General features: G+C 45.3%; 1 protein-coding gene and 1 pseudogene across 1 annotated transcript; both read right to left on the bottom strand.

Moving 5' to 3' along the window:
• Positions 1 to 13,286: 13,286 nt before the first annotated feature.
• Positions 13,287 to 27,303, bottom strand: LOC123808508 (annotated as a pseudogene).
• Positions 15,619 to 17,183, bottom strand: LOC123808507 (zinc finger protein 337-like). The gene has a single exon (XM_045823193.1). The coding sequence runs from the start codon at positions 17,048 to 17,050 to the stop codon at positions 15,746 to 15,748; it is 1,305 nt and encodes a 434-aa protein (XP_045679149.1). The 5' UTR covers positions 17,051 to 17,183; the 3' UTR covers positions 15,619 to 15,745.
• Positions 27,304 to 61,198: the final 33,895 nt, after the last annotated feature.

A 61,198-nucleotide genomic window follows, 5' to 3' on the forward strand; every position in this document is an offset into this window, starting at 1 on the left:
TGGGGGCGGGGTCCGAGAGGGAACAATGGTGCTTGCTCCGCTCTGGTATTTCAGTCCCTTCTGCTGCTTCCCCAAGGAAATTGGACCCCCCTGCTGCTGGTTCCCGCGTGGGTGGGCCTGTGTATGTTCTAGGATTCTGTGGGCCTCTCCAATGAACTCTCCTGTGAGGTTGGTAGTTTCTCCCACTGCCACCTCAACCCCGACAGGTGTTTTCAATCAATGCTTTTAGGCTTTATTTCCCTGAGCTGGGGCCCTGGGTTGCACGGCCTATCTTGCTCCCCGTTTTTGCCTGGTTTATTGATCTTGATTAAATAGTTGTCAGACTTCTGTACAATTCAATTTTCTGTCAGATATGGTTGTTTTTTGTTTCTAAATTTTTGTTGTCCTTAATTTTGTTTGTGTGAGGAGGCACAGTGTATGTACCTATGCCTCTAACTTGGCCGGAAGATATACCCATTTTTTAACCCCAAAACAAGGTGATATTTTTCATTTGTTAAAGTTTCTGTTATTGTGTAGCAATTTCCAATTTCATTCACATAGATCTTGTACATTGTTGTTAAGTTTATTCCCAGGTTTTTTTTAAACCTGTTTTGTTGCTATTGAGTCTTTTTTTAAAATTACATATTTAATTTACTATTTTTACGTATTTATTTCTGCATGTTATTCTCCACTATTGTACTAAATTCTGTTTGTGATACTTTTCCGTTGATTTTCATGAGTACAAAGGTAAACATGCTCTCATGCAATAATGATCATTACACGGTTGTAGCTGTAGGTGACCTAGAAACAGTTAAAGCTTGAAAGAAAACAGGAAGAAGTGAGGTAATGTGAGGAGCTAGAAGGATTCTCTTTGTTAGTCATAAGTATATTAATGACTAAATAGTAACATCCTTCTTAACATTTTAAATGAGTTTAGGGCCTGGAAGCACGGTGTTCTAGAAATCAGAAGTATTTTGTGACAGGAAATGTGCCCCCAGGTAGGTACTCTGAGGAATACAGAATGTAGCTAATGTCCATATTTTCAAAGAAAAAAACTTGAGATGGTGAAATCTGGAATCTAACAGAGTAAGACTCTTTGATCTGAGTGACACTATGAATCAGTTATTAAAGTGATGTGTGAGCAATGGAAAGAAGCAGGGATCTTCAGAGGACTACTCAGTTTAATCACAGTGTGGTCTGGTCTCCTAAGTGGACAGATCTTCCTTTGCCTCCTGACCTATAGCCTAGGACACTTCTCCCCAATATTTGCAAGATGGCTGGCATTTTTTGTTCTTTTAGTTTCAGCTTCAGGCTTTCTGTTCCAAGAAAGGGAGCATTTCAGACATAGGTTGCAAAGGGACATGCTGTTTGTGTTCTAGATACAAACAGTTTGTATCTTCATGATACAGAGTAGGGTTTCTCATTCTCAGCACTGTGGACCTTTTGGGCCAGAGAATTCCTTCTCCCGGGGGATTGTCCCCTGCATTTTAGGTGCTCATTAGCATCCAGTACCTCTATTCACTGTCAACATCTTTGCTTCCCTACCCCTCAAGACAATCCAAAATGGCTCAGTAGTTTGTGTAAGTCCCCTTGGGGGCAAAAATCACCTTTGTTTGAGAAATAGTTTGAAGCTTTGATCATTTTTGAAACCAGAAAGATATTGGTCTGGTATGCAGTATTGTTGTTATTTTGCTATGTAAATTATTTTCCACTCTGACTGTGATTTATTTTGGGACAGTATTTAGAAGTGTATTTGAAAACATCTAAATGTAGGGACTTTCTAGTTACCTTGTGACTGGTTTCTAGATTATTGGCAAAGAGAGCAATAAACATAGTTTGTGAGGCATTTGTTGAAACCTGCTTCATAGCTAAATGCAGTCAGGTTTTGAAAAGTTTCAGGTGTGCTTGTAAAGCATTTTTAATTTACTTTGTTACTGCTTACTTTAATAATGAGGACACATGTATTCAAAATTCTACCCCAAGAGTTAAAAAGACATACTGTCATTTTGTGTATATACACATTTTGTGTATACTTGCAGATATGCCCGATGTGCATGTTTCTGTCTACTTTGTCTGGATTTCACTTATAATTTAGGTTATAAGTATGGGCACGAAACTTGTATATTTTCAGCTTTTATTTTTGATACTGTGCATTTAAGGGTGAAGATGTTTTTCATAAGTTTTGGTATGTAGTGTCTCTATGCCCATTCAGTTTATTTTGTAATTCAAATTGTTTTGTTTTTGAGGTTATGTAGAAGTGTATTACATAACTACCAAATATAAGGACTTTCCAGTCACCCATTTGTAGTGAATTCTAGCTGAAGTGACATAGGAGTGTTATAGAACACGCCCACCCGCAGGGCTAAGGAGGGTAATTATACTATTACCAAAAGGACCCCCACTAGGTTCGATTGTCCGTTGCCTAATAGGAAAGATGTCTTTCAATGACAGAGATTTGTGAAAAGGAAAGGAAATGTGTACTTAAAGCTATACAGACTTAAAGTAGTGACCTAATGACTTCATTAAAATATCAAAGTCTTTTTTGGATACCCACAGACGCCCACAGTGCTTCCTTCTCCCCCTGCCCTAATTCAGGGTACCATAACTCTGGAAAAGAAGCAAACATCCTGATTCAGGCTCCTGACAGTGTTAGCTGTGCTGCCGTCCAGGCAGGATCTCCATCCAATTAATCCAAAGCCATGTGGCAACTTCTCATGGCCTACTGGCAAGAGTTCTTTTACCATTCTTCCAGGTAAAGTCTCTCCTGCTTCCCAGGCCACGTGGCCAAAGGGAGCACTCCAAAGCCATGTGGTCCTCTTTTACCAAAGCCGCAGGGGTCCGCACTCGCCAAAACTGCATGGGTCTTCTCGGCAAAGCTGCGGGGTGGGGGTGGGGTCGCTACTCTGCCAAAGCCGAGTGGAGGTCCTCTGCTAAAGCCGAATGGTGATTCCCCACTCTGGCAAAGCCACATGGTTCCCTCTTCACCTAAGCTGCAGGGGTCTGCACTCGGGCGAAATCGCGTGGATCTCCCTCCAGTGGCTGCCGTGTCTGGGTTTAAACCCCTGGGCCAATCTCCCTCTGTACCCTCATTTCCAACTCCTCCCACAATCAGTTACACCTGTTCTAAGTGACATTATGAATCATTCCTGTATTATTCCAAGTTTACTGGGCTGCCATTGTGAGTTTGAGCAGGTGTGTCCCCATATCGTGGAGCCAATCTTGTCCAAGCTCTCACTCTGGTGCTGTCACCTGGGGGACTTGCCCTCCAGTTACATCTTGGGGGGAAGTCCCTTCCATCCCCCTGGCTCAGAGCATGGCCCCAGCTATTTAACAGATCTTTGTGGCCAGTTAAAGGTTATAGATATGTTAAATGACCATTACATGGATTAGCTGCAAAGCTGTGGCTGTACAAAACAGCTCTCTATGTTCTGGCTCCATGTGTCCCTTCCCCCAACTCACACCTGACGAGGGAAGGGGTGAGGACATCTTATATGTCTTTCTAATATTTCCTAGACACCTTGAGTTCTGGACACCATTCCAAATCCGTATTTGGAGTCCCCCTCTTGGCTGCACCCTGTATCAGGAGAACTTTAGAAACATACTGTATATTATTTCAATGCTGTGATGTTTGTTGAAACTGGCTTTATGTTGGCTTGGCCCGAAGAGAAAAACTTTTGGGAAGATGGAATTATGAATATGCCTGAAAAATCACAGAAAGAGTGGAACAAAATGGTGAATATGTTCTTCAATGAAATTATTGGTGAAAATGAAAAACATCTCTTGCATTGTGTCTTTACCTAAAAACCAAATGAACCTTTTGGCCAAGCAAATAATACAGTGTCCTAAGTATGCATCTCTGCTTCCATCTTGTGGGAATTTCAGGAGTTAGTGTCAGGTCAGCAGGAAAAATGGTTTACTGTAGGAGAATATCAATGAACGTTGATTGCAATGCTATTTAGAAGTGCATTTAGTAAGTTTTAAAGATCAGGACTTACTAGTTACCTTTTGTTCCTGATTTCTATATTAATAGCAATGACAGAAAGAAACATACTGTATATAATTTCAGTCCTTTAAAGTTTTTTAAAACTTATCTTAGCAAAGGATGGTCCCTTTGAAAATTGTCCCAAGTGTAGCTCTCTGCTGCCATCTCATGTGTCACTTGAGATACAAATCTCATTGTCCCACCTGTGTGGCCATGGCTTGCCTCCTGGTTATGGCTTCATGGTCACCTGCCTTGCACTTGTGGGCCCCGCTGCACTCTGCTGGAGGCAGGCAGAGGCGGATAGTCTACACTGCACTGGACAGGGATGCTCTGTCCTTTGACCCCCTGTGGGCGATGCAAGGCCCTTCTGGTAGCTGGTCGCTCTCTCAGGCTGTGTCTGCTGCTGTTGCCACAAGATTTAACAAGTTAAGCAAAACAACCTATTATCAACTGAATGATTATGTTGATGAAATTCAGAAGAGTTTATTAATTTAGGTTGTGTCCTGTAGTTTGTGGTATAGCCTAACAAAAAGTAATATTCCATGAGTGCTGCACTTTTCATAAATTATCTATCACCCATTTTACCTCTACATGACCCTGTTTCCCCATACTCCCTAAGGTCCTGTATAACTGATATCACCTCATTGTCTCGTATTCATTTGTACTCATGCATGTATTAAATGTTGAATATCTTGTATTGATCTGATTATGTTATTTTGATTATTATTCCACTGGTAGTAGAGCCAACCAGGTTCGTGGAAAATAATCACTTTTTAATCCCCACAGTTTTGAAAAGCTGGCGTTGTGGAATGAATGGTGAGACAGTGCCAACTCCCGAGCCTGTTGCAGCTGAGAGATCATGGACGTCTGCCTCCAAGCCGGCCTCCTTCTTGTTCACTCAGTGTTCGGGCCCATCGCTGCTGGGTTTGGAAAGGTTTTGAAGTTTGCATTTGGAGAGACATAGGTTTTATCTTATGGAATCACAGGGTTGTTTGCAATGGGAGGATCTGGTTCAGCTCCTGCCTCTGGCCTCTGGCAACGGGGGCCTTGTATGTGGCTCCAGCTCCAAATGTTGGCCTTGGCATCCTGGTTGCAGATCTGTGTCCTGTGTCCAGGGCCTGTGCTTCAGGGTGAACATGTATTCACTTGTGTGTCTGCAGTCCTGCACCTCTTAGGACGTGGCTTTGTGTCCTGGGTTTGCCTGCAAGGTCCACGTGCAGGTGGAGCCTTTGGTTCTGGTGTATGGAATCTGGCATTAGGGGTCTGATATCAGTCCCTGGCATCTGGTGTTTGGCCTTTGGACTGTTTGGACTAGCTCCGGTGTGGGCACAGGACTTTAGGTTTGGGGCTTTGGGCCTGGGGTCCAGGTTTTGGTTTGGGTCTGCTCCAGGGTCCAGGTTTTGGAATCAAAGTTCTGTGTCCAGGGTGCTGAGTTTGGCTCTGGCATCTCGTGTCTGTCATCAAATGGTCATTGTGTTAAATTCACTACCAATATGAGTCCCCACGTTAATGGAGTTGAGGCAGGTTAGTAAAAAAAGCTATGAAAATTCCTTGGTAGTGGAATGGGAAAACTGAGTTTGATAGCAAAATAATGACAATGATTTACAGTCCGGTAATAAGTCTGAGGATCTTATCTTCCCTAACCAAGGGCATTTGAGAGCAAATGGTTTACACATTCCAGACCATGCAGGGGGAGACCCACCTCAGTCCCAGCCCTTCTCTGGTGACTCTTCTGAAGGAGAAGTTCACCAGAGAAGGACCCTGACCACTCTGTGTGCTTGCTTTGTTGTATCAGCACATCAACGGACACACCAGGAAAGCTCAGTTCTATTGAGATACTTTTCTAAGACCTCCTCTTAAAATCCTCAACCTTAGAAAAAAGGCAAAATGCTTAAGGCAAAGAACTCAGCATGCAGTGTTTGTTGAGTGCACATTTTCCTCCCCTTCTCTTCTTCCCTGAGCCCTGTATTCTTGCTTTGTTTCTCCTCATCTCCAAAGGTCCCCAGGAGACTTGCAGCCAGGGGAGCAGTGAGCAGCGGCAGCTCGTCCCCAGCTAACCCCCTGATCCTGTCTGAAAGGACCCTCTTTGTGCCTAACTTTTCTGTTTCCCAAGAAGCAGCTCTGTCTGTGCTCGCTCTTGGGCTGCGATTTCACCTCTTTTATCTGAAGCCCTTTCTTTGTTTCACTGTCCTTAGATGTAATATATAAACTCTCACAATTCCCCATATTTGTGTTGTGAAATTTTACTGCAGGAAGTCAAGAACCTACACACATGAGACCTTCCCAGGGCAAACCTGCCTTGGGTCCAGTACATTTTCAGTGACAGAATAACCAAATTTTGTTTATTCATTTACCTATGGATGGACATTTGAATACTTCCTACCTTTCAGTTGTTGTTAGCAGTGCTGTTATGAATAATCATGTATCAGTTTGTTATAATATCTGCTTTTAATTTCTCAGATATATATATTTCAAAGTAGAGTTATTGAATGAACACAGTAGGGTAATTTTTTTAGGAAATGCCAAACCATTTTAAACAAGGTCTGCAATATTTTACATTTACAAAAGAAGTGGTCAATCGTTCTAATATTTGTTTGTGATCATAAACATTTCTCAGTTTTGCTTTCTCATTATAGCCTTTGGAGTGTCTGGGAAGGGGTATTGCACCATTATTTAGCCATTGAACATCTTTTCTGGTGTTTTTCTTTTTTTAGCACTTTTATGAATGTCTTCTCTTTAGAAGGGACTATTCAAGTTCTTAAAAATATATACATCTGCCCTGGGATGGTATGGCTCAGTGGGTTGAGCAGTGGTATGTGAACCAAAGGGTCACTGGTTCAATTCCTGGTCAGGGCACATTCCTGGGTTATGGGTTAGGTCCCCAGTAGGGGGCGAGTGACAGGCAGCCACACATTGATGTTTTTCTCCCTCTCTTTCTCCTTCCCTTCCCCCCTCTCTAAAATAAATAAATAAAATGGTTAAAATAATATAGGTGTCTCCTCATTGTTGAGTCATAAAGTTCTTTGTTGTGGAAGAAAGTCTTACTGAAAATATAATGTGCAACCATTTTCTTCAATTCTGTGTGTGGTCTCCTTACTTTGTGAATAGCTTATCCTGCTACCCAGAACTTTTTGATCAGGAGGACACCACATTTACACATTTAGTTTAATTGATTTTGCTTTGGAAGAGTATGCCCTGACATGCCAGCAGCAGCCCCCTGCATCTCATGTCTAATGTGCATCATCATTGCATCACTTAATTTGCTTGATTTAATATAACTTTTTTAAAAACAGAAACCTGTTTTACGTTTTTAGATATTAGATCTTTAGGTTGCAAGGGTTTGCAGGTTTAAATAGGAGGACAGACTCTTCTCTGGAGTATGATGTCCAGAGGCAGGCATCCGGAGTCAGGGACAGGCTTTGGACATCCAGTCGGATGCCGGGTGCACGGCATGGTTAGGGGTTAACATTGGGGCTGGGGTGTGGATGGTAGTACGACTTGTTTTTAACTACATTTGAAACCATTTTTTGGACTTAATTGTGACTGCTGTCATCTCAGTGTGCGTTAAAAAAACTGACCAGAACTGGTGAATATTTGTGTGGCCATTTTTGTACTGAAGATGGATGAACATAGCAACATTATTGGCACTTTAGGCTTTGTCACTTTAAGAAAAGTGAAAACACAACTGAAATGCAAAAAAAAAAAAGGTTTGTGGTGTGTGTGGAGAAGGTGCTGTGACTGACCAAACGTGTCAGAAGTGGATTGCGAAGTTGCATGCTGCAGACTTCTCGTGTGCAGTTGCACATGGAGCAGTTGCAATGGAGAGCCATCCAGTCCAGACGTTAACTGAGGACAGAACACGTTATGGCACGTGGGAGCAGGTGACATACTCCAAGTATCCTAATCAAGCGTCAAAAATCATCTGCACCAGCATGGTTACATTAATTGCTTTGATGTTTGGGTTCTACAAAAGTTAAGCAGGGAGGAGGGGGGAACCCTTCTTGACCGAATTTCCAAATGCAATTATCTACTGAAATGTAAGGAAAACCTTCCAATTCCAAGACAAACTGGGGAGGAAGGATGAACCATTGATATTTGACACTAATGTGGAACCGGAGAGACTGTGGGCACAGGGAGGGAACCACCACCACCCACTCCAAAGGGTGGTCTGCACCCAAAGGAGGCCATGCTGTGTATGTGGTGGGGTCCTTAGGGAGTCCTGTAGTAGGAGCTCCTCACCAGAAACCAGGCCGTTACTTCCAACAAGTACTGCTCCCCGTCAGACAAATGGAAAGCACCACCTGAGGGAAAGAGTCCTGAATTTGTCAGCAGAAGACACGTGATCTTCAGAGAGGATAAGGTGAGAACACATGTTTCTCTGTGGTGACCAGGAGAAAACGGTTGCAGCCTGGCTGTTCTGATTCATCCACAGCACTCACCCACCCACCCCTTTGGATTGCCATTTATTTCAGCCTTTCCAAAGTTCTCCTAATGGAGAAAAATTTCCATTCTGTGAAATGGCACCTGGGAGATTTCTCTGCTCCAATATATAAATGTTGTGGGAAGATGGAATGGTGAAGCAGCCTGAAAGATGGCAGAGGGCAGTGGAACAAAGCGGTGAATATGCTGTCTAGTCACGTTGTTCGAGAAAATGAAAAATGCCTGCCAGTGCATCTCACAGTAAAAAACGAAGGAACCTGGTGCCCAGGCCCATAGTAGGGTGTGTTCTGAATGTGCATCTTGGCTGCCATCTCGTGGTCATTTTGGGGAATGACACCTTAGTGCAGGCCAGCCGGAAAAGTGGCTGATTCCAGTGAAATTATCAGTGAGTTTTGATGGCAGTGGTATTTCCAGGTGCATTTGAATACGTCTGAGTGTAAGGACTGTACGGTACCTTGTGACTGGTTTCCAGATTAAGGGTGAAGGGAGGAATAAGTATCTCTTATGTCACATTTGTTGGAACTGGCTTTGTAGCATAATAAAGTTAGGTTTTTTAAAGTTCCAAGTGTGCTTGAAAATTGTTTGTAATTGGCTTGTCTGTTGCAGTTTCCTTAAACAATAATTTACTTTTACTGAGAAAAGTAAAATTTATTCAAAATTTTCCACCCAGGGGTAAAAAAAAATAAAAGTACTATAATTTTATGTATGTGCTCCTGCAGACATGTCTGTGGGCTCGTTCCCTCCACTGTGCCTGGACTTCATTTACTGATTGAAGTTCCTCGTATGGGGGCAAAACCAGCGCATTTCCACCTCTGTTTCTAACATGTGCATTTAAGGGTAAAGATTTCTTTCTGAAGTTTTGGTATGTAGTGTTTTTAGAGTTATTCAGGTCAAATTATTTTGTAACTCAAATAGTGGTTCATTTTGGAGGTTATTTATGAGTCTACCTCATAAATACCAAACAACAGAACTTTCTAGTCACCCACTTTCAGTGAATTCCAGCTTAAGTGCTATGAGAGCAAAACACACACTGTACATGATCTCAGTGCTGCTGTGATGCTGGGTGCAGCCTGCTTTATCCCCGGTTGGCTAAAAAGTTTGTTTGGCCCCCACCACCCCCGCCTTCATCCCCATCTTCCCATCCCTGTCATATGGCTCTGGTTCACGTACTTGTCTTTAATTTCATTTGAAAGCATTTTGTTATACTGTATCATGACAAATGTTGTATCAGTGTGAGTTAAGAAAAACTCATTAAAATTGTTGGGTGTCTGTGTGGCCATTTTTATATTGAAGGTGGATGAACATAGTAATATTTTCAGTACATTAGGCTTTAGTATTTCAAGAATGGTGGAAATGTCAATAAACAGAAGAAAAGATTTGTGGCATGTACGAGAAGGTGTTGTAACAGATCAAACATGTCGGGAGTGGTTTGCAGTGTTTCATGTGGGAGGTTTCTCACATGAAGATGCCCCAGGGGCAAACAGACCAGTTGCAGTGCAGAGCCATCAAGTCCAGATGTTCGCTGAGGACAGGCCACGTGAGGCCACACGGGAGAGAGGCCACATACTCAAAGTACCCAAATCAATTGTGGAAAATCATTTGCACCAGGATGGTTATGGTCATTGTTTTGATGTTTGGGTCCAAACTAGGGAAGTGGGAAAAAAAAAACAACCACCATTCTTGACAGCATTTCCACGTGGGATTTTCTTCAGAAACATAAGGAAATTCTCTTTCTGTTTCCAAGACAAATTGTGAGGGTGGATGAACAGTTGATACTTTACAATAACGTGGAAGTGGAGAGATTGTGGGGCAAAAGAATGGAACCACCACCCGCCACTCAAAAGGGCGATCTTCATCCAAAGAAAGTGTTGTGTAAATGGTAGGTTAGGGTTAAGGTCAGGGTCAGGGTTAGGTTTAGGGTTAGCGTTAGGGACACTGTCTGTAGACCCACACTCACCCTGCCCTTAGTGTGAAATCAACTGTCAGGTTGAAATGAAATGTCCAGGGAAAGGTCAGCCCAGGGAAAATTAGGTGAGCAGTGGGTGGATGTGGGGTGAGGTGGGGAGAGTGTTTGAAGTGAGTGGGGGCAGGGAGCAGCTGCAGCTGGTCTGTGAGGAGCTGAAAAGGGTGCTCAGACTCTTTGCTGGGTAGGAGTGTGAGGTCTCTATGTAAGTGAGCCATTCCTGTGGGACCATTTCTCGTGAGCACATTGCATAGACCACGGACCAGCTGTAGGGCGCAGGGACCAGAGCGCACGACTTCTGGTCCCTGTTCTCTGAGCATTGCCAGGTGCAGCCTCACAGGCTCTCAGGAAGAAAAGCCAAGTCTGAAGTCCAGGTACTTTGGGGGGGTAAGTGTTGTAAGCTATAAAAATGAGAAATGTTACAAGTGAGAAAGCAAAGACCCTGGGAGGCTTCTTCCATGTCCCAAAGAATGTAGTTTGTAAATGGCAGACCCAGGCTCACATCACTTTTAGAGGCCAAAAGGTGAGGAGTTTCTTCTATCAGAACTGCTGCAATGCACACGAAGTGCAAATAAGAAAAGGAGCCATTTTGGTCTAAATTGTTACAATTTTTTCCCTGCTAACTGTCAAGAGACCCAACTGGATGAGTAAAGGATTCTGGTGTCCCTACAACAGTCTGGATTATTATAATTCAACCATTACAAGTATTCTATATAGAATAATTTATAATTCTATAAAATTATTCAACATTTTTCTGTGGTACTTTTTTTTTCCTGAAATGAAAATGGATTTGTTTATTGCAGCTTACTGAAACTATACAGGAAAATTAAGCTAACCGAAAATCCTACCCCAGGGAATATTAACTACCACTCTAAGTGTATACCCTCCCAGACACGTGTACGTGCACATTTCCTTTCTGCTACTTTCTCGATTTGACTCAGTACGCAGTGGTCTTTGTGTGGGTTCAGAGCCATTGGAGCGCCAGCTTTTGTCCTTTCCTGCTGTGTGCACTGAAGACGACACGTTTCCCTGTAGCTTTTGGTATGTAGTGCCTTTCAGTTCAAACTATTTTCCGCCTGCAATAGTGATTTATTTGAGGGTTAATTAGAACTGTGTTCCATAACTCCTAAATATAAGGACTTTCCAGTTACCTTTTGTTACTGAATTCTAGATTAACCGCAATGAGAGCAAGAAATGTTACTTTATATAATTCCAATCCTTTGAAGCTTGTTGAAACTTGCTTCATGGTACCAGTGTGTTTCTGTGCTGCCATCTGGTGTTCAACTTGGGAATAACGCAGTGCAGGTCCGCAGGAAAAGTTGTGGGTATAGTGGATCACCTAGGAATGTGGAATCCGATGTTATTTAGATGTGCGTTTCATCACTTTTAAAACTATGGACTTTTTAGTAACCTTTTGTTACTGACTTGTATATTAACTGCAATTAGTGGCAACAATAAGCTTTACATAATTTCAGTTTTTTGAAGTTTGCTGAAACTTGCTTTACAGTACAATGTGATCACTGAAAAAATGTTCCAGGTGCTCCTCTCTTCTGCCATCTGGTGTTCACGTTGGGAAAACACCTTGGTGCAGACCAGAAGGAAACGTTGAGTGTAGTGGATCATCCCTAAATGCTGAATCCAATTTTGCCGCTCATGTTAAGTTTTTTAAAAAATATTTTATGTATTTATTTTTAGAGAGAGGGGAGGGGAGGGGAGAAAGAGAGGGGGAGAAACATTGATGTGTGGATGTGTGTAAGAGATACATTGATTGGTTGCCTCACACACCCCCGAAACTGAGATGGCCCTCAACCCAGCCATGAGCCCTGTCTGGGAGTCCAACTGTGACCATTCAGTTTGTAAGCCAGTGCTCAGTCTACTGATCCACACCAGCGAGGGCTCATGTGAAGTTTTTTAAATAGCTCTACAGGGTTTTTTTTTCAGGTGTGTGGGGGTTGGAAATGAGTTTGCAGGTTTGATCCCTGGTCAAGGCACATGCCAAGACTCAAGCAATGGCTTTGACTGGTGTGGCTCAGTGGGCTGGGTGTCCGCCTGCCAAGCAAAAGGTCTCCAATTCCATTCCCAGTCACAGCACATGCCTGGATTTGAGGCAGGAGACAGTCAGGAGAAAACTCCAGAGGTGCTCCAGAGCTGAGATAAAGGACATTGATAGAGGACAGAGATCCTGTTCTAAGACTGGTCGTTCCTGCTTCTATAAAAGTGCTGAATCATGGAGAATCTTGAATGCAACTATACAGAAGATGCTACATGACCCCTGCTTCATTATAGCATTATAATAAATCAGCTTTGTGGGACCCCCTTCCTTGGTGGTCAATCAAAGATCATGGGAGACCACATACACAGTAGCTTTAAAGTAATGTAAGCACCCAGCTTCTTGCACAAGGTGGTCTGAGACCATGTGAACTGTGCAAGCAAGGCTGAAACAAAAGGGCTTGTTTATGACTTAACTTTGAGAGCCACCCACCATTTTCACAGCACAGATCAGCTCGGTTGTGTGAAGGAGGGACTGTACAAGGGCATGTGCATTTGGGGGACACCTTGGAGGCTGGCAGCTACACTAGGAATGTGGTTTGCTGCTGGAGGGGAGGGAGAGGGCACAGACTTCTCTACTCATCTTGGATTGCTAAACCTTCTGGGAGGGCTCCAGGGTCTGTCCTGGTGGGGTGGTAGTGACCATCACTTGGCAGTCTGTGGGTTCCCGCCCCTACTGTATTTCAGTGCCAGTCCCTCTGCCAGCATTACACCAGGACTCTGCCCCTCTCCCATGGCCCATGCTGAAAGCCACAGAATATTGAGTTTATGGTGTTCTCTCTGGGTTGTGCTGGTCGGGAGAAACAGGGAAGGGAAATGAAACCCGAGAAATAACCTTCCTTTAAAAAAACAGAAAAGAACATAATAGTGAATATTTATTATTGAAATCTACAGTTTATGTAGACACTCTTCTTCATAAGCCTGGCACTGGGAGGACAGAAAGGTCATTGTTCCGGTCATGGGGGTAGGTGTCCCCCTTTGGTGAACCCACCCCAACAGGAACAGGGTGGGTCATGCTTAGGTCTCCCTCATGCAGGAGAGGGTATGATGGGGTCCTTGCTAATTGCCATCTCTGTGTATTGAACTCAGCTCTGGTTCTAAGAAAAGTGTGACCTCTCGGAGCTGTTAGCACCCTTCCTTTTGCTTATGCAAATGCAGATGTTTACCCTGTTCTCATGTTGAGTCTTGCTGGACTCCCACCATTGGGCCCACTGGAATTTTGTCCTCCTGGGCCATTGTGGACATCTGGGAAGGGGTGGCCAGGAATGAACAAGATTGTGCATGTCCATTATCCCATCAGGCTTGACCTCACAAACAAAAGTTTAAAGATACAGTAAGTACTAATTTCGAGATGGTGTCAGTGGTGTATTCAGCCCTGTGGGACCCAGGTACAAGAAGAGTGCATTACAGAAGCTCCTGTGTTGCAGGCTTCATGAATGCCATATGCAGACTGGGTGCACCTGTCACAGGAGAAACTCGGTTCTTGCCAATGCAGTAAAGGATTACAGATCAGCAAGTGTATTAGTGTGCAAACAGGGTTTGTTAGCGATATGTTCTCATGGAAGAGGACAGGTCTTGCTGAGATGGGAGTGAAAGGCAAGAAGTTGGGTGGCAAGAGCACCAGGCCCTTTGTCCTGAGGACTTACACAGTTGGTGGGATGGGGGCAAAGAAGCTACATATTGATTGACAGGTAAAAGTGGTACCAGCTTCCACAGGGGATGAGACTACTCAAACGTAGGTATGTGTGGGGGTTGGTAGCCCAAATCCTTATGTGGCTTCAGACTCCATTTGGTCTTCTTGCAAAATAGGTATGAGATAGGAGACAGTGAAAGTTAAAGCAGTCACCCAAAGTTATCTATGGGCTCTTTCTGTAAACATTAGGGACCCTTCATAAAACAGATAGTGGACAGGGGCAGTTAGCCAACTTTGTTTTATGGGTCCTTTCCTTGAGTGCTGTGGAACCCCTCCCATCTTCTAGGCCTTGGGATGAATAGTTTCAAAGCCTTTCTTTCCCAGATGGTGGAAATAATACTTAGAATTTCATGTTAGCATGGTATTTCTGGTGATGCTGGACCATCTGGCAATAGAATTGGACCAGGCCCAGGACTGCTGAGTTAGTGGGTGACACGTCTTCCTCATCCTCCCTGCCTTGGCTTACCATCTATCCTACCTAACACACCAGTGTGGGCAGATGTTGCTCCCAGTGTCAGTTCCCAGCAAGGGGTGGGTGAGGGTCTTGTTTCAAAGGGTATTTTCAGTACCACCCGCCTGTATTGAGGAGGCTCTGAGGGTGCACAAGCTCAGTGAGAGGGTGGTAGTCTGGAGGGAGGCACATCCTCCACCTCACGCCTCCTTCTCAGGGCAGTTGAGTCCACATGGGGAAAGCAGTCAGCTCTGCTCAAAATTTGAGTTTGGTGACAGACCCCTACCCTGTCCTTATCTTCCTTTGTCCAGTGCTAAAGACCCAGAAGACAAGGGCACTGATGGCTGTTCAGCAGGACTTGTGATCTCAGTGATCCACTTGCCAGATTCTGTCTGTGCTCACTCAACTTTGAATGTCAAACTGAAAGGCTGGAGTTCCCATTTCCAGTGTACAGACTAGGAAGCAGGAAGAGAGAAGTTGGGAATCTTGCCTTAGGTCACACAGCTGGAGAAGACAGAGCTGAGACTCACACCCACTATGGACTGATGTGGAATCTGTGTGCTGTGCACCAGGAAATGCTGATCCTGAAGGGGCAGCAAGGAGAGTGAGGAAGACCAGGTGCCCAGACTGAGCCAGGCTCATGTCCCTGCACAAGCACACATCCCTCCCTGCCATTCATCCCTGAGGCTCCAGAGGTTGTAGAAACTAGAAGAGCCAAGGGAAGCCAAGGGAGGAGGGTAGGGAGCGTATTAAGAGAAAAGGCCCCACTTCCTAGGAGTCCGGGAATTCCCTTCTCTGGTGAGTCTGTCTCAAATCCCTCTCTCTGGGCAGTAACCAAAGTAGACTGGCTCCAGACTTACCCATTTGTAGGGGTTGAATTTCTGTGGCTGAGAGTATGAGTTCTTTGTGGCTCTTCCCGAACTCTGCTTTCAGTGATGGCGGAATGAGGGATGTGGGCTTCATATTTGTATGGAGACAAAACTCTTTAGAAAAGGCCATCAAAAAACCATGAAAGAGATTGGTGCTGATATCCCCATATTACTCATGGAACTATTTGTCCATCTCATCTCTTATCATGAGACTGGAGGGTTTGTTTAATCAGTTACTTCTGTACTAATTACAATCTTGGGGAAAGTAAGGGGCCACAGGCTTCCTATAGCTGTCGATATGCAACTTAATGCTAATGACTCATTCAGTCCACCTGCAAACATAGGGATTCTCCACTGAGTGTGTTCTCTGGTGTCTGATGACAACTGACTTCCTTGTAAAGCCTCGTCCACACTCCCTGCAAACATAGGGCTTTTCCCCCGAGTGTGTCCTCTGGTGTTTGATGAGATTTGACCTGCATGTAAACCCTCGCCCACACTCCTTGCAAACATAGGGTTTCTCCCCTGAGTGTGTCCTGTGGTGTGTGATGAGAAGTGACTTCTGTGTAAAGCCTCTCCCACACTCCCTGCAAACGTAGGGCTTCTCTCCTGAGTGTGTCCTCTGGTGTGTGATGAGATGTGACCGCTGTGTAAAGCCTTGCCCACACTCCCTGCAAACATAGGGTTTCTCTCCTGAGTGTGTCCTCTGGTGTGTGATGAGATATGACTTCCGTGTAAAGCCTTGCCCACACTCCCTGCAAACATAGGGTTTCTCCCCTGAGTGTGTCCTCTGGTGTCTGATTAGATCTGACTTGCATGTAAAGCCTCGCTTGCACTCCCTGCAAACATAGGGCTTCTCCCCTGAATGTCTCCTGTGGTGTGTGATGAGATGTGACTTCTGTGTAAAGCCTCTCCCACACTCCCTGCAAACATAGGGCTTCTCTCCTGAGTGTGTCCTCTGGTGTGTGATGAGAAGTGACTTCTGTGTAAAGCCTCGCCCACACTCCCTGCAAACATAGGGCTTCTCCCCTGAGTGCGTCCTCTGGTGTGTGATGAGATGTGACTTGTATGTAAAGCCTCGCCCACATTCCCTGCAAACATAGGGTTTCTCCCCTGAGTGTATCCTGTGGTGTCTTAAGAGATGTGACTTCCGTGTAAAGTTCTGGCCACACTCCCTGCAAACATAGGGCTTCTCCCCTGAGTGTGTCCTCTGGTGTGTGATGAGATATGACTTCCGTGTAAAGCCTCGCTCACACTCCCTGCAAACGTAGGGCTTCTCCCCTGAGTGTGTCCTCTGGTGTCTGATGAGAAGTGACTTCTGTGTAAAGCCTCTCCCACACTCCCTACAAACGTAGGGCTTCTCCCCTGAATGCATCCTGTGATGTGTAATGAGATGTGACTTCTGTGTAAAGCCTTGCCCACACTCCCTGCAAACATAGGGTTTCTCCCCTGAGTGTGTCCTCTGGTGTGCGATGAGATTTGACCTGCATGTAAAGCCTCGCCCACACTCCCTGCAAACACAGGGCTTCTCTCCTGAGTGTATCCTCTGGTGTCTGATGAGAAGTGACTTCTGTGTAAAGCTTCTCCCACACTCCCCGCAAACGTAGGGCTTCTCCCCTGAATGCATCCTGTGGTGTGTGATCAGATGTGACTTCTGTGTAAAGCCTTGCCCACACTCCCTGCAAACATAGGGTTTCTCCCCTGAGTGTGTCCTCTGGTGTCTGATGAGATTTGACTTGCATGTAAAGCCTCGCCCACACTCCCTGCAAACATAGGGCTTCTCCCCTGAGTGTGTCCTCTGGTGTGTGATGAGATCTGACTTGCATGTAAAGCCTCGCTTGCACTCCCTGCAAACATAGGGTTTCTCCCCTGAGTGTGTCCTCTGGTGTGTGATGAGATGTGACTTCCGTGTAAAGCCTCGCTTGCACTCCCTGCAAACATAGGGCTTCTCCCCTGAGTGTGTCCTCTGATCTCTAATGAGATGTGACCCATCATTGAAGCCTTGCCAACACCTTCCATGCTTGATTGTTATAATTCTTGACATTCCTACTTTCACAAATAACTTGCCTGTGCCCTCTGGACTCTCTTTCTGGCCTCTGCAGGGCTCTTCCTCCATCGTTGTACCATGCTCTCTAGAGCTCCTCATTTGTTCTTTGGAAGTTTGGAAAAAGGGTCTTAAGATTCTCCTCTGACTGATCCTTTTAAGCAAAAGGTTGGACCTTTCTTTGACCTCTTGACCTTCAGCTTTTTCATTCCAGCTGGGTGTATTAGTATGTTGCTCGTGCTGATTCTGATCCTCTGGACAGGGTTCCTCTGCTTGGAGGTGTTTTCTCGCAGATATTCCTGGGAGAATCTGAGAGGAATGATTGAATTTCACGTGTTGGCTGAGGAATTTCTGACTGGAGGACAGATTGCAGGAGGGACATGGGTGGACCTCTGGCTCTCGTTCTGCTGAAAGAGAAAGGTTTGGTCAGGGCAGACATTGATGAGAATGCCTGGGCATATGACTTGTCTCCTGGTAATACCAGCCCCACGAATCCTTCTTACTGTGGTGAGAACACAAGCTCCCTCTCCCACAAAGTGTCCACTTGCCATCTATTTTCCTTTTTATTTTTATGCAGTGCATCTTCTTCAGAAATACAGAAAGCCCACATCAAGGGTCTCTTCTAATATTGCCTGGACTGGGGATTTTCGAGCAGCATCAGAGGCCATCTTACTCCCTGTGTGGATGGAACTGCAGTGACCTTTCCCTTCTATAGGTATTTTCTGTCATATTAAAGAGGAAAACCACAGGCCCCAACTAGGAATTGCTTGTTTTCCAAAACGGTAAAATAAAATCTCCTTCCTGCCCTTGCTCATGTGGCTCAGTGGATTGAGTGCCAGCCTGCAAGGCAAGGAGTCCAATTTGATTCCCACTTAGGGCACATGCCTAGGTTGTGGGCCAGGTCTCCAGTAGGGGGCGTGTGAGAGGAAACTACACAGGGATGTTTCCCTCTTCCCCACTAAAAATGAATAAAATCTTTAAAAAAAAGTCCTTCCTCAAGCCTCACACCAAATATTAATGCTCCATCTCATTCAGTGTTAGCCCATTTCAAATACACTGAGAAGTCCTGTTTTAAATTTTTTCTACAACCACATGTCTTACATGCCTGACTCCTGTTCCTCTCTGGACAATCCACTATGCTCTCTCACTTGGAGAGGAACTGATCTGAGGGGATTCCCCACTGGGGTTTATTTTCTAAAAATGAACAAAGCATAATCAGAACAGAGAGCACACCGCTCTACAGCTGATGACTGCACACTTTCTCTCAGGAAACTCCCCAGTGTCTCAACTTGGATCATCAGCACTGCATTTCTGGGCTGCTAAGCATCCATCTGATCTCTGTTCTATGCCCCACTTCTTTTCTTCCCTGTACTAGCTGCTCCCTCGGCCGGGGATCCCTTGCCCACAAGTATTTTTGTGAATGTTGTCTCCCGAAACAGCCCTTCCTGGCCGCACCTGCTCTCACACTGATCCAGGGCACTTGTCCTGGATTAGTGCTTCTCCAAAGCACTAACTGCTGTGTAGCTTTATGCACATGCAAGCACGTGGACCTGGATTTCCCTGCTACACCCATCAGCCCTTCAAAAACAATGATTCTGATTCTCATGTTAATCTGTATTTCCTGATCCCAAGACCATGTGCGCCAGAGTAGGATCTCTCATGATAATTCACTGAAATGACAAACGAATGTGTCCTGCCTAAATGGCGTGGGTTGGGTGTTGTCCCACAAACTGAAAGGTTACAAGTTCAATTCCTAGTCAGGACACATGCCAGGAGGGTTGTGGGCCAGTTGGGGGTGTGCCAGACACAACTGATTAATGTTTCCCTTGCACATTGAGTTTTTTTCCCCCTCCTTTCTACTCTCTGTAAAAATAAATAAAATATTTTTAAAAAAGATTTTATTTATTTTCAGAGAAGAGGGAAAGGAGGGAGTGAGAGGGAGAGAAACATCTGTGGTTGCCTCTCACATGCCCCCTACTGGGGACCTGGCCTGAAACCCAGGCATGTGCCCTGACTGGGAATCGGCAACCCTTTGGTTCACAGGCTGGCACTCAGTCCACTCAGTAACACCAGGCAGGGCAAAGTCTTTAAAAAATAATAAATGCCTATAAACAGAAATATTTAGAAGTATGGAGGAAAGTTAATAAGAAACAGCTATAAAAATGTCAGAAAAGCTGCCTTGGTGAGAGAGCTGGTTAGTGCTTAAAAAGTTTTTTTTTTGCCTCAGCCTCACAGCACTAAAAGTGGTTGTATATTTTGTGCATAAAATATTTTTAAAATAAAAAAATTTTGCCTAAGAGTCAAAGGCATATGAAAGAATTTTGAATTTCTGAAGCATCTGATTTGAAACTTTACTGACTTTAGAGTGGTTTACTCTAGTTAAGAGTTGGATCATGGCCCTGGCTGGCGTAGCTCAGTGGATTGAGTGCGGGCTGCGAACCAAAGTGTCGCAGGTTCGATTCCCAGTAAGGGCACATGCTTGGGTTGCAGGCCACGGCCCTCAGCAACCACACATTGATGTTTCTCTCTCTCTTTTCCCTCCCTTCCCTCTCTAAATAAATAAATAAATAAATAAATAAATTTAAAGGATTTTAAAAAAATCCTTAAAAAAAAAAAAAAGAGTTGGATCATGGATATTTCTATGGAGAATTCTCTCTTTTCTTTCTGTTTTGAAGAATAGTGGTGCCCACCTCTCCGGGATGTGAGCTGTCTCTTCCACTTGCTGCCCCACTTGCTGCCCAGCTCCTGGCCATACTCGTCCCCACACCAGACCAGCAGCTCACAACCCTGGCCGATGACCCGGCAGGTTCGGTAGAAAATCTGCCCATGGTATTGAAAGGCCACCAGGTTCTGCTCTTCATCATCCCGGGCACAGTTCACATACCTGGGATTGAGGCAAAGGGAAAGAAAACCACAGTGATGAGTTTGCACGACCTGTCACGTTCATGTCCAGCTCCTCACTGATTCTTAAGGCCCTCAGGCTCTGGTGTTGCCCACTGCCCTTCATGCTCCCGGGGAACCTCTGTTCACTGTCTGAGCGTCTGTCAGCATGTCATGTGAACTCCTGTCTCCACATTCTATTTGCAGTGCTAATCCTATCTAACACCATTTTCTAAAACCCAGCTCTAGACTTAACCTCCACCTTGACTGGCCATAATATCCAGTGATCTCTGACTTCTCCAAACTCTAAATCAAGTTGTCTCACACCACAGAACATGGTGCTTGACCTAGGGCTCTGCTTCTAAATTAGCTCACTAATTATCCAGTACTCAGCCCACATCTATTTCTTGTGAGGCCTTTCTCCAACCTCTCTACACTTCAGAGTACCATTCACTTGCTTGCCCAAGGTTACTATAGAAAATTAGAGGTCTTTTTGTCTTAATAAAATGAAACAGAACAATAGTAGATTCACATTCAGGTAACCCCGGTAAAAGGGAGCCCCTCTCAAGAAAGGGGCCCATGACCATTCCTTTGCAGGCCTCAGAACACAGTTTTAGTTTGAAGTGAGGCTGGGATGATTTACTGCCCTCACAGGTTTAGGCCATCCTTGGTTTGTGGTATCTTGACACTGTGCACTTCTTGGAAATTATAGTTAAATGTTTCTAAAAGCAATTATTTTATGTCTGTCTGTGAGAAGTCCTTCATAAGGACATAGGTTGTGCGATCTATTTTTTTTAAAGACTTCATTTATTTATTTTTAGAGAGGGAAGGGAGGGAGGAAGAGAGAGGGAAACATCAATGTGCAGTTGCTGGGGGTCATGGTCTGCACCCAGGCATGTACCCTGACTGGGAATCGAACCTGTGATGCTTTGGTTCGCAGTCCACGCTCAATCCACTGAGCAACGCCACAATAGATCCACTGTGATCTATTAAAGTAATGTATTCCTTCACCTACATTGGAATGTAGTAAGTGCTTAATTACTGCTCATTTGATAAATTAAAGTGTAATCCAGTGTCCCTGGTGAATCTAGGCTCTTCAAGGTCCTTTACAGTGCCCATACTGTGTCTAGCAGAGAGGTTTTTATTTTGAGGACATATGCTATACTTTTTTCATATATGTCCCCTGAAATGAAATAACATTGTATGGAGAAAAAGAGGAAAAAAGGATTAAGGGAGACCATTGAGGGAGGCATGATGAGAGGGAAAGATATATGGGCTTGTGGGGGATGAGAATCCCTCTAGCACCCAGAGACCTGCTGACCTCACCTCATCCAGTTGGCCCAGGACCTGTCCTTTCCATCCACATACTCGTAGCAGTTTCTCCTTTTGGCAATCTGTGTTTCAGAAAAGAAGTTAAAGACCTTTTATTTTTTTTTTGTGGGGAGGTAATAGAAGAATTCTTTTACTCTACTGTCATCAAAGCTCTTTCAGCCTGCCTGGGGATTCAACTGCCAGTTGTGACCACATGATATTTTTCTTACTCATCATCTACACATCCGAGTCTCCCTGTCCAATCAGAGCAGGAGCCCCACAAGGGAGGAGCCACTCTTGTACCACTTTGCTCCCACTTACCTTGTGATCCTGAAAAGGACTGTGTTTATGTGAAGTCCAATCAGTATACAGAGCTAACCATATTGTCCCCTCCATGTCTAGCACATGAGGTGAGGTCCCTCCAAGCCTCAGAAGGAATGTGGGAAGGCAGAGGGCAGTGGAAGAGGTAAATAGTTCTCACCAGCCAGGAGTATCTGCTCTTGGCTGCCTCTTCATCTTCTGTGATGTGCCCTTCATAAGGGCCAAAGTGCAGACCCACTGGCAAGTCCGCTGCCTCATTCCACACTCCAAGCCCAGCCTCAGGGATGCCCGATGGGCCCGATTCTCAACCCAGGGGGCAGGGTGAGGGCTGAGCGGTGGGGATGCCCCTTGTCCACTGCAGTGTCCTTTACAAATGTAGGGGGCCCATGCACTGCACAGCTGTCGATGAAGAAGTTCTGACACTTGTCACAATCTGGAGGTGAGAGCAACAGGGTTTAGGGAAGGTTTAGCGCATGTTCCTGGACACAAAGAGCTTCAGAGGGAGTCCATCACTGACATCACTGAGACTCAGTCCTGTAACTCTATGTCACTAGAGGAAGGGGATGATTTGGGGACCAAAGGACTAGATGAAATTATTGTATCATCACATGCTTCGTAGTGAGGGTCACTTACAAAGGTAGTCATCATCCTGGGGCTCATTGACCTCTTGGGACACATGGTCCTTTCTTTCTTGTGGGCTGTACATCTTCATGTCCATCTCCTTTCTCTTGAGTTCTAAGTTGGAGAAGGGCAGGTGAGTGAGGCTGGTAGGGTCTGGAGTCTTAGTTCCCATTTTGTCATATAACACACAATCTCCTCCCATCGATTTATTACCTGTCCTTTTGCATACTCTGGTATTTTACTGTTAACTATTGGTTTAGAATGTGAAGACTCCACACTAACTACAGATGACTGATTCAATTTTAGTTTCTAGATCTTCCCATTACCAAGTTTAACTTGCCAACCTGTAAGCAAACTATTTATTGAGTACACTTTATGTGTTAGGCATTGAGTAAAGGCCTGGACACACAACACCAATAAACTGTGGTTGCCATTATCACAGTGGATTTATTGGACAAGTTGCATGTGTCAATTGTTTTAAATTTAATTTAATGTTTTCAAATAATGTATGAGTGATGGTTCCTTATCTTCACTTTACACATTAGCACTCAGGAGCTCAGAGAATGTATAGGATTTGCCCAAAGCTCCAGTGCTAACTTCAGTCTCAGGTTAGCCCAGCTTAAATCCAGGCCCATCCAAACTCTGCCTCACATACCTAGGTCATACTTATCAGCCCTTCTATAGGACTTAGAAGAACTTAAGTTTCCAAATTATTTTTTCTTACCTGATTTTTGTCTAGTGTCCTTTCCAAAGGCACATGCTTCTCCAGGAGAGGACACTGGTTTCTGGGCATGCTCTGAGTCACTTGCAGTCATCAAATTTCCTGTTCCTGACAATTCCTTCAAACCATATTCATTGCTTAATGGCAGCCTGGATGTTGCCTTCAATACAAATCACATATTAAAAGATAACATGTATTTACTTTTTTAAGGCTTATGATACATTTTACATGCATGTCTTTAATACTTCAACCCTTGGAAATACCTAGGGAGTATGAATATTAGAGGGGATAGGGCCAATGTGGGTAATGAATCCAAGATTAGAACTCATGCCTTATGGCTCTTTTCTTTCAACTGTCTGTATAATATTGAGTAAAGGATATTGGGAAGAGAATAAAGAAATAGACGGCAGAAACATATCTACACAATAAATAAAATGGTGATAAAATCTGCAATACCTTAGAAAGAATATTTGTACTTAGATTAGCTGGTTCCCACCAATTCTGTTTGAATAAGGCTATATCGGTAGCTAGTGTTCTTTAGTTTCATGATCTGTAACATTCTAATTTTGAATGTTCTAGTGAAATTGCCATTAAATAATGCTGGCCAGTGTTCTGTGAATTGTGTAACAGTATGAATGTGAGATCACAGTCCTGACATCAATTTACCTCTCAGCTCTCTCCATATTTCAAATCTCACAGAAATTACCTTCAGCATTCATTGAGCATCTTCTAGTTTAATTTGTAACTGTGAAATCATTCATTCAGCAAACATTCGGGGGCCCTGACCTGGGTCTCTGACTTTTGAGAAGACTCAGGTATGGACCAGCCTCTCAAAGAGCTCACAACACAGAGGTAGGCGGGCTGAACAAATGATTCTGAACAGGATGAGAGTGGCCTCATTGGAACTCAAGAGAAAGAGGCTGTTACTTCACCTTATAATGGCATTTGAAATCAGTTCCAGACAGATGAGTTTCTATTAAAGAGTGTGTAACCTATATGAAGCCCTTAAGTCATTTTATTATTTGTTGTTTCTCAATCATGAAACCTGAAGCTACTCAGGGGTGGTAGATGCTCTTTGATTAGAGTAGAAGGCTGTCATCCTGGACATTTTATATTTTTCTTCACCTGGGACCATCCACTGTACAAACTGCCTATACAATGTATGCTTTCCTTAGTCAGCGGGTCTTAGTGCATCTCTCGCTTCACCACAGCAGAAAAGAACTTCGGCTGAAATCATCAGTCAGGTGAATGATGTAATGACATATGGATAAGACAGTGGAAACTTCAGAAAACTATGAAAGTTTATTTTTCTAATTTTTAAAAAAGATTTTATTTTTTTGAGGGAGGGAGAAAGAGAGGGAGAGAAACATTGATCACTTGCCTCTCACACACGCCCCAACTGGGAACCTGGCCCACAACCCAGGCATGGGCCTTGACCAGGAATCAAACTGGCGATCTTTTGCTTTGCAGGATGACACCCCACTGAGGCACGGTGGCCAGGATAAAACTATGAAAGTTTTAATGAGTTTGTAAGTGGTTTAGAGAAGCAACTATGGGTTGGATTGCACTCTCTCATACTGTGATTTAGACATGTAATCAAACATTTCTATATCTCTGAAAGCTCCCTTGCTTCATCATAAATGGTGAGTTATAGTACGTACCTCATCGGGTTGTTGTAATGTTTAAGTGAGTTTATTCACATAGAACTCTTAAAGTCTGAAACACTGTGAGAATGAAACAACTGGTAGTTACTATTGTTGCTGTAGTTGTTAACCATTAAGATGATGATGAGCCCTGGCTGGTGTGGCTCAGTGGACTGAGTGCTGGCCTGCAGACTGAAAGGTCACCAGTTCCATTCCCGGTCAGGGCACATGCCTGGGTTGTGTGAGGGGCAACCTATTCATGTTTCTCTCCCTTTCTTTCTCCCTCTATTCCTCTGTCTCGAAAAAATTGATAGATAAAATCTTTAAAAAAGATGATAATGTTGGACAATGTGTAGAAGAGACCAGGAAAAGAAGGTGGCAGTTCCTAGGATACTTTCTGCATTTTCCTGCTGTTACCTGCATTTCTATCCATGAGGAAAATTTTGTTGTCAACAGAATTTGGAAATACTCACCTTCTGGCGTTTACTGTGTTCCCTTCTGAAGGCCACCCAAGGTTTCACTGAAAGATGACAAGAAATCAGTGTTTTGGTTGGTAAATGTTTCCAAAATCTGGAGATTCTGACTAGGGACACAGAATTTTGAATGAGAGTAGTCCAAGAACAATCCCAGGATGACTGGAAAATGTTTCTGAGGTATCATTAAGGCCTAGGCTTCTACTGGGGCCATCCACTAATTTCATTAGAATGATAAAAAAATAGGCAAAGTGTTATCCACGCTTCATCCTATGTTCATAAAGCATCTGTTGCATTTATTAAAGAATAAATTGGCCTCTCCTGACAAAAATGTAGTAAAACTAACTGCACAGAAACTCCACGTCTTCAACATAACCCTTTCTCCGTCCTGTTGTCTTCATTCCCACTGGCCTTGTCCCGGCTGAGGGCACCGGGACCACCCGGCCTCCTTTCTCTGGTATCCTCCCCGCACTGGGCACATACCGGCCACCCACGCCCTTCCTCAGTCATTAGACTCCGGTCAGCACCCACAGTGTGCGGACCCCAGAAACAGAATTCCAGTGAAGCTGAAGATCACATCTTGACCTCAGCTGTGTGTCAACCCCAGACCCATGAAAGTGGACGGACCCCACCCTCCGAACACTCACGATACTGGACAGAACATGGGGCCGACATCAGGAAACCACACGGAGGTCAACCCCTCCCGACCCCGGCCCCCCCACTCCCGTCATCACCAGGTGAACACTGTCCCCGCCCGTCCGTCTCCATGCAGGCCATCAGCCAGGTGTGGGGACCCTCCTCACTGGCCAGACCCGCCCCCTCCCTTGCGATGACGACTCTTCTGAATTAGTTATTTCTCGCTCACTTTATGTTCTTACACATTCACTGCTTACTAATGCGTCTATAAATACATGTGATTACGTCGCCCACGTGAAAGTTTACGGGAACAGCCCCTCACTGTGCGACACACTGTTGTGCCTCTTGCTCGTTCGCTGCACCAGCAAACCTGTTCCCTGGTGACGTCCTGAGATGCCGCCCGACCCACACCAGGTCCGAGCCGGGAGGGCAGCGCTGGCTCCTCCCGCCGCTCACCTTGCTGCCTCGGGGCCCGTTCTTCATCCGAGTCCTCACGGTCCTCCTCCTGCAGCTCAGTGGCCCGCCTGCGGCGGTGACCCAGGAAAGCCGGTCGTGGGGCCCTGAGACCTGGAAAGAGACGAAACCTTTGTCCTGAGGCAGAGAGCGTGGGGGAGGGACAAGCCCAGGAAGCCCGTGGGGCTGGCTCCGATGGGACGGCAGAGTCTGCAGCGCGTTGCCGTGAGCCCCGCACAGTCAGCGCCGGCCCCGCTCTGACTGAAGGAGCAAACTCCCTGCGACCCCTGTCCCTGCGGGAGGGAGCTGCAGGCGGGTGGAGCCGCCTGAGCCGGGGCCAGCCCAGCAGCCTGCCGGGTCTCCAGGGCCCCGGGCCGAGCGCCCGCACACGCGCTACCTGGGCTGGTGAGCGCGTCCGAGTTCCTCTTCACCTTCACGTCCCGGTACCGGCCTTTCTCCCCACTGCCAGGGCGCCCGGAGAGGGGGACTCGGGCCCTGCCGGAAGGGGGGCTGGACGGGGCGGGGCCGCGCAGCCGCAGACCCGCCGGAGGGGCTCCCTTGCACCGCCCCCTCTCCCCCACGTGCCGCCTCAGCGCTGGCTTCACAGACCCGGCCCGGCGTCTGAGGGACCCCGTCGGCCAGGCGGGTCTGGGCGGCGCAGGAAACGCGCTTCTCCCGGGGAAGGGCCGGGAGGCGCCCCTGGGGTCCGGAGAAGCCCGCGCGAGGCGCAGGCGCAGTGTCCGGCAGACCGCCGTCTCCCGGGCTGAGAGGCCCGGGGTCCCTCAGGACTCCATCTGCGTCTTCCGGGCGGAGGACACTCCGCGTCCCGGGGGAGAGGGTCAGGCCGCCGCGGCTGAGGGGAGTTGGGGCGTCTCACGAGGGGCTTCCGGGTCCCCTCCACTGAGTCGGTTTCCAGGCCGACGGCATTCGGGGTCTCTGAGTTTGGGGAGGTTTGGTCTTCCCGGGCGGGCGGGCTGCAGGAAGGGCGCCCCGAGCTGAGGGGAACTGGGGTTCCAGGCTGTTTGGGGGTCTGAGCGTTGGGGGTCAGGAGACGTGGGGTCCTCCGGGTTAGCGGACGCGGCCCCTCGGTGCTGAAGGGGTTTGGGCCCCTCGGGATGAGGGCATCTGGGGTCTCTCTGGCTGGGCTTGGAAGGTCTCGGGCTGAGGGTTCCCCAGGGCAGGGCTCCCCGCTAACCGGCCAGTCTCCCGGGGCCCCTGCCGCGCTGCCCACCGCGCGGAAGGTCCTCTCGGAGCTCCTGGGCTTCCTGCCCTGGGGAGCAGGGAGGGCGCAGGGGGTGAGGTTCCTGCCTGGATAGCCGAGTGGAAGCAATCCGCCAATCAGCGCTGCGATCCCAGGACCCTGCCCGCCAATGGGCGGCCAGAAGAAGCTGAAAGGGCGGGACGGGGGCGGAGCCCCCTGGGTGCAGGACTGGCCTGCGGAAACCCCGCCCCACCCGCGGGGATTGGCTGTTCTGCGTCTCCCTAGCGCGGGTCAGCAGCCTGCAGCGAGGGCCACCTTGGCGGTTTCCGTGGCTAGTTTTCCAGCGGCTGGTGAGGGACCCGACCCGCGAGAGCTGGGAGCTCCGAGCCCGGGCAGGTCTTTAGGGTGGATGTGGCCCTCCTGCCGCCTGACAAAGTGTCTTTGTTGCACCAGACTGTGGCCGGGATCCCCAACCTTCGTCTGGGCCCGCCCGTGTCCCCCCTCCCTGCCCCCTCTTGTCAAAACCACTTTGGGCAAAAGCTGCATAACCAGCGAGGGCGCGGTCAAGACTGCACTGCATTCCGGGAAACTGTTGTCAGTAAATCCTGACCACGCAATTCGCAGACACAAAAGAAGTCCCAGAGGGCTCAAATATGTAAACACAACAAATAAAATAATAAGTGCACTGGAAAACACACTGGGAGAATTTCACATCTCAAAGAAGCGGCGTTATGAATAATAAGTATGTTGAAGTAAGGTCTAAAAAGATTTCAGAAATAGGAAGACAAGATAAAATCAAACCAAAGTAAATTTTAAAAATGCTTAGAAAAACTACAAGTATTTCGCATAAAAATAAGATATCGAGTTTGAGGACAGGGGTCCACAGAGGTGGGTCAGTGTAGCTGCTACTGGCTTTCACAGGAGAAAGTGGTGAGAGTGTTTCTGGTCCTTACCTCGTTTTCAGCACGTAATGTAACTTGATTTCCATGGACCTGAAATGAACCAACTAACTGTAATTATTACTGTGAAACTGCATAAAGGGAAACCTCACTAAAGTGGAGTTTGGAGTCAGTGGGGATGCTGTCACATAGCACCACCCGGGGTCAATTACAGGGAAAATTGTCTGTCACAGGCCCCAACATGAATATGGTAATGTGTGCTCCCAGGAGAAACCGACTCCCCAGCACCTCAGCCAGAGAGAAACCATCCTCACCCTGAACTGAGGATTTTCTGCAACGCACTTTCACTTGTAGTGACCCCTCCCAACTTCCTCCTTTCTGCCTGTAAAATAACATTCCTCTCCTTTACTTGTGGAGCTGGCCTATGGTTTTTGCTGTAGCTTGCTTGTCCTAAATTGCAATCTTTTACTGTTTCTGAATAAACCCCTTATCTGCTGGTAAAATAACTGAGTGCTATATTTTTAAGGTCAACATAATTTGGTGGCCCGTGTGGGGATCCAGAGGACTCCTGACATGTCTGAGGCTGATGAGCAAGCAGGTGCAGTGTCCTTGCTCTGAAAGACTCCTTTGGTGCAGACTTCCCAGTGATCATTTTGAGAATAGCCATCCAGAAATAATATCCTCATACCTTCTGATCCAGAAATTCCACCTTTCAAAAATTTCCCCTAGTAGCCCTGACCTGGTAGCTCAGTTGGTTACAGTGTCCTGCCTATATGTCAAGGTGGTCAGTTCATTCTCCAGTCAGGGCACATACAAGAAGCAACCAATGAATAAATACAAGAGTGGAACAATTCTCTCTCTCTTTCAAATTAATAAATGAAATGAAAAGAAAAGCATAAAAAATTTCCCCCAGTTATGCTTCCCTGTGTATGAAATGAACTATGTTTAATGTATTTGATGCAACACATATAACATATAATTTTTAAAATTTCAGTAGAGGAGAATTTGTTAAATTATGGTTTCCTCACACTGTGAAATATTATAGAACATTAAAACTGGGTGAGAATATATGACATTTCATTAAAGAAATAAAACCTACTAAGGTGGTTCTAATGGATTTTAAGAGAGAATAACTTCCAAATAATGTTATTATGTGAGAAAAGTATCCTGCAATACAAATTATGTTAAAAAAAAACAACCCAGTCAGAGGATGTGCTGAGAGGAGACACAGGGACTAGTCACTGGGCAATGTGGAGGGGAAAACTTGCTTTTCTTTCCTGTCATTTGGAACGTTGTGCCATTTGTTTTGTCCTTTATTTCAAAGAAACCTATGCCCACATCCTCCACCAAGAAAACCAGCCCCTCCAAAAAACAAACAAACAAACAAAAAGAAACCTATGTATAAATATTTCTTGTAGATAAAAGAATGGATGAGAAGTAGTTGGTTATATATGTATGCATTTAAAAATAACTCGACAAAAATTCTGCACACCCTCATTAAATCCAGTGGCCCATGCTGCCTTCCTTATCTGAATAGCACCTTGACCACCCAAAGTGCCCAATTTGCATCCAAAACTCTAGGCCAGCAGGAAGATTTCCACAGTGCAAAATATACTGTCACACAGTTACTGTTTTTTTGAGAGATGAAAACCATTTATTATCAAAACAATTGATAGGAGACTCAAGACTTGGAAAATTTTAGCTTAAGGAAAAAGTTTTAAGTCCAGCAAGTAATGTTTATGTTAAACCTTTTGTTTCAGAAACTGCAGATAAGGCCCATTCTGGCTCCTGGGAAAACAGCCTGCTTCCTGGGGTACTGATAGAAGACTACTGCCTGGAGACATCTGAACTTTTGTTCCAAGAAGAACAGATGACCACCACTCCCTGGGAACAGCTAACTGCCCAGAACAGGAGTGCTGCAGCTTTGCTCATCTAATGCTCACTGAATTTCAAAGCTCTTACCACACCTTGTTTATCACCCCCAGCCCTTATAAAAGGCCTGGCCTGGAAAGGAAAGACAAGGTGGTTTGTTAGGGTATCAACTCACCATCTTCTCATATTGTCGGCCATCTGAATAAAGCGCCCATAAAAGATTCAATCGCTGTCATTGCTTATTTGGTTTGGTAGTGACAGGCAGCCCAAACGCCGGTGCCTTTTCTGGGTACATATTTTGGTGACTCCGCCGGGACAGACTTTGGGACTCTCCGGTAAGTCTGGGTGTTTGGCAGGGAGTCCCATTGGCTGCCTGGACTGAGGGGTTCTGGGAGCTTGCAGTCAGAGAATCCCAAGCAGCTGCCAAGTGATTTCACTTGGGGATTCTCACCCCTTGCTCCCAGCACCTCTCCTTGAGCATCACACTGGATTGAATCATTGCGCTTTTTGGTTCAGGTTGAAATCCCAGGTCACAACTTAGATCATCTGTTCTGTTTGGGTACCGTCTGTTTGGAGCTCCGTCTGGTCCGCAAGGACATCTGTTCTTGTCCCGAAAGGGCATCTGTTTGGAGCTCCGTGGAGTTCCGTCTGGTAGAATGGGGGGAAAGCCTCCATTCCGCGAAACGGCCCTTTGGGCCAGTTCGAATTCGTCGACGTATGAGCGTATATTGAAAGCGCATGTTGTTTTGTTGTAGTACTGTTCTGTTTGTGTCCTGTATAATTTAGACTCAGGAGAGTGCTGGTCACTGAATGGGTCTTTAAATTACTGTATTATACTGTAACTAAAGTTGTTTTGTCAAAATCAGGGAAGTAGGACAAATTGCCTTACCTAGAAGTTTTTGAGTTTACATGATAAAGATGCATGCAGAGTTAAAAAGGAAAAAAGAGAGGAAAGTGACTTAATAGCTCAGAGAAAAGAGAATTTACATATGAAAGATAGAAGGTCAGAGCAGAGGGGCCAAGAAGATTTAGGTATTAAGACCGCTGCAGCCTGGTCAGAGTTCCTGCAGCCCCAGGGGATCCACTCCTGTGAGTGAAATGGGAAAAGTGCGCCTGAACTGGCATCGCTATCTTGAATCGGTCAAGAAACCAGATTTGGTGGAGGAAAAGCCCCCACCAGGGCAGGGCACTATCCTTTTTGGAGACTTTTCAGTGAGAGTAAGGCCAGAAGGCCAGTCTGCTAGATGTTATCTGGCACATACTCTGTTTCCTACAGTGGACCTGTGAAACTGGAAAAGCTCAAACCCTTCTCATGGACATAACCCTGCTAAAATGACTGATTTGATTGTGTCAGTTTTTGCCACTTATCATCTCAACTGGGCAGACATAGAAGCCTTATTGAATTCTTTGCTTCAGTAAGGGGGATGAGCAGAGGCTGGTGTTGTATAAGGCAAATGGAGAGGCTCGGAGGTTATGCCAAGAAAATCCAGATGGGGCTCTGGGCCTTCCCAGGGCAATACCTATCACTGAGCCCAACTGGGACCCTTAAGGGGATGGCCTTTCTCTCTTAGAGCATTATAAGAGATGCCTCCTTGAGGGAATGGGAAAGGCATCCCTGAACAGAAAGTCTGAGTAAGTGCAGGCCGTGCAGCAAAAGTCCACAGAGGACCCCTCCCAACACTAGGACACAGTTAAGGAGATTCCTGAGGATGGCAACTGACTGCTGCATTTGAATTCCAAGCTTTGGGCCCACTGCTAATCCACTGTATGAGGCTCTGAAGGGACTGGAATATAGCCCTGTTCTTTGTCCTAAAGTGGACAAAGGAGCGCACTCAGGCTTCTGAGTCTCTGAAAGTGCACCTGGCTTCAGCACCAGCCTTGGGGCTTTCAAGCGTACTGGAGCCCTTTCAATGATGTGTGTGTGAGAAACAGGGTGTTGCCCTAGAATTCCTCACCCAAATGCTTAGTGACATTTGCAGTCCATCGCATAATTGTCAAGGAAATTAAATCACACTGTCCAGGGGTGGCCAGCTTACTTGAGAGTGGCAGCCACCTGTGAGCTCTTGGGGAAAGCTGAAAAAGTTTGCCTTGGGGACAGGCTGTGCCAGTTATGTGTCGCAGCGAGTGTTGACCCTGCTGGAGCAAAAGGGGAACGAACATGTGGCTGACTGCTGAAAGAATGGGCAGGTACCAAGCCCTTTCTTCTCGACAATCCCAACGTCTCCCTCAAAACTGTAAGTAAAGTAATTCCTGCCTTTTTCTCCCAGACCCCGACTCAGCTGCACTAATACATGACTGTGCTGAAATAACTGATGAAGTGTATTCTAGCAGAATTAATTTACAGAACCATCCTGTAGAAGAAGCAGACTGGACTCTCTGTGCAGATGGAAGCAGTTATATAAACAAAGGAAGCAGAGAGGCTGGATATGCAGTTGTGACTCTTCAAGGAGTAGTAGAGGCCAAGGTCTTGCACCAGGAACCTCTGCCCAGAAGGCTAAACTGGCTGCATTGACAAGGGTGCTGGAAGTGTCTCATGGGAAGAGAGTGAATGTGTGTATCAGCTCAAGGTAAGCTTTTTGATTTTGCATGCACATGGTTCCATCTGAGAAAACAAAAGACTGTTAACCTCCAATAAAAAGGAAATTAAGCATGCAGCTGAAATTCTAAAGTTATTAGAGGCTGTCCAGGCACCCTTACAGGTGGCAGTCATGCACTGCCCGGGGCATCAAAGAGAGGGAACTGAAGTGGCTGGAGAAAGCAATCTGGCTGAACGGGCAACAAAAGAGGCTGCTAAAGAAATATTTATGATGCCATTAGTACTTGTTCTGGACTTGTCAAAATTTGACCCTGAATATTTGACTGCAGACTTAGAAAAAGTTAAAGGTTGGGGTTTTAATAAAGAAGGTCCTGATAACCAATAAAAAAAGAATAATAAAGGAGCTATACTGTTTTCCTGAACATTTAGTAGGGCCAGTCATAAAACATTTGCATGAGGCACACACTGTGGAAAAGACTCATTAACCACCTATGTCAACTGTGGCTCACAGGTCCTGAAATTTCTAAAGAAATAAGGAAAGTAATTGTTAGATGTGTTGTATGCCAGAAGAACAATCCCAAAACAGAACCCCACCAAAAGAAAGAAGGAAAGCAATGTCAAGGACAGTGCCTGTTTGAGGACTGGCAAACAGGCTTTACCCAGATGCCGAAGCTCCGAGGGTGGAAATATTTGTGAACCTCTGTGGACACCTTTTCAGGATGGGTAGAAGCCTATCCCACTAGAACAGGGAAATGTTCAGAAGTATTAAAAACATTCTTGAAGTAAATAATCCCTCGCTTTGGTCTCCCTGACAGCATTCAGAGCAATAACAGACCTGCTTTTGTTTCAGAAATCACACAGAAGGTTAGTAAAATCTAAAACCTTAGGAATTAAGTGGAAACTCCACATGGCATGGAGACTCCCAGGCTTCTGGGAAAGTAGAGAAAATGAACCACACCTTGAAGAAAAATATAGCCAAACTGTCAAGAAGCTCATCTTCATTGGGATCAAGCTTTACTTATTGCCCTGCTCAGGATAAAGGTGGCTCCTCGAAGTGGGATTCAGTGGAGTCCCTATAAAATTGTGTACAGGTAGCCATTTCAGGTCACAATTGGGGGTGAAAGATATGTATATAGATAAAAATCTGAAGGTAAGAAAAAAAATATGTGCAATATTTAAATCAGACCTTAGCTGTGATGAATAACTTTGCCTGTATTAGGGACTTCTCTCCCATAGGTCCACTGCATTCGTTCAAATCAGGAGATAAGGTGCTGCTCAAGATTTGGAGGACAGGATCCCCAGAAAATCAGCTAGAAGAAAAGTGGACTGGACCTTGGGATATACTCCTCACCACCCCAACTGCAGTGAAGCTGGCAGGAATAAAACCTTGGACTCATCACACCAGAATAAAGGAAGCACAGGAAGAAGATCTGAAAGTCATCTTTGAAAAACAGTGAGTTCTGTTCTCTTCATTACCTCCTGTTTGACCCCTTGTTATGGACAACTTATTCCATTCAAACAGGATGAAAACATCTGGGTATATTTGGCCAAAAATGTCCTGAATATTTCTGACTTTTTTCTATGTAGAACAAAGTTTCACTTCATGTCTTATAAGTGTCTGTGCCCCTTTGGAAAGCTTTATAAATTATACTGTGTTTGATGATATTGAAAAGAAAATTACCTACTCTGGTATTTATAATTGGGGACCAGTGGTAACTATAAAGGACAGGGAAATGTTTTCCTTAAAGGTCATTAATGTACCCCAGCTAGAGAGTATGCAATTTTTTGTCAACTGTGCTAAAGCTGTCTTGTGTTCTCAGCAGGTGTGAGGATGAATTGCACCACCACCAGTGATGTATCTTATGGTTTTGTTTCTGTTAAACTGCCAACAGGATGGTTCCTGATATGTGGAATGACAGTCTATTCTTATGTTCCAGCAAACAGCTCTGGGGGACCGTGCTCTCTGGGAAGACTGACGATGTTTATGCCTCAGAAGCCCCACTTAACCCGGGTTCAATGGGATGTCTCCCCTACGTCTGATTGCATCAATGACTTACACCTTTTAGCCCTGCTGAATATGTGTCCTTTATTATATTTGTAACGCCAACCATGGTAACTCATTTAAGTATAGAAATAAGCAGGTTAGCCTGCGCTATGGTGAAAGCCTTAAATGCCACCTCTCAAGCTATTAGTGCCATTAGTCAAGAATTAGGACCGGTCAGAGAAGCAGTACTGGAAAATCATGCAGCTATAGAATACCTTCTTTTAAGACATAATCACGGATGTGAGGAATTTAAGGGGCTCTGCCGTTTTAACCTAACTGATAGTTCACAGCTTATAGAGCATAAAGTAAAGCAAGTAAATGATGTGGTGTTCAGTATAAAACAGGGAGAAGGATTCTTTGGCATTGATTGGTCTAAACTAACCTCCTGGCTGCCCAGCATATCTGGTGTTTGAGAAGCTTTTATTGTTTTTATCCTTGTCATTTTCTTCAGTATCATAGCTTGTTGTTGCATACAGTGTGCCTCCTTATGCAGGTCTGCAGTGTACCTCCTCACGTAGGCAAGCCCCCGCTGAACAATGCAGCGCCCAGCAACAAAGTGAATACTTCCATATGAGGCTGGTCTCATGGAAATGAGATAGTTTAATACTGAGGGTGGGGAATGATAGGGGGCTTAAGACTTGGAAAATTTTAGCTTAAGGTAAATAGCTATAAATCTAGCAGGTAATGTGTATGTTAAGGTTTCGTTTCAGAAACTACAGATAAGGCCATCCTGGTGCCCAGGAGGAGCAGCCGACCTCCTGGGGCACTGGCTGGAGATTACTGCCTGGAGACATCCTACCAGCAAGAAGCAGGCGACTGCCCCTCCCCCTTGGACACAGCTAACTGCCCAGGACAGGAATGTTGCAGCTGCTGAATCTCAAAGTCCTCTCGCACATTGTTTGTCCTTCCCCACCCCCCTTATAAAAAGATCTGGCCAGGAAAGAAAGGGGAAGATGGTTTGTTAGGGTATGAACTTGCTTTCTTCTTGGATGGTCGGCCATCTGAATTAAGCACCCATAAAAGAATCAATCACTGTCATTGCTTATTGGATTTGGTAGTGACAGGCAGCCCGAATGCCAGTGTCTTTTCCAGTTACACTTTTTCGGGATTTAATTTATTGTTCTGGGTTTGTAATGTGATGCAAAATTTGTGAATTTTCAGGCTTTCTCCCTAAGGTGTGGATTTATCAATACATTTTTCTCAGAGTGTTTTTTATGTACTATCTTTATAATTAAAATCATTCATTTCAAGTTATTTTTTAACTGCAATTGTAATTTAATTTGTGTTTAATTTGTATTTAGAAGTGTATTTTATAATTTTTAAATATAAGCACTTTGTAGTTATCTTTTATTACTGATTAGTAGATTAGGTGCAATGAGAGTAAGAAACATACTTCATATAATTTCAATCTACCTTTGATAATACATTTTTGGAAACTAGATCCTTAGTACAATACCGTCCATGAAAAAAAGCTCCTACAGTGGTTGTCTGCTGCCATCTCGTGTTCATTTTCAGAATAACACCTACGTGCAGGTCAGCAGGGAAAGTTGTGTGTAGTCGGTTGGTTCTTTGTGAATGTTGAATCCAATTTGCTGCTCATGGTGTTTCTTACACCCTTACTGCATTTTGTGAGGTGGTGTTCTGTTTCTGAAAGAGGTGTGCTCTATCTCGGGTGACAGAGGTTTGTCAAATCTATTATGATTATAAATTTTTCTTTGTGTCTCCGTTCTATATAATTTAAGTTTATGATATTAAGTACATGGTGAATTTGGATCTTCTGGGTAAAATTAAGCTCTTTGAAGCACTCACCATCTCTACTCATGCTTGTTACCTCGAAGTCTACTGCCTATTATTCTGTAATTTCCATGTGATTTATGTTTCTGATTAAAACTACTTTTGCACCATCCTATGTATCTTTTCCTATTCTTTCTCTTTTGATCTTCTGTCAAAACATTTGATCCCTGATGTTTTAGGTAATTCATATTTTCTCCCAGTTTGTGTATTTTATTTGTATTGTCCAAAGAAGTTCTTTTTCAGAGTTGTCTTTCATTTTATGCAGTATATGTTATTAATGTATTCGTTACTTAATATATTTCGTTACACCAGTGTGTTATGTACATTAATATATAATGCACACAATGTATTATTACAAATACATAATGTGTTATGTACATAAAGTATATGTATTAATAATGTATTCATTACATTAATGTATGTAATGTATGCATTAAACTGCATGTCCACTAGTATACTTGATTCCTGGCTACTTTTGTTTAAATGGACCACTATAAATCAAACCTACAGATAAGGGGTGGGGTCTGTCTAAAGGTCAGAGGCAGGACTGGGCTGGAGGTGAGAGGGGGCCACAAATGGGGCGGGGGCTGGGTGGGAGGCGTCGTTAGGCTGGCAGGCGTGAGGGGTGGGCAGTTCTGGTGGAGAGACAAACGACTCCGCAGACTGGAGTTTAGGCGCTGCTGGCGCCCGTCTCCATGGTCACGAGGTGACGCTCACAGGCTAACGCGATGCAAGCAAGGCGGTCCAGGGGCAGGAGGTGAGCTGCGTGGGGGCTATGAGGTGAAGGGGGTGGGGGGCAGATACAGCCACCCTGTGGGGAACAGGAAAGGGGTCCAGACTGCGGTATACATCTCAGGTCTCAATTTAATTGACCACTTCCTGTGGGACCACTTTTCTATATTAATCTACATTATATTACATTTATAGACAAGTTTGGTAAATGGGTGTCGTTGTGTGTTTTTTCTGAAATCCAAGAACATGATGATATTTTTCATTTTTTAAAGTTTCTGTTATTGGTAGCAATTTCCAATTTTCTTCACACAGATCCTATCTACTGTTAAGTTATTTCAGGTTTTTTAAAAAAACTGTTTTGTTGGTATTGAGTCCAAATAAAATTATATCTGTAACTTAGTATCTCTACATATTTATTTCTGAATGTTATTTTCCTATAACTGCACTAAATTCTGTTTGTGATACTTTGAGTTGATTCTCATGAGTTATGAAGGTAAACTTGGTCTCATGCAATAATGATCATTACATGGTTGTAGAAAAATTCTCCTTGATAGTCATAAATATATTAACGACTAAATAAAAGAGTAACATCCTTCTTAGCATTTTAAATGAGTTTAGGGCCTGTAAGCACAGTGTTCTAGAAATCAGAAGTATTTTGTGACAGGAAAGGTGCCTCCGGGTAGGTAATCTGAAGAACACAAAATGTAGCAAATGTCCACATTTTCAAAGAGGAAAACCTGAGATGGTGAAATCTGGAATCTAACAGAGTAAGACTGTTTGTTCTAAGGGACATTATGAATGAGTTATTAAAGTGATGTGTGAGCAATGGAAAGAAGCAGGGATCCTCAGAGGACTACTGTGTGTAATCACACGGTGATCTGGTCTCCTAAGTGGACAGATCTTCCTTTGCCTCCTGACTATTGCCTAGGACACTTCTCCCCGACATTTGCAAGATGGCTTGTATTTTTTGTTCTTTCAGTTTCAGCTTCAGGCTTCCTGTTCCAAGAAAGGCAGCCCTTGAGATCTAGGATGCAAAAGGCCATACTGTTTGTATTCTAATGAAGTCTTCATGATACAGAGTAGGGTTTGTCATTCTCAGTACTATGGAGGTTTTGGTCCAGAGGACTGACTCTGGGGGAGGGGGGACTGTCCCCTGCATTGTAGGTGCTCATTAGCATCCAATACCTCTATGCACTGCTGACACCCTTGCTTCCCTTCCACCAAGGACAGTCTAACATGGCTGAGAACATTGCCTGAAGTCCTCTTGGGGGCAAAAATCACCTTTGGTTGAGAAAGAGTTTGAAGCTTTTATCATTTTTGAAACCAGAAAGATCTTGGTCTGGTATGCAGTCTTTTTATTATTTTTCTATGCAAATTATTTTCTACTATGTGATTTACTTTGGGAAGGTATTTAGAAGTGTATTTTAAAACATCTAAATATAGGGAATTTCTAGTTACCTAATGACTGGTTTCCAGATAAATGGGAAAGAGAACAGTAAGCATAGTTTGTGAGACATTTGTTGAAATGTGCTTTATAGCTAAATATAGTCATTCTTAAAGAAGTTCCAAGTGTGCTTGAAAAGCATTTTTAAAAAAAATTTTTAAATTTCATTTATTTATTTTTAGAGAGGGAAGGGAGGGAGAGAGAGAGAGAGAGAGAGAAACATCAATGTGTGGTTGCTGGGAGACGTGGTCTGCAACCCAGGCATGTGCCCTGACTGGGAATCGAACCTGCGATGCTTTGGTTCGCAGCCCGCGCTCAATCCACTGACCTATGCCGCCAGGGCTGAAAAGGTCACCCGTTTGTAGTGAAAAGTCTTCCCAGTCACCCATTTGTAGTGAGTTCTGGCTGAAGTGCAATAGGAGCACTTAAGAAACATATTGTATGTAATTTCAATTCCGTGATGGTTGTTGAAACTGTCTTTATATTGGCTTGGCTAAAAGTTAAAAACTTTGGGGAAGATGGAATGAAGATGCTAGAAAGTTTGCAGAATAGTGGGACAAGATGGTGAATACGTTGTTCAATGAAATTATTGGTGAAAATGAAAAACGTCTCATTGTGTCTTTACCCAAAAACCGAATGAACCTTTTGGCCAAGCAAATAGTACAGTGTGCATCTCTGCTGCCATCGCGTGGGCCTTTTTTGGAATGACAAGTTAGTAGCTGGTCAGCAGGAAAAGTGGTTGACTGTAGGAGAATATCAATGAATGTTGGTTGCAATGTTATTTAGACATGCATTTAGTAAGTTTTAAAGATCAGGACTTAGTAGTTACCTTTTGTTCCCGATTTCTATATTATCAGTAATGACAGAAAGAAACATACTGTATATAATTTCAGTCCTTTGGAATTTCTTAAAACTTAGCACAGGATGGTCCCTTTGAAAACTGTCCCAAGTGTGGCTCTCTGCTGCCATCTCGTGTGTAACTTGGGAATAACAGCTTCGTGCAGGCCAGCAGGAAAAGTCATTGGCGATAGTGAATTATCTACCGAGGGTTCGTGGAATATTATTTACGAAGTGTCTTTCATTACATTTAAATGATAGGACTTTCTAGTTACCTTCTCTTTCTGACATCTACAGTAGCAGCCGTGAGGCGACACATGTGTTTTTTATAATTTCAGTCTTTTGAAGTTGGTTGAAAACTGATGGAAGGTACGTATGGTCATTTCCAAAGTGTTCTGAGTGTGCACACTGCTGCCATCTCGTGGGCATTCTTGCAAATGACACCTTCGTGCAGGTTGGCAGGAAAAGTGATTGATTCCAGTGGAATATCAACGACTGTTGATTGCAGTGTCGTTTAGAAGTGTATTTTCTAACCTTTATTTATTTTTAAGAGATTTTTAAAAGATTTTATTTATTCATTTTTAGAGAGGGAAGGGAGGGGGGAGAGAGAGAGAGAGAAAGAAACATCAATGTGTGGTTGCTGGGGGCTGTGGCCTGCAACCCAGGCATGTGCCCTGACTGGGAATCGAACCTGCGATGCTTTGGTTCGCAGCCCGCGCTCAATCCACTGAGCTACACCAGACAAGGCGTATTTCCTAACCTTTAAATGTAAGGATATATTAGTGACCCTCTGTTCCTGATTTTTACATTAACAACAATGAGAGTAACAATTATAGTCTATATAATTTTTGTTCTTTATAATTTGTTTGATCTTGCTTTATGGGTCATTATGGTCACTTAGCAAAATGTCCTAAGTGTGGCTCTCTTCTTGTCTCAAGTGCATCTTGGGAAGAACACCTTAGTGCAGGCCAGCAGGAAAGGTTGTGAGCTGTAGTGAATGATCTATGACTGTTGAATGGAATGGTAGTTAGTCATGGATGTTATTACTTTCATATAAACGGACTTTGCAGTTCATTTTCCCTTCTCTCCCCCACATACAACAGCAGAGTCTTTATGTCAGGTAACTAGGTGCCTGTTGTGGGCCAGACCTGTGTTCATGTTTCAGCTGTGTCCACGTCTGTGTGGTCCAATGTCCTGTGTGTGCTGACATCCTGGCAGCATCGATGTCCCTCCCCTGTCCACGTCCTCGCCACGCTAATGTCTAAGCCTCCCAGAAATCGTAATTGTGTCCAGGTCCTTTCTGCCTTGATGTCCTGGCCATACTGCTGTCCTGCCTGTGTTTGTGTCCCTTTCACATCACTGTCCTGTCTGTGTCGATGTAGAGGTCCTGCTGCTCTGTGGCCTGCATTTCAATATCCCACATCTGCATTGATGTCCCCGCTGTGCTGCTGCCCCACCTGCATAGATGTCTTGGCTGTGCCACTTTCCTATCTTTGTCGACGTCCCAGTTCCCTTGGTGTCCCTGTCGTACTTTCTGAGTCAATGCCTTGGTCAAGTCAATATGTGAGCTGCGCTGCTGTCCTTTCTGTGTAGGTGTCTTGGCCTTGTCAATGTCCTGTGTGTGTCGGTGTCCTGGCTGTTACTTTGTCCTCCTGCATCAGTTCACCTGCTGGTTGGTGTCCCAACTGCACTGATGTTTGAAACGTGACCATATCCCGGCCACCTGATGTACTGGCAGCACTGAGGTCCTGACTGTGTCATTGTCCCACCTGTGTGGCCATGGGTTGCCTCCTGGTTGTGGCTTCACGATCACCTGACTTGCACTCGAGGGCTCCACTGTACTCCGCCAGCTGCAGGCAAAAGAGGATGGTCCACAGTGAACTGGGCAGGGACACTCAGTCCTTTGACCCCCCTGTGGGCAATGAGCTGGTCGCTCCCTCAGGCTGTGTCTGCTGCTGTTGCCACAAGATTTAACAATTTTAGCAAAGTAACCTATTCTCAACTGAATGATTACGTGGATGAAATTCGGAAGAGTTTATTAATTTAGCTTGTGTCCTATAGTTTGTGGGATTGTCTAACAAAGAGTAACATTCCACAAATGCTGCACTTTTCACAAATTACCTGTCAATCACCCACTTTACTGCCATAAGACCCTGTTTCCTCATACTCCCCAAGGTCCTATATACCTGATATCACCTCATTGTCTGGTAGTCATTTGTACTCATGCGTGGATTAAATGTTGAGTGTCTTGTATTGATCTGATTATGTTATTTTAATTATTATCCCACAGGTATTAGAGCCAACAGGGTTGGTGGAAAACAATCCCTTTTTAATTCCCCACAGGTTTTTTAAAAATACATTTTATTGATTATGCTATTACAGTTGTCCCATTTCTCCCCCTTCACTCCCCTCCATCCTGCACACCCCCTCCCACCCACATTCCTCCCCTTTAGTTCACGTCCATGTGTCATAAATTCTTTAGCCTCTACATTTCCCACACTATTCTTACCTTCCCCTTGTCTGTATTCTACTTACCATCTATGCTACTTATTCTCCGTACCTTTTCCCCCTCTCCGCTCCTCCACTCCCCTGTTGCTAACCCTCCATGTGATCTTCATTTCTGTGGTTCTGTTCCTGTTCTAGTTGTTTGCTTAGTTGTAGTTTTTGTTTTAGGCATGGTTGTTAATGATTGTGAGTTTGCTATCTTTTTACTGTTAATATTTTTTATCTTCTTATTCTTAGATAAGTCCCTTTAACATTTCATGTAATAGGGGCTTGGTGATGATGAACTCCTTTAACTTGACCTTATCTGAGAAGCACTTTATCTGCCCTTCCATTCTAAATGAAAGCTTTGCTGGATAGAGCAATCTTGGATTTAGGTCCTTGCCTTTCATGACCTGGAATACTTCTTTCCAGCCTCTTCTTGCCTGCAAGGTTTCTTTTGAGAAATCAGCTGACAGTCTGCTGGGAACTCCTTCAGAGGTGACTGTTGCCTTATCTCTCGCTGCGTCTAGGGTTCTCTCCTTCATTTTAATCTTGGGTAATGTAATGATGATGTGCCCTGGTGTGATCCTCCTTGGGTCCAACTTCTTTGGGACTCTCTGAGCTTCCCGGACTTTATTGCTTTTCTTTTTCTCCTTTTGGCACCCCTATAATTCAGATGTTGGAGCGTTTCAAGATGTCCTGGAGGTTCCTAAGCCTCTCCTCATATTTTTGAATTCTTGTTCCTTCATTCTTTTCTGTTTGGTTGTTTCTTTCTTCCTTCTGGTCCACTCCATTGATTTGAGACTCAGTTTCCTTCTCATCACTATTGGTTCCCTGTGCATTTTCCTTCATTTCACTTAGCATAGCCTTCAATTTTTTATCTAATTTGTGACCAAAATCAACCAATTCTGTGAGCATCCTGATCACCAGTGCTTTGAACTGTGCATCTGATAGGTTGGCTGTCTCTTGGTTGCTTAGATGTATTGGCTCTGGAGCTTTGATCTGTTCTTCTGTTTGAGCCACTTTTTTGTTTGTTTGTTTGTTTTTGGTCTTGTCTCGCCTGTTACGTATGAGGGGCGGTGCCTTAGGTGTTCATCTGGGCGGGGAAACCCAATTGCTGGGTTGTGATGCTCTATGTGGGGGTGAGGTCCGAGAGGGAACAATTGCATTTGCTCCACTCTCTGTCAGACTTCAGTCCCTTCTGCCACTTCCCACAAGCAAACTGGGCCCTTCTGGTGCTGGTTCCCAGGTGGGTGGGCTTGTGTACGTTCTAGGACCCTGTGGGTCTCTGCAACAAACTCTCTTGTGAGGCTGGCAGTCTCTCCTGGCACCTCAACCCCAACAAGTGTTTCCAATCGGTGTTTTCAGGCTTTATTTCCAGGCCCTGGGGCCCTGGGTTGCGTGGTCTGTCTTGCTCCCTGTTTTCATCTGGCTTATCTGTGCGGGGATGTGTGTCCAAGGTCAGCCAGTGGCCTTGCGAGCCTCACTGGGTCTGCTAGCCTGTGCCTGTGCACCCAGGACCTCCAAGCACCCCTTTCTCCTGCCGCAACCCCTCTCCACAGGCCGTGGACTCTGCCCCTCTTACCGGTCAGGATGAATGGTTGTCAGACTTCCGTACAGTTCAATTTTCTGTGAGATCAGATTGTTTTTTTGTTTCTACATTTTTTGTTGTCCTTAATTTTGGTTGTGTGAGGAGGCACAGTGTGTCTACCTATGCCTCCATCTTGGCCACAATAATTCCCCACAGTTTTGAAAAAGCCGGCAGTGTGGAATGAATGGTGAGACAGCGCTAACTCCTAAAGCTGTTGCAGCTGAGAGATCATGGACATCTGCCATGCAAGGTCAGCATCCTTTTTGTTCACTCAGTGTTTTGGCCTACTGTTGCTGGGTTTGGTAAAATTTTGAAGTTTTCATTTGGAGAGACAAAGGTTTTATCATACTGAATCACAGGTGGTTTACAGTGTGAAGATCTGGTTCAGCTGCTGCCTCTGGCCTCTGGCAACGGGGGCCCAGCATCTGGCCCCAACTCCAAATTCTGGCCGTGGCATCCTGGTTACAGATCTGCGTCCTGTGTCCAGAGCCTGTGCCTCAGAGTCAAAATGTATTCCGTTGTGTGTCTGCAGTCTTGCACCTCTTAGGATGTGGCATTGTGTCCTGGGTTTGCCTGCAAGGTCCACGTGCTGATGAAGATTTAGGTTGTGGTGTATGGAATCTGGCATTATAAGGGTCCAATGTCAGTCCCCGGGCATCTGATGTTTGGCCTTTGGACCACATGGTCTGGGTCGGGTGTGGGCACAGGGCTTTGCTCCCGGAGTCCTGGTTTTGGTTTGGGTCCACTGCAGGGTCCAGGTTTTGAAGTCAAAGGTATGTGTCCAAGGTCCTGAGTTTGGCTCTGGTGTCTGGTGTCTGCCCACAGATGATCATTGTTGTCAAATTCAATGCCAATGTGAGTCCCCAAGTGTATGGAGTTTAGGCAGATTAGTAAAAAAGCGAGGAAAATTCCTTGGCAAATGGAATGGTAAAAGTGAGTTTGAGAGCTAAATAAGGCCAGCGATGTACAGCCCGGTCATAAGTCTGAGGATCCAACTTCCCTAAGCAAGGGCATTGGAGAGCAAACGGTTTACAAGTTTCAGTCCACGCAGGGGAAGGCCCACCTCAGTCCCAGCCCTTCTCTGGTGACTCTTCTCAAGGAGAAGTTCACCAGAGAAGGACCCTGACCACTCTGTGTGCTCACTTTGTTGCATCAGCACATCAAAGGGCGCCCCTGGAAAGCTGAGTATTCTGTGGAGCTGACTCTTCTGAGACCTCCTCGAAAGTCCTCAACGTTAGAAAACAGGTAAAACCCTAAAGACAGAGCACCCAGCACGCACTGTTTGTTGAGCACACATGTGCCTTCCCTGCTCTTCTTTGCTGCGTGTCTTCACTGTGTTTCTCCTTATCGCCTTATCCCTGTGGGACTTGCAGCCAGGGAGCAGTGGGCAGCGGCAGCTCGTCCCGGGTCACCCCGATTCTGTCTCCAAGGACCTTCTTTGCATCTGACTTTTCTGTTTCCCCAGAGGCAGTGCCACCTACGCTCACTCTTGTTGCTCTGACTGTGCCTCTTCTCTCTGAAGCCCTTTCTTTGTTTCACTGTCCTTACATTTAATATGCAAACTCAAAATTCCCTAGGTTTGTGTTATGAAATTTTTACTGCACAAAGTCAAGTGTCTACATGTATGACACCTTGCCAGGGCAAACCTGCCTTACAGTAAAAGTCCAGTAACTTCTCGGTGACAGAATAACCAAATTTTGTGTATTCATTTACTTGGGGATGGACATTTCAATACTTTCTACCTTTTGGTTGTTGTTAACAGTGCTGTTAAGAATAATCATGTATAAGTTTGTTATAACATCTGCCTTCAAATTCTCAGGTATGTGTTTTGAAGTGCAGTTATTGAACACAGTAGGGTAATTTTTTTTGACGAAATGTCAAATCATTTTATAAAAGGTTTGCAATAGTTTTTTAATCTCTTTATTTTATTTTTTCTTTTTTAAAAAACATTATATATATATTTTTAAATATTTTATTTATTTATTTTCAGAGAGGGAAAGGAGGGAGAAGGAGAGAGAGAGAGAAACATCAATGTGCGGTTGCTGGGGGCCATGGCCTGCAACCCAGGCATGTGCCCTGACTGGGAATCGAACCTGCGATGCTTTGGTTCGCAGCCCATGCTCAATCCACTGAGCTACGCCAGCCAGGGCTTGGTTTGCAATAGTTTACATTTACAATAGAAATGGTCAGTCATTCTAATTTTTGTTTGTGATCATAAACATTTCTCAGTTTTGCTTTCTCATGACAGCCTTTGTAGTGTCTGGGAAGGAGCACTGTGCTGTGATGTAGCCATGGGACATCTTCTCTGGTATTTTTTTTTCCACTTCTATGAATGTGTTCTCGTTAGAAGGGACTATTCAAGTTGTTTAAAATACAGATGCCTGCCTGGGTGGTGTGGGTTCAGTGGGATTGTGCACCGGCCTGTAAACCCAAAGGGATCTCCGGCTTTGATTCCCAGTCACGTACATGCCTGGGTTGCAGGGCAGGTTCCCTAGGAGGGGACGCGTGAGAGGCAACCACCCACTGATGTTTCTCTCCCTCTCTTTCTCCCTCCCCCCCCTCTAAAAGTAAAGAAATAAAATGTTTAAAATAATATAGGCATCTCTTCATTGATGAGTCATAAAGTTCTTTGTTGTGAAAGAAAGAGTCTTACTGAAAGTATAATGTGCAAGCACTTTCTTCAATTCCATGCGTGGTCTTCTTACTCTGAGAATAGCTTCTCCTGCTACCCAGAATATTTTAATCAAGAGGATATCACGTTTACTGGTCTACTTTCATCAGTTTTGCTTTGGAAGGGTGTGCCTTGATATGCCAGCAGCAGCCTCATGCATTTCAGTCTTATGTGTGTCATCACTGCATTATTTAATTTGCTTGATTTAATATAACTTGTTTCACAGAAACCTGCTTTATGGTTTTAGACATGAGATGATGACCTTTCAAGGGCTTACACATTTAAATAGGAGGACACAGTGTTCTCTGTGGTTTGATGTCCAGAGTCAGGGACAGGCTTCGGGCACCCGGTCTGGTGTCTGGTGCGTGGCATGGTTCGGGGTTAGGATTACGGGTTGGGGTTGTGGTGGATGCCATGACTTGTCTTTAACCTCATTCAAAACCATCATGTTAGATTATATTGTGACAGGTGTCCTATGGGTGTGTGATAAAAAAATCTCACCACAAGTGGTGAGTGTATGGTTGGCCATTTCCGCAGTGAGTATGCATGAACATAAGCAACATTTTCGGTCCCTTTGGCTTAGTCACTTCAAAGAAGGTACAGGAGCAACTGTAAGGCAAGAAAAGGTCTGTGGTGTGTATGGAGACGATGCTGTGACTGATGAAGTGTGTCAGAAGTGGACTGCGAAGTTTCGTGCTGGAGAGTCCTCCTCCCACAGGCAGGCAGACCAGGTGCAGTGGCGAGCCCTCAACAGCAGACGTTCACTGAGGACAGAGCACGTCATGGCAAGCAGGAGACAGGCAGCACGTTCAAAGTGCCCTAATCAGGCTTTGAAAACCATTTGCACCAGCTTGGTTATGTTAACTGCTTTGCCATTTGGGCTCCACAGGCGTTAAGTGGGATGGTGGGGACCCTTCATGAGTGAATTTCCACAAGTGGTTCTCCACTGAAACATAAGGAAAATGTTTCATTTCCATGAAGATTGTGTGTGGCGGGGGTCGGGGGGGAATGAGTCTTTGCTGTTTGAGAACAACCTGGAATGGGAGAGATTGTGGGCAAACCAAGGAACCACCACTCACCCCTCCCAAGGGCGGTCGCCATCCAAAGGAAGTGATGATGCCCTTGTGGTGAATTCTGGAGGGTGTCCTTCAGTAGGAGCTCCTTTCAGAAAGCCAGCAGGTTACTGGTGACAGGTACTGCTCCCCATCAGACCAACTGAAAGCTCCGCCTCAGGGGAAGAGTCCGGGGAATTTGTCAGCAGAAGATACGGAAGGTTAGGATGAGGTGAGAGAGCGCATTTCTCTTTGGTGACCAGGAAAAACGCTTCCAGCCTGGCTGTGCAGTCCTGATTCCTCCACAGCACTCAGGAGACCTTGTTCCTCCCCACAGCCATTTAGTTCATTTCTCTGAATGTTTCTTTGTGAAGAGAGATTTCCATTCCCTGGAAGAGTGCAGAAGACACCTGGAAGAGTTCTCTGCTCCAAAAGAGAACAATGTTGTGGGACGATGGAATGGTGAAATGGCATGAAGGGGGCAGAGGGCAGAGGAAGAAAACGGTGACGGCATTGTGCATTATTTTGTGGGGAGACAATGAAAAGTGTGTCCGTCATTGTATCTCAGGGTAAAAAGCAAGGGAACTTTTCAGCCCGGCCAGCAGTAGGATATGCGTTGCATCAGTCGGTGTCTGCTGCCATCTTGTGGTCATTTTGGGGAATGTCACCTTATTGCAGGTCCGCAGGAAAAAGTGGGTGGGTATACTGTATCATCTAGGAATGTGGAATCCAACATTATTTCGATGTGCATTTCATCACTTTTAAAAATAAGGACTTTTTGGTAACCTTTTGTTACTGATTTCTAGATTAACCGAAATTAGTGCCAACAATCAGCTTTACATAATTTCAATGTTTTGAAGTTTGTTGAAACTTGCTTTACAGTACACTATGATCACTGAAAAAAATGTTCCCAATGCGCCTCTCTTCTGCCATCTGGTGTTCACGTTGGGAAAACACTTTGGTGCAGACCAGAAGGAAACGTTGGGTGTAGTGGATCATCCCTAAATGTTGAATCCAATTTTGCTGTTGCATGTTAAGTTTATTTTTTTAAGACTTTATTTATTATTGTTAGAGAGGGGGTAGGGGAGGGAGAAAGAAAGGGAGAGAAACATCGATGTGTTGATGTGTGTAAGAGATACATCGGTCGGTTGTCTCTCACACACTCCAAACTGAGGATCTGGCCCCCCAGCCCAGCCATGAGCCCTGACTGGGAATCCAGCCATGACTGTTCGGTTCTCACGCTGGTGCTCAGTCTGCTGATCCACACCAGCCAGGGCTCATGTGAAGTTTTTATATCTCTACAGGGTTTTTTTTGGGGGGTAAACAAAGCTACAGGTTTGATCCCTGGTCAAGCCACGTGCAAGACAAGCAATGGCTCTGACTGGTGTGGCTCAGTGGGCTGGGCATCCGCCTGCAAACCAAAAGGTCACCAGCTCCATTCCCAGTCAGAGCACATGCCTGGGTTCGAGGCAGGAGATAGTCAGGAGGAAACTCCAGAGGTGCTCCAGGGACAAGATAAAGGACATTGGTACAGGACAGAGACTGTGTTCTGAGACCACTTGTTCCTGCTTTCTGGGAAAGTGCTGAATCATGGTGAATCATAACTGCATCTGTGCAGAAGACTCTACATGACCCCTGCCTCATTATAATAACATTATAATAAATCAGCATTGTGGGACCCCCTTCCCTCATAGTCAATTAGGGAAGATCATGGGAGACCACATGTACAGTAGGTTTACACTAATATAACGACATGAGCAATAAAACCCTGCCAAAACTAGCCAAGAAATATTGCCCTGTAAGTATAGAATCCCTGCAGCCCCTGAGATCAATCTCTGCTCCAAGTCAGCTCCCATGTTCTGTGGAGTGTACTATCGCTTAATAAATCTGCTCTCTGTCTGTCTGCTCTCTCTGAAACTCTCTGTGTTCAATTCTTTGTGATCACCAAGAACGTAGTTACCTGTGCCCACCTGTGACAAGTTGTGGGCCAGGTCGCCAGTTGGGAGTGCATGAGAGGCAAATGATAGATCTTCCAAACAAAAAATAAATCAATAAATTAAAAAAACTAAATAAAACAAAACACAATTTCCATATGGATCTGTATGTATTAATGGACCCTGTATTCTTTCCCATCAAGCTGCCTATTTACAGGGCATTAATCCACTGTTATAAGTATCTTCCTAATACAATACACCTTTTAATTCTTCCTTACTTTAACAGGTAAACTAAAATTGAGCTTCTTTTACTTTAAAATATTTTGCTGAGCCCTGGGTAATGTGGCTCAGTTGGTTGGAGCTTTGTACTGTTATGTAGGGTAGATAGCAAACTGAGGCAAGGAGGAGGAGTAGGGAGACAAGTGTCACCCAGTGACTCAGTTGTCCTGGGACTGATCTGATAATAGTGCCAGGTGTTCGGAACATCACAAGAAACACCATGGTGGCACAGGAAGAGGGAGCCCTTGAAATTTTAGGTATCGTTTCCACTGTCTGGGAAAAAATCCTTGGAAACTGTGTGTTAATTCCAAGGTCTGGTTGGTGGGTGGGAGGGGGTCCACAGAGCCCAAAGAAAGAAGCCCAGAAAACAGCTTTGGTTACTTTGCCTACCTCTGGTCACCATCTGTTTTATGAGGGAGTCCCTAATGTTTACAAAAAGAGCCTGTAAATAACTTTGGGTGACTGCCCCAACTTTAATTGGCTTCTGTCACATATCTATTTCACAACAAGAAGGACAAATGGGGTCTGGAGTGAGATAAGGATTCAGGCGAACAGACCCCCACACATACCTAAGTTTGGGTAGTCACATCCCCTGTGGAAGCTGGCACCACCTTTACCCACCAATCGATATGTAAATTCTTCATCCCCCATCCTGCCAAGTACATAAATTCTCAGGACCAGGGACCTGAGGCTCTTGCCACCCTTGCCCTTGCCTGTTGCTGCCCTTACCTTGCCCTGCCCTGCCGGGAATCTATGCCTTTCACGCCTCCTTGGCAAGGCCCATTCTCTTCCATGAGAATGTATCACTAGTAAACCCTGCTTGCTCACTATGTAGACTTGCTGATCTTCCCTGTGTCAGCAAGGAGAACTGAGCGTGTCCCATAAACTGAAAGGTTGTAGTTTGAGCTCTACTCAGGGCACATGCCTAGGTTGCGGGTTCAGTCCCCAGTGGGGTCATGTACGAGAGGCAACCCTTCAATGTTTCTCTCTCACATCAGTGTTTCTCCCTCTCTCTCTCTTCCCTTCTCTCTTAGATCAATAAGCATGTCCTCAGGTGAGGATTAAAACATTTTTTTGCTGATATTTTATCTAGATCATATTACATTTATAGGTAACTGTGGGAAATTGAGGTCATTTTATATTTTTCTATCCAAGAACATGCTGTTACTTTCCTGTTGTTCAAGTGTCTATTTGAAAAAAAAGATTTTATTTATTTTTAGAGAGAGGGGATGGGAGGGGGAAAGAGAGAGAGACAGAAACATCAATTAGTTTCATCTCACACGCCCTCAACCAGGGACCTAACCCTCAACCCAGGCATGTGCCCCGACCAGAAATCAAGCCTGTGACCTTCAGGTCTATGGCACGGCACTCAAGCCACTGAGCTACCCCAGTCGGTGATGTTCAGGTGTCTTCTACTGGGTAGCATGTTATGAATTGGTTCATACTGATCTTGCACATTCTTCTTGTTAAGTTTATTCCCAGGCATTTTACCGGATTTGTTGCTATGTGTTTTTAAAAATTATATGTTTAACTTACTCTTTTGTATGTAAAGGATATTTAATTACACATGTAATTTCTCCCACACGTAACTTAATTCTATAATTTGTAATAATGTAAAAGTTGATTCTAATGAGTTTCAAGGTAAGAAAGCTATCATGTAATAATAATAATCACATTATTTTAGTTATATATACCATAAAATTGCTAAAACTTAGAAGGAAACATGAAGAAATAAGATAATGTGAAGAGTTAGAAAAATTATTTTTGTTAGTTATAAGTTCATTAGTGATTAAATAAACTAGTAACAGCATTTTTAGCATTTTCAATGAGTTAGGGCCTAGATGCATGGTGGTCTAGAAATCAGAAGTATCTTGTAAGTGAAAATGTACCCCTTGTAGGTAATCTAAGGAACTTATAATATGACAAATGTCCAAATTTTCAAAAGGGAAATTTTAGATGGTGAATTCTGGGAAATAAAAGACTAAGATTATTGATTCTAGTTACATTGTAGAAGAGCTATTGAAGAGTGATGTATAGGCAATGAGAAGAAGCAGTGACCCTCAGATGTGTGCCATGGTGTATCACAGTGTGGTTTTGTCTCCTCCAGTGTCAGACCTTTTTTCCCTCCTGACTGTCTGAGTGTGTCTTCTCAGCCTAAGACACTTGCCAATCTTGGCAAGATGGTGAACTTTTGTTTGTTCTTGTTGTTCTTTAGGTCTCAGTTTGTATGCTGTCTGTGCAAAGAAAGAGGCATTGTTTCAGATCTAGGGAGCAAAGTGACGTGCGGTGTCCATTCTCCTGGACTCTTCATTGAGTTCCACACAGAGCAGGGCTTCTCATTCTCAGCATTGCTAAGCAGGATAGACAGCAAACCAAGGCAGGGAGGGAGAGGGGGACACGTCTCACCAGTAATTCAGCAGTCCTGAGTGGGGTCAGGTAAGGTTTTCAGAGGTTCCAAGGTCACAAGAGAGACCAGGATGAGCACACCAGGAGCTGGAGGGGAGCCTTTGAAATTCTGTGTACTGTTTTCTCCAACTGGGAAAGGAAGCCTTTGAAACTGTATGTTAATCCCAAGATTGGAGAAGGGCTGGGAGAAGGGCTGTGGAGGGGAAGCCTAAGGCTTGCTGCAAGCATGAAAGCCCTGAAACCCGAGCAGGTGGGGCACTCAGACCAGCTCTGTGCAAGCATTGCAGGTTCCTGTCCAGTGCATTTCACACATAAACCTGCTACCTCATTTTCATTGTGCTTGTTGTCCCTTGCCTGAATCCATTCTTTTGAGCAGGACTTGAACCGAGGAAGGGCAGCCCCCTAACTCCCCTCACTTGGGTGTTCCAGGTAACAGTACTGAGGGCCTTTTGGGCCAATAATTCTTTCTCCTGGGGCATTTTTTTGCATTGTAGGTGCTTGTTAGCATGCATTACCTCTATTCACTGCTGGCCAGTAACACCCTCCCTCACCTCTGCCCTCATGATACTCTAAAATGTGACCCTGCTTTACCTAATGCCCCTCTGGGGGCAAAATCACTTGTGCTGGAGAACCACTGACCTAGACCGTTTGTGGAACCTGAATGATCTGGCTTTGGTATGCAGTATTTTTATTATCACTCAGCTTAACATATTTCTAACTCCAATTGTGACTTATTTTGGGGGGTTATTTAGAAGTGTACTTTATAACATGTAAATAGAAGGACTTTCTAGTTACCCTCTGTTTTGATTTCTAGATTATTAGCAATGAGAGTAAGTAATATACTGTATATAATTTCATTGAATTGAAATTTGTTGGAACTTGCTTTATAACACAATATGGTTAATTTTTTTCAATTTGTGTTATTTTATTTTTGCTCTTTACAGTCCAAAGCTGTAACCGTGGTCATTTAGAGTTATACAAGTGACAATTACAAAGAAAAAAAAAACAAGACACCCAAGTGAGATGTTTGGCAGAGACAAACCACAGTCGGGGGCATTGGCAGGAGCAGGGCTGGGAGCCTGGGGTCAGGGGCCGGGTGGCTCCTCACAGGCTCCTGGCTGACAGTCAGCTTCATCCCACCCCAAGACCCAGAGTCCAGTCAGGCAAGGAGTACTGATCCTCCAGCAGGGGCCGAACACCTCAGAGCCCTGATCTCAGGTGGTCCGCTGGAAGAAGGAGGAGGCCGCAGTGTCCATGAGAGGCTGTGCCAAGACTGCAGACCCTCAGGCCATCACTGTGGCTGCAGGGCTGGGAGCAGAGCCAGAAGTCAGGCCTGGAGTGTCTCCTGCAGCCACCCTCCCGCCCCACCTTCCTGTCACAGCCCCTCTGACTGTGTTTCCAAGGGGAGCAGATTTCTCCGTCCTGAGTCAGGCCTGTGCAGTCTTCAGGAGAGTCCAGCTGGAATGCCTCACCAGCCCCAGGTGAGACCCTGACATCCGCCTGTCACCTTGGGGGCAGAGCTGGGTTTACTGCTCAGGACCATTTAGACGAGAGTAGTGTCCAGACGTGCTTTCACATCTCCGTCACTGGGAATAAGGGCACAAACCCCTGCCATTCTCTCTCTGTATCATGGCATCTCTGTCTTGGGGTCAAAGGACACAAACAGCGGCTTCATCCAGAGTGGGGAGGGCTTCCCAACTGTAACAAGCCCAGCAGTAGTGGCTTCCCAGTTCAAAAGAAACTGGCTCCTATGCCCCTCCCTCCCTGTCTCTGGGACTGGACAAGTGTGATGCTAGAAGTGCAGGAGCCCCTCGCTACCAGGAGGACAAAACGCAGGCCCAGGAAGACAGAGCAGAAAGACAGCTGAAGCTGTGTGCCTGGTGCTGCTGCCGGGCTGCCCGGCAGCCGGGTCTCTGGGCCTGGACTGTGTGATGGAGCCATAAGCCAGTCGTGCTCTTGAACCATCTTGCTGACATTTCCAGGCAAGTGGCTGAAGGTGTTTCTGCCTCACAGATTTGAGACCACGCAGGTAAAACATGCTGCACACGCTGCTCTGTAACCTGGAACTGATGGTTCTTCTTGGTCAGCAAAGGACAGCTTGAGCAGAGATCTGAGAACTTGGCTGGTCTGGCGGCTGTCTGGACAAGCACCCAGCAGAGGGAGGCTCATGCGTCATGGCAGCTGGACTGTCACAGGAAGGATGCCTGTGCCCATCCCTGACACCACTGTGATGGGAATTTGTGGTTTAGAGTCAGAGCCCCTTCCCTGACCCCAGAGCAGCCGTATCTCGACTTCAGACTTCGTCATGGACTCTGCCTGCTGCCCTTGTCTCCCCATTTGAGTCACTGCCCAGGCCAGAGATGGCTGCCCCTACCCTGGGACAGAGGGTTGGTTGGTGTGTCCCAGTGAGGCCGAGAGGGTTCTAACAAACCATGTGGCTGAGGACCACAGGCCTGGGTGACACTGCAGCCCAACACAGTGACGCACGAGCCACCAGCAAACACAGTTCACAGGACATGTGCTGGCTTCTGCTGGACACGGTCAGGCTGGGGATGGGAGGGTGGCTGTTGGTGTCAGTGAGTGTGAGTCCAGCTGTCGCTGCAGAATTTAACTCATCACCTTGGAGGCCATCACCTTGGACCGTCAGTTTGCACAGGGGCATGCTCTGCAGACAGACACACGGTGAAAGAGAACAGTGTTGTGGGACCATGGAATGGTGAAGTTGCCTGAAAGATAGCAGAGGGCAGTGGAACAAAAAAACCACGACTGTGTTTTGTAGTCACATTTTGGGGGTGGAATGAAAAGTGCCTGTCGTTGCATCTCACAGTAAAAAGCAAAGCAATCTTTCAGCCAAGCCACTATTGGGATATGCGTTCCATCTGTCGGTCTCTGCTACCATCTTGTGGCCGTTTTGGGGAATGACACCTTAGTGCAGGTCAGCAGGAAAAGTGGTTGTTTGCGATGGAATATCAATGATTTTTGAAATTAGTGTAATTTTGAAGACGTCCAAATATCAGGATTGTTCAGTTACCATGTAACTGGTCTCCAGATATTGGCTATTGGAGCAATAAGCGTGTTTTATGTGATGTTCTTTGAACTGGCTTTGTAACAGAATAGAGGCAGGTTTTTACAAGTGCCAAGTTTGCTTGACCGTCGTTTGTAATTTGCTTTGTCTGTTGCAGCTTCCTTAAATAACACAGAGGTCAAGTTTCTTTTAAAATCTCCACCACGAGGTAAAAAAAAAGGAAAGGAAAATACAAGCGGCTTCATTTTATGTTCGCCCCCCTCTGGACATGGGCCAGTTTCCTGCACTTTGCCTGGACTTCATCTGGTATTGTAGGTCCCTCTTACCGGGGAAAAAAAGCGAAGTAAACTTTCTGTGAAGCCAATGTTTCGAGTGTCGGTCTCTGCTGCCATCTTGTGGTCTTTTTGGTGAATGACACCTTAATGCAGGTCAGCAGGAAAAGTGGTTGATAATGTCAGCACTTTGCAGGTTAAGGACAGAGGGAGCGATGAACGCATCTCGTGTAACGTTTGTTGGAACTGGCTTTGTAGCGTGCTAGCATCAGGCTTGGACAAGCTGCAGGCATGCCTGAAAATTATTTGTAATTTTATTTGTCTGTTGCAGCTTCCTTAAACAATGAGAAAAGTAAAGTTGATTTAATCTTCTCTACCATGGTGTAAAATAAAAACTAAAATGTATAAATGAAATAACAGTGCCATCATTGTATGTATCTGGCCTTAGGGACATGTCTTTGGGCTCTTTTTCTCTTCTTTGTATAGATGTTCTGCACTCCTCATAGGGGTACAGAACTGTTACATTTCTGTTTCTAATATGTGCATATAAGGATGAAAATTTCTTTGTCAAGTTTTGGTACATAGTGTGTTAAGCAGATTTCAGTTAAAGTTATTTTGTACCTCAAATGGTGGTTCATTTTGGAAATTATTTAGGTGTCTGTTTCATAAATACCAAACAACAAAAGTTTCCAGTCACCCACTTTCAGTGAATTCTAGCTTAAGTGATATGACAGCAAGAAACTCACTGTATATGATTTCAATGCTGTGATGCTGGGTGAAGCCTGCTTTATACCAGGTTGGCCAAACACTCAGTTTGGTCCCTCACCATCCCCACCTTCACTCCACCATTATGTGACTCTGGTTATGTACTTGTCTTTAATTTTATTTGAAACCCTTTGGCTAAATTGTATCATGAGAGATACCATATCAGCGTGTGTTTAAGAAAAACTCATCGAAACTGTTGAGTATGTGGCCATTTTCATACTGAAGATGGATGAATAGAAGTAATATTTTCAGTACATTACACTGTGGCACATCAAGAGGGTTAAAAGGCCAGTTAAGTGGAACACAAGATTTGTGGCTTGTGGAAGAAGGTGGTGTGATGGATCAAGCATGTCAGAAGTGGTTTGCAAAGTTTCTTGCCGGACATTTCTCACGTGAGGGTTCCCCACATGTCAGATGGACCAGTCGCAGTCGATAGCCATCCAGTCCAGATATTAATCGAGGACAGACCACATTATGCCACGCTGGAGCAGGTGACATGCTCAAAAAACCCAAATGAAGCGTTGAAAATCATTTCCACCAGTACAGTTACATTAATCGCTTTGATGTTTGGGTTCTACAGAAGTTAAGGGGGGAGGAGGAGGGATCCCTGCCTGACCACATTTCCACATCAGATCGTCTGCTGATAAGTGAGGAAAACGTTGTGTTTCGAAGACATTGTAGACAGGGGGATGAATCGTTGATATTGGACATTAATGGGGACTGGGAGAGATGGCAGGCACACGAAGGGAAACACCAGCAGCCACTCCAAAGTGTGGTCTGCACCCAAAGGAGGCGATGCTGTGGATATGGTGGAATCATTAGGGAGTCCTGTACTAGGAGCTCCTCACCAGAAACCAGGTGGTTACTTCTAAGAAGTACTGCTCCCCATTGGACCAATGGAACTCACCGCCCCAGGGAAAGAGTCCTGCCTGAATTTGTCAGCAGAAGACGCGTAATCGTCCATCAGGATAAGGTGAGAGAGCACGTTTCTCTTTGGTGACCAGGGAAACCGGTTCCAGCCTCACTGGGCAGTCCCGATTCATCCGCAGTACTCACAAGACATTGCAACCTCGGATTGCCAGTTATTTGAGCCTTTCCAAAATCCTCTTAATGGAGGAAAACTTCCAATCTGTGGAAGACTGCAAAAGGCAACTGGAAGAGTTAGGGTACTGTGCTCTAAAAGATAAGTGTTGTGGGCAGATGGAATGGCGAAGTTGGCCGAACGATAGCAGAAGGCAGTGGAACTAAATGGTGAAACCGCTGTCAAGTCACATTGTTGAGGAAAATGAAAAAAAATGTGCCTGTTATTGCATCTTACCAAAAACCTCGAAGGAACCTTGTGGACAAGCAGAGTTCAGTACGTTCCAAGTGTCGGTCTTTTCTGCCCTCTCGTGGTCACTTTGGGGAATGACACCATAGTGCGGGTCAGCAGGAAAAGTGGGTGATCCCAGTAGAATATCAATGACTTTGGGTGACAGTGTTATTTACAAGTGCATTTGAAAACGTCTAAATGTCAGCACTGTCCAGTTACCTTGTGACTGGTTTTGCAGGTTAAGGGCAAAGGGAGCGAGGAATGTGTTTTATGTGACCTTTGTTGGAACTGGCTTTGTAGTAGAGTCAGGTTTTGACAAGTTGCAGGTGTGCTTGAAAATCATGTCATTCTTTCATCTGTTGCAGCTTCCTTAAAAATTGCAGACATAAAATTTGTACATAATTATCCCCCAAGGGATACAAAAGAAAGCAAAGTAAAATATTCAGCACCATCGGTGTTGGTACGGTTATTACCTCCTTTGCCTAGACTTCGTTTACCATTTTAGATTCTTTGTATGGGTGCAAGCCTCGTCCTTTTCCAGCTTCTGCTTCTAACCCGTGCATTCCAGAATGAAGATTTCTTTCTCAAGCATTGGTAACTGGCATCTTTAACATCATTTAAGTGAAGTCACTGTGTCATTCAAAAGTGGTTCATTTTGGAGGTTCTGTAGGAGTCTGTTTCAGAAGTCCTGAAAAACAGAAGTTTCTCCTCATCCATTCCCTGTGAATGCAGGCTTAAGTGCTATGAGAACAAAAAGACATACTGTATAGGATTTCAAGCCTGTAATACTGGTTGAAGCTTGCCTTAAATGGGGTTGACCAAACAGTCTGTTCAGCCAAAAAGTCCATTCAGCCAATAAGTCTGTTAGGCCCCAAACCCCACTTCCACTGATGCCCCCACCACCCCATGACGTGGTTCTGGTTGCCCACACTTGCCTTTATTGTCCTTCAAAACTGTTTTTGTCAGACTGTGTCATACAGCTGTGTTAACAGCGTGCGATAAAACAAATGTCATCACAACTGGTAAATGTGCATGTGGCCCTTTTCCCACTGAAGACACATGAATGTCAGCAACATTTTGGGCCTCTTAGGCTTGTCATTTCAAGAAAGGTACAAAGGTACAAAGTGTAAGGCAAGAAAGGATCTGTGGTGTGTATGCAGAAGGTGCTGTGACTGACAGAATGAGTCAGACGCGGACTGCGAAGTTTCACGCCAGGGATTTCTCATGCGCGGTTGCCCCATGGGTCGCCCCATGGGTCTCGCAGACCAGGGGCAGTGGAGAGCCCTCAATGGCAGACGTTCCCTGAGGGCAGGCCATGTCATGGCAGGCGGGAGACAGGTGACACACTCGAAGTGTCCTGATCAGGCTTCGAAAATCACTTGGCACCAGCTTGGTTACTTCTCTCGCTTTGCCGTTTGGGCTCCACGGGGAGTTAATCCGGGTGGTGGGGGACGCTTCCTGACCACATTTCCACGTGCAGTCCACTGAAACATAAGGATAACATTCTGTTTCCATGAACATTATGGGTCAGGGGGAGGTTGAATCGTTGCTATTTGAGAATAGTGTGGAACTGGAGAGACTGTGGGAAAGCAAAGGAACCACCACCAGACGCCCCTGCAAAGAGCGGTCTTCATCCAGAGGAGGTGATGATGCCCTTGTAGTGGGTTTGGGAGGGAGTCCTGCAGAAGGAGTTCCTTGCTGAAGGGCAGCAGGTCACTCGCAGTAAGTACTGCTCCCCATCAGACCAACTGAGAGCACTGCCCTAGGGAGTTTCGGGAATTTGTCAGCAGAAGACATGTAAGCCTCGGGATAAGGTGAGAACACACGTTCCTGTTTGCTGACCAGGGTAAAACAGTTCCAATCTGGCTGTGCAGTCTTGATTCATCCGCAGTGCTCACCAGACCTAACTGCACAAGCCTAACTGTCCAGTAAGCCCAGCGGCTGTCAGCGCCACACTGACCTGCGGGAAGGGCTTCGGGTTTGCTGCGTCCTGACCTTCCATTACCAACCACAGCACCTGAGGCATCTTGGGGGCCCTCATTAGAAGGCATCACCTGGGCAAAAAGCTGCAAAGCCAAAGAGAAGTAGGCCAGGGCACAGAGGACAATGCCCGTGGTCCCACCCGAGAGCCACCACTCAGCGTCGTGTTTCTCCTCTGCTCCCCAGAAAGCAGTGCCCCCACCCCCACCATGGTCTCAAGGATTTTGAAACACCTTCCTCAGCAGAAGAAGGCTGGGAGGAGGAGGCTGACATCCTGTGAGGCCTGAAGGTAGAGTGCACTTTCCCCTTACATGCGGGACACTGGAGAGCTCTCCTGGGCCCCGAGCGCACTGCACACACTGCACACTCACGTCTGTACCAGAACTAGGCTGACATGTGCTGTACAGACTCTCCCTGGAAACACCATTCTTGTCCAACCAGGGGGGTTGGTGAAACCTCAACCCTAGCCTGGGGTGTGGGACCCAGTGTACCTGTGGAAACTGGAGGAAGGTGTTCAAGGCATGTGGAAGAGAAAGAGGCTGCTGAGGAAGTCAGACGGGGCTCTGTACTGTTTGTAAAGGAAAGGTGTGCGGGTGTGTCCGTGTGCACATTCACCGAAGCTCTAATTTGCTGTGTTAATTGGTGTGCCTTCTGGATTATGGAATAATGGGTGCTTTTATTTCCTGTACTTTCCCAAACTCACTTTATTAAAATAATAGCTGCATATTGTTAGGGAAAAAAACAATAATGTTCTCATCAAATATGAGAGCCTGCAAAAGATCTTAAGAGTGCAAATTTCACAATGTTACAGCAGTTTTCTCCAGGTGATGAGATTAAAAATCTTTTAGTGTAAGAAATTATTTTTTAAAAAGCCTTGTTTAGTAACTTTTATGAAGTCTGGCATTTGAAGACAGCATCTGTGGGTATCATACCTCCCCAAGGGCGGCTCAGCTGGGTCAGGAACTTTCCAGGGCAGTTAGGGCTGGGGTCAAACCAGGGGCTAGACCAGCAACAGACAGGGAGGGGTCTGGGTGTCAAGACCCTTCTGCCAAATCTGCCAAATTTCAGAAAGGCTTACCTGACCCCAGTTTAAAAGACAGTGAGCTAGTCTGTGTTTGTGGCTGGCCATTCTGGTGAGTAACCCCCTCAATAGCCCAGCTATGGTCCCCAAGGCAACCCACAGCTCCCTTACCTGGGTGGAAGACAACCAGAACAAAAACCAGGTGGGACTGGCCACAGCTGCAGTGATCATTGTAGTCAAATGTGTGATAGAGGCAAGTGGCCATGCTGTCTTGTCGCCTCAGCCACTGATGTCCTTTTTGCCCAAGGACTATTGACCTGTGGAGGAGTTGGGAAGCCAGCAGGTGCAGCTAGCATGGCCTTGGAGGCATACCAGGTGTCATGGGGACAGGATAGTAACCTCAGCTGCCTGTCAAGGGCAAGAGACTCAGAATCCAGCAGATGTCAGGCTGCACTCACTCCTTGGAGCCTCCACTTTAAAACATGGATGGTGGCTGCCAGCCACTGGTAGGTGGGGGGGAG

Source organism: Phyllostomus hastatus, unplaced genomic scaffold (assembly GCF_019186645.2).
Source record: "Phyllostomus hastatus isolate PE091 unplaced genomic scaffold, TTU_PhHast_1.1 phas_scaffold_501, whole genome shotgun sequence".
Taxonomy (NCBI): domain Eukaryota; kingdom Metazoa; phylum Chordata; class Mammalia; order Chiroptera; family Phyllostomidae; genus Phyllostomus; species Phyllostomus hastatus.

Excerpts from the sequence above, each read along its gene's own strand:
- LOC123808507 (XM_045823193.1), bottom strand. The coding sequence starts at position 17,050 with ATGCATTCAGGGGAGAAGCCCTACGTTTGCGGGGAGTGTGGGAGAAGC.